Genomic DNA, 71,790 nt, shown 5'->3' with positions numbered 1-71,790 from the left:
CTCCCGATGTAGCTCTGATCCATTGAGTATACCTTCAAGCAGCTAAGTGCCCTGTTGTCGACTGTTGAAGGGCTAGCTACCTAGATATGCCCTGTACTTTTCCACAAATGTAACAACTGCAAACATTTCCGCTATGAGTGCCCCGTACTTCATCTCCGTGTCGCTCAAGACTTTAATTCCATAGGCTAATGGTCTCAAGACTGTTCTCTTGTTCAGTTCCATTCCTGTTCTTGATGGAGTATTCGGGAGATTGCCACCACCGATGCATCCATGTCCAGTACGTACATTCCTTTCTCTGTTGGCATGCCTAGCACGGGTGCTCCACACAGTTCTTTCGTTATCCTTTGAATTGACTCCTCTGCCGCGTTATTCCACGTGAACTTCTTGCCCTTGTGCCTCAGGAGCTGTTGCATTAGTTATACTCTATCCGCATAGCCCTTGATCAACTCTCTGTAGTAATTCGCGAAACCCAAAAAGCTCATCAATTGGTGCTCAATTTTTGGCGACTTCCATGTCAGTACCGCCTCTACTGCGTCTGGGTCTGATCGGACGCCACGTTTGTCGACCATCCTTCCAAGGTAATTTATCGAGTCCTTCAGAATCTCACACTTCGAGGACTTGCATTTCAATCCAGCTCTCTTCATGCATGCGAATACCTCATCCATTCGTTCGATGTGATCCTCCAGGGTAGGTGTTGCAATCATCACGTCATCCACGTAACACATCACCAAGTTGCCATATTTCTTCGTCACCTTTGTCAATGCGTGTGACATCAGTCGTTGGAATGTGGCTGTCACAATGCAAAGTCCGATGGGCATCCTTTTTCATTGAAACAATCCCAGATCGCAAGCAAATCCCGTTTTGTCCCGGTCCTGTTTCCTTAGTGGTATCTGCCAGAAAGCTGACCCTAGATCAAGAGTTGTAAAAAATTTTGAAAGACTCTCATCTATTTTGGGCATGGGATAGGCATCCTTCACCGTGACGGAGTTCAGATATCGAAAGTCACAACAAAACCTACGTTGGTCTTCTTCCTTCTTAGCCGTCACTACTCCACACGCCCACGGTGATTTGGAATGTTCTATCATATCATACTCTAGTAGGGTCTCTATCTCTTTTCTACATGCATCAGCTTTGTTTGCGGTCATACGCCTCGCCCCCTCCCTGTGCGGCACTGCTGCCTCCTCTACCTCTATTTCATGTTCAACGAAATTACAGCACCCGATGTCTGCTTTATGTTTCGAAAAAACGTCCTGATTCCTATCTAGCACATCCTTGATGGCCTCGAGCTGTTCGTCTGTTACCTTTCCCCTTAAGTACTCGATTTCTGGTAATACCTGTTTATCCATTTCCATCTCTTCTGGTGTGGGTCTTTCTGTAAAATTCGAACAGCTCGAAAGTTCATCGTCTGTCTCTGACTTAAAGGACTCTACAAGTTTTGATGAACAATTTACTTACTTCAATCTTCTCAAGATACAAATTGTGTCCCTATGATTTGGGCAATCATCAACTTTCATTTCTTTTTTAGTCATTTAATATCAAGTTTTCACAGGCACTGCGTATCCCATTTTCCTCCCCCTCTGGATTGTGATTGGTATCTCAAGAGTTTTCAACAAGACTCTGACGTAGAGGCCATTCTTGGTTATCGAGAAGGATCTTCCTAAAATAGCAGCACTTTGACTATTTGGATTCGGTACTACACAAACTTGTTTACGGTTACTTAGTTCATTTTAGTTCTTCATCCTCAAACTCACTATTGCAGCCTCGGTCGCTTTCAACATTACCCCTCTACTCAAGAACACTGGGACCTTCTTTTCATTCGCCATTATCAAATTTACCGGTTTAATTACGTACTTGCTTTCCGGGTTTCAAATCCTGAACATCACATTGTTAGATCAATTGTTACATCGAAATTCCTAGTGAAATCTCTGCCTAAAATGAATCGGTCAGACTCATCTAGATTCACCACCACCAGGAAGCTCATCCATAATTGCGCTTCCCCAAACTTAGGGCTATTATCGGTGTTCTGCTTAGAACCCGAAGCGCCCCTTAATTTTCCGCTGACAGCCGTATTCTGGAATCTATCAAGTCAAGTCCCATTTTTCTCCACGTTTCAATTGGTACTACACTCAAGACGGCCCCTGTGTCCAAGAATCCTCGCAGTTGGGTCCTCCTCCCGTTTATGTCCAGTACATGTGCAGATACGTCCGCTTCTGTTCCCAGATGCATCGCACACTGTCCTATCGATCTCACTTTGAGTTCTTCTGGGCCAACATAGATCTGACCGGCTAGATCTTAGTCGCTTGTTATCATCGTCTTTGTGTAGATGTTAATTCCATCTATGTTCAACATAACTTCATGTGGACCATAGGCTTCCGTTTATCTATTGTCTATCCTGATTGATGTACCAACCCCTCTCGTGAGTAATGCCCTGAGTGCTCTAGAAGGTGTTTTCAGGCTTATTGTACTTATGTAACCCGCATACACGTCAATGTCCATTAGTGTTTGGTAGCTTGGTTCACTCAAAATCCTAGTCACTTCGTGAACGCACACGGTGATTATTGACCTTATTCTGGCTCCAATCTTCGTGATACCAAAAGGTTTCCCAGTCACCATTTTCGAGGTGTTGCAATTACCCCTGCCCGTCGAATTTTCAAAGACCTCCGGTTCTGGTCTCGTCATCAAGATTGTCTCATTCATCTTTTGTCTTTTTATTTCCGGTTTCAGCCGTTGCTCAATCTCTTTGCTTGCCAAGTTTTGCTTCACTTTGTTGATAGCCTCTGCTGCTGCTGGCTCGTAGTTTATCTCTAGTGTACTTCTCGTCTCGGCTCCCCCAATATCTCTGACGTGCGTCACGGCCTTTACAGTTTTTGTAGTCAATTTACCACTCGCGGTCTCTTTGATTTGCAGATCACTCTCAGCTTGTCTACTCCTGTTGTTTTGCGCTGCAGCAAGTGGCAACTTGTGTTTTGGGTGACTTTGATTCTTGACAGCTTCCCAATACAGGGGACAATCCATCCTAAAATGACCCTCTTGATTGCAGAAAAATCACCTTGCGCCTATCTTGATTATCAAGCCGCCTTCGTCTGTCCATGTCAACTCTGGGCTTATAACATGTTTACCTTTGTTGTCGGTCGCCCATTGCATGTTTCTGCTTTCCGAAAACGAGTACTTCTTAGGTTTCAATAATATATACTCTCTTGACTTCTGTCTTAACTCCTCTGGGTTGGTGCATTATCTTTCGATGGTGTATAATATGTTGCCAACATCGTTCTCAAGTCATCACTTTTCCCTCCGTCGATAAACTTCGATGCTATGCTAACGTGTCTTCTATTGGTCGATCTTCTGGGTCGCTTCTTCTTCTCAAGCTCTCAAGGTCATCCAGAAATCGGTCAATCGATTCGTCATCTCTTTGTCTTCTTTTTTTCAAAGCTCATCATTGCCTGATGACCCTTCATGCCAGATCCAAATCGATTTAACAGAATCTCAAAGATTTTGTCAGCGGTATCACGCTCCTCTTCCTTTTTGGCTACCACGCACTTTAGAGTCATGGCGTCTGGTGGTACACCCGTGTGTGCACTTGTCTCTCCAGGTGTCCTCATCGAGTTTGAGGCTGCCCCTTTCATGGCAGTCCTGGTCTTTCCTGAACCTATACTGTTGTCAGTCCTTGGAAAGGGTGTAGACTCTCTCTTCTTGCGCCGCGGTTCTACAAAATCGACTCTAAATCCAGGTTGCTTGTCTGCCACCGACTTATCTTGGGCTAAAGAGTTTCTCAAGAGTGCATCCAGTTTAGAACGTATGGCACAAGAACTTTCTGCTTGGTCCTTAATCATCGTGTCCATTCTAGTCTCTAGATTCCACAACTTTTCATTCACCGTGTCATATCGTTTTTTTATTTCTTCCATATCCTTTTTGACATTTTTCTCTCGTTCTTTGTCGGTCGTTTCCACTTTTTTCGCCATCTGTTGTAGTTTCTCTTCGGTTGCGCTCGCCAGGGCATTGTAGCTATACAGGTTTTCATTCTTGTTGTGTCAAAGTTTCTTCTTCAACTCCTGGTATTCCTTATCGCTGCACTTTAGCTTTTCGTATATCTGGTCTAGATATGTCATCAAATCACCCAGCTCCCCCGAATGTGCTCTTGACCCTATCGTTCGCTTCTCCTGACAACCCACTGTTTTCTGTGTGACCTGCTTCTTCTCTTGGTTAGTTTCTGTCGTTATCGTGGACACCGTGCCAAAAGTTTTGCCTTTTTCGGTCGCTGCTACCACTTCTTCCTTCTCTTTCGGTTTTATTCCAACCATCGCCGCGATCCTTTCTGAGAACGACGTTCTTTTAGTTTGTGAATCGTCCTTTATCGTTTGCGGTGTGTTGTTAGGGATCTCATCTCCATTGCCTATCGGTGAGAATTCAATTGTTTTCGTTCCGTGTTCCTCCACATTCGGCATAGTTGTTGACTCTGTCGTGTTTTGCTCCATTCCATCTATGCTATGATTTGGCGTCTCGAGATCAGTTTCTTTGGCCGGTACCTCTGCTTCTTCTGGCAATTTCTCTTCTGTTCCTTGTTGCTTCTTGTGTTGACCATACTCACTGAAATATATATTTTTTATTAATCTCGGATTTTTCGGTGTTAGCTTCCACTTCGTTGAGGATTGGTGCTGCTTAAGTCCTATTTTTTTCCTCTCCATTAGCGACACTCTCGGTTTTTTCATGATTGATATACAATGTTCTTCTTTTTACAATTCTATTATGTACAAGTCCCTATTGTAAAATCTAATCTAAATATAAGAAAAAAAAACCTAAATTGTTCTTAAAAAACTGGTAAACACTATTGCGCTAGTAATTTAAAACCCTTAAATCAAGTGTTGGGACCCTTCGCTATGGTGTTAGGATACTTCATTCAAAAGTTGGGACCTTTGTTCACGGGTTGGGACCCTTCGATTAAGTGTTGGGACCTTTCGCTCAAGTGTTGGGATACTTTATTCAAGTGTTGGGGCCCTTCGTTCAAGTGTTGGACCCTTCGTTCAAGTGTTGGAACCCTTCGCTCAAGTGTTGGGATACATTATTCAAGTGTTGGGACCCTTCGAGGAATTCTTGGGACCTTCGAGAAAGTCTTGGGACCCTTCTAGAAAGTCTTGGGGCCCCTCGAGAAAATCTTGGGAACCTTCGAGAAAGTCTTGCGACCCTTCCACAAAGTCTGGGGACCCTTCAAGAAATTCTTGCGACCATTCGAGAAAGTCTTGGGACCCTTCGAGAAAGTCTTGGAGCCCTTCGCGAAAGTCTTGAGACACTTCGAGAAAGTCTTGGGACCCTTCGACATAGTCTTGGGACCCTCCGACAAAGTCTTGGGACCCTTCGAGAAAGTCTTGGGACCCTTCGAGAAAGTCTTGGGAACCTACGAAAAAGTCTTGGGACCCTTCCAGAAGTCTAACTACCCTTCGAGAAAGACTTGGGACCCTTCTAGAAAGTCTTGGGAACCTACGAAAAAGTCTTGGGTCCCTTCGAGAAAAATTCGCACCCTTCCAGAAAGTCTTGGAACCCTCGAGAAAGTCTTGGGACCCTTCGAGATAGTCTTGGGACCCTTCCAGAAGTCTTACTACCCTTCGAGAAAGTCTTGGGACCCTTCTATAAAGTCTTGGGACCCCTCGAGAAAGTCTTTGGAACCTTCCAGAAATACTTGGGACCCTTCGAGAAAGTCTTGGGACCCTTCGAATTAGTCTTGGGACCCTTCCAGAAAGTCTCTGGACCCTACGAGAAAAATTTGATACCCTTCGAGGAAGTCTTGGGAACCTTCGAGAAAGTCTTGGGACCCTTCGAGAAAGTCTTAGGACCCTTCCAGAAAGCCCTGGGACCCTCGAGAAAGTCTCGGGACCCTTCGAGAAAGTCTCGGGACCCTTCAAGAAAGTCTTGGAATCTTCGAGAAAAACTCGGACCCTTCCAGAAAGTTGGAACCTTCGTTCAAGTGTTGGGACCCTTCGATCAAGTGTTGGGACCCTTCGCTCAAGTGTTGGGATTCTTTATTCAAGTGTTGGGGCCCTTCGTTCAAGTGTTGGACCCTTCGTTCAAGTGTTGGAACCCTTCGCTCGAGTGTTGCACGTGTTGGGATACATTATTCAAGTGTTGGGACCCTTCGAGGAAGTCTTGGGTCCCTTCGAGAAAGTCTTGGGACCCTTCTAGAAAGTTTTGGGCCCCTCGAGAAAGTCTTGGGACCCTTCGAGAAAATCTTGGGACCCTTCGAGAAAGTCTTGCGACCCTTCCAGAAAGTCTGGGGACCCTTCGAGAAAGTCTAGCGACCCTTCGAGAAAGTCTGGGGACCCTTCGAGAAAGTCTTGCGACCCTTCGAGAAAGTCTTGGGACCCTTTGACATAGTCTTGGGACCCATTGACATAGTCTTGGGACCCTCCGAGAAATCCTTGGGACCCTCCGAGAATGTCTTGGGACCCTCCGAGAAAGTCTTGGGACCCTTCGAGAAAGTCTTTGGACCCTTCGAGAAAGTCTTGGGAACCTACGAAAAAGTCTTGGGACCCTTCGAGAAAGTCTTGGGACCCTTCGAGATAGTCTTGGGCCCTTCGAGAAAGTCTTGGGATCTTCGAAAAAGTCTTGGGTCCCTTCGAGAAAGTCTCTGGACCCTTCGAGAAAGTCTTGGGAACCTTCCAGAAAGTCTTGGGACCCCTCGAGAAAAATTTGATACCCCTCGAGGAAGTCTTGGGACCTTCGAGAAAGTCTTGGGACCCTTCGAGAAAGTCTCGGGACCCTTCGAGAAAGTCTCGGGACCCTTCAAGAAAGTCTTGGGACCTTCGAGAAAAACTCGGACCCTTCCAGAAAGTCTTGGACCCTTCGAGAAAGTCTTGGGACCCATCGAGGAAGCCTTGGGACCCTTAGATCCTTATCCCCGGACCGAAGTGTTGGGGCCATTAGATCACTGTGCCAGGACTGAAGTGTTGGGACCCTTAAATCACTAACTCAGGACTGCCTCAAGGACCCTTGTGTCGTCTCCACTGATGAAGCTCTAGTGCTTTGTCTCTGCGTTCACTCGCCCAGTACCACTTCCGTTGCTTCGCGTTAAAAACTTTCGTGCCCCTAGCTCAAGTGTCGGGATTTCCAATCCACTATCCCAATACAACCTCTAGTACTCGCGTGAAAATTTCCCAAAAACCAATTCTGCTAACCAAATTTTTTGGAGTCCCTTGAAATTTACCTTTTTTTCCTAATCCCAATGCAAGTCGAAATACGACTTGCTTTAAACCTTATTTTTATGATCGCTGTTTCGCTAAAATTCACTAAAAGTCAAACCCAAAAACCGTAAAAGTCAAATGAGAAAAATAACAAAGATAAGGAAAACTTGTATACCTAAAATGCAATTGCGACAATGCTTGTCTTTTGCAAAAAAAAATGTCTCGTACCTGACTGTCACGCGTTTTTCTTCTCCCCCTACTAGCGGTCTTATGGGGTTTTCACCTTTTGGGTTCCAAAAACTGTCTATTTCCGATCCCCCCACCCAGATTACTACGTTAATTCGAGTTTGCTATCGAGTTCCTTCGCGTTGCTACTCTTGTTTTGAGTCTTTAACTCAGTTGATCTAATGTAACTAAAACCTCCTTTTTACAATTTTCAACCACCAACCTCTATCTTAACCAGCCCCCCTGCTAACCTCTCCCCTATCTAGCCCCCTGCTTAAGCAGAAAACTACCCTAAGCGCGCGGGGACTCGCTCCTCAAAACAGTGGGGACTCGCTTAATCACTTTTACACTTATCTCTTAAAGTATAAAGTGGATTTTAACGATACCCGTTTGACCAAGCAGAACAGCCTTGTGGTCCTTTCTCACTGCTGTGTTGTTTTGATCACGCTACTGGTAGTCTTTTTCCAGTCGCGCGTCCACTGTCTTTCAGGTCCCAGTCCTGAGAACCACTTTCCCACTTGCCTGGTCGCCTGTTCCAGTCAAGTCCCCGAGTCGTCCGCTGAGGCTGCAAGGCTATCTGAAAACCCTTTCAAGCCCCAAACTCGGACACCTGTTTAACGTTGCTGATTTGATCGAGACAATCGGTCTTGTTGAAAACAGTATGCGTATACTATTTTAATTAATATAAAGGTTTGATCCACCTAGTTTGAAAGTCAAAGCCCTTGTCCTTTTGAAATTTTTTACCGTATTTTGTTGTTTTCTTTTTCGTTTTTTGTTTCGTTTTTTGTCTTTTACTAGTTTTTTTGTCCCCCCAGTGGCCCCTATTACTCGGTTAGTTAGGCCTCGTTTCGGAAAGCGCACCGGAAATATTTCTCGAGTTTTCTTAAAAAGTTATCACGGTTCAACTGGAAGGTTTACACGTTTCCGCTGAACCGTACCACCGGTACTCTAGAATGGGCATGTAGCCCGGAGCTGTGTCAAGCGGGTTCGATCCCGTAGACTTGATGTCGTAAAAGCACCCAGGAGCGCCATAAAAATACTATGTAACAGTCGCCTACTTAAGTCACATATGAAGCTTAGAAAAATAGGCCCTATAACCATTGGCTCAAGAGTCAGGGACACTATCTCTTGTGTTTTTCTACCTCAAGCTGTCGGAGCCAATTCGTTTCACTGGCGACATGAGACGACATGAGACTACAAACTGTGTTACAGCTTAAAGGCTATTACCAAAATACCCCCCCCCCCCCCCCACTCTAGAAATAAGAACGTCCCGATGCTCAGATCTTAAAATACCCAAAACACACGAACGACGTTAAAAACAGGGTCGGAATCTTACGTATACAGTTAGATGTTATTGGACAGTTGACCTTTGATCTATTTCAGATGGATCAACCTAAAAACTCTCCCTAACTCAACATAATAACATAAAATATAAAACACACTCAACAAAGTTGAATTGGGTACTTACATACCGACACAATGTGTAGAAATGAGTAACTAAGTTATAAAGCAACTCTAGAATTGATCTGATAATTAAGTATAACTGAAGAAGTTTGAAATAAGTAAGTTTTTAGCTCAAGACAGAAGTTTTCTATTTGAACCATTGGGCAGCTTCAGCTATCCACCTTTTCACTGTGCCATTCCGCCGGATTGGCACAGCGGAACCTTCCGGCGCAGTACGAAAATAGCATTAGAGTCCTTTTGTTTAAAAATTGTTTTAAAAAAGGCCAGAATATTCTGGAATTCTTAATTTTTAAAATTTCGATTGGAGAAGGAACATTTCTGAGAAATGCGGGAAATGAAGGACAAGGAAACACAACAAAAACTAAAAAAATAAAACACAACAACAACCGAATTAAAAAGAGACAGACGGTCGGAAAGATAAAAGAAAACACGAAGCCTCTTATTGTGACGATCACGCATGATAAGGCAGTTAACGGAAGTAATTAGCCAGAAAGGAGGCTTCAGTGGGGAAGAAGGAAGAAGCTGTACCCTCCCGTGCCACGAATTGGGAATAATAACGACGTTATTACAGAAGAAGCACGGAATCGGAGTCTCGGCCCTCCAGAGACAATATATGGCGAAGGACTGTAAATAACTGACTTTTTAGCTACTCTGATGCCATAAACTTTTGAATTAACACCGGTATCATTTATTATTTTAGAATATGAGTAGCTAGAAAGAGGAAAGGGTCAATCCATCTCCAATGGATTTAATATAGAACTGTCACCAAAAACATCGTGAAATAGGATATTCGAGCCGTGTTTTTAATAGCAATCATGTAGTCTGAAGATCCGAGACCCAGCTATGTGGTTGTGTTCGCGTGTAAACGAAAGCTGATTAACAGTCGTTTGACTGATGGCCTAAAAATGGTAACTTTTTACTTAGCCCTAGACAGACCAGAAAATCAACTGGCTAGGTCGAGACGGTGAAAAACGAGTAGAATCTAGAAAACTGACGCCAGCCAGTCGTTAATAGGTACTTTTTCTGCGCTCCGTCACTGTGTAGTATTTGGACGAATGTTACATAGACGTTTTTATGGCGCTCCTGGGTGGGCCTGTCAAAGGTATAAGACCATCATGATCAGCAAACGTTTCAGCGACGAACCCTCCGCTCCGGGCGTATGCCCGAGTTAGAGGCCTTAATGACCTTTGTTGTACTAAGGGGAAGGTGCCGACCCTCCGCCTAGTACTAATTAGCTTTTTAACTTAGTTAGGACCGAAAATTCCGGTGGCCGGAGGGTTAGGTGGGAAGTCATGAGCCCGCTGATCCCAAGATCCCGGGACCAGAAACAATTAAAAAGAAAGCGTAAAACCGAACAAAAAAGTTTAAAACCAAGAAAAAGCCAAAAATAAATTTATCTGAAAAGAAAAAAGTACAAAAAACAGTAAAAAAATCCAAAAAAGACCAAAAACAGTAAAAAACATAAAGTGACAGTTTATATGTTATTTCCGGACGAGATGTGATCTGACCTTCCTATTTGATGTTGTTTCAGATTGATATAGATCATTTTTGATAGAAAGATCGAGTGTTTTGGTGGCGGCTTAGGTACCCTCCCTTGAATGTTTTTTGAGTATGTAAGCACGTTAATGGCGATTTTGCCGGTGACCGGAGGGTAGAGTGGCAAGCTGACCGACGTGTTCCAGACTCAACAGGGGCATCAGGGACAACATCCAAAACGACTGTTCGGTATCGTTGACACAATTTTAGTATCGTTCGGGTACTATTTCATTAAAACTTAAGTAGTGAATTGGCGCGGTCCGACTGCACCTTCCATCGATTGCGAATTTCCGAGTTAAGGGTCTCAATTCGGGTATTTTATTGCAAAGAAGGGTATAGTAATATTTATTAAGGACTCCTAATAGATTACTATCCCCACTATATATTACTTATCTCCCATTTAGACCCGAGAAACACCTCAGTTTTGTCAAAAATCACTGATTTTCGACCAAATTGTCAAACCTCAAAATTTCAGATAACCGAGCTTTTCCGAACAGCAAAAAGCTTCTGTACAGTGATCTACTACTTAGTTTGATCCCCTTAACTAAAGAAACCGGGCGGAAAAAGACTTAATAGAAGTTGGCAAAAACTAAATTTTTTCGATCAAAATTTTTGTAATTTTCCGAATTTCGTCAATAGGTTTTGAGGATCGAGTTTTTGGGTTTTTAGAATTAGAGCGATAAAACTTTTTGTGTTAGGAGCGTGCTAGCATAGCGTGCTCGGTTGCAGGAGAAGTTTTTGAGTAACCCTCCGAATAGCTCCGTGGATAGAGCTAGAGACTTAAAGACTGGAAAAGGAAGGAATCGCAGGGTTCAAATTTGATAGTTTTTGGCCAAATTTTTAATTCCAAACCAATTTTGATCCAGTTTTTTGCAGTATTCCAATGCTGTACGGCGCTACTACGCTCGTTTCAATTTTTTTAGGCACTTTCACTGAGAATTGCGGAAAAAGTTTTTCAGAACCTATATAGGTGGTGAAAAAAAGCCAATTTGACGAACGCGTTTTTGGCGATTTCTCAAAGACTAGCCCACCGATCGGAATAGTTTTGGTACCATAAGTCGACTTTTTTGATCAATTTTCTAGATGGTGACCGTTTTTGGGTCGATAACTTTAGGGAAGAAACACTTTTTTAGAATTTGTTGGTTCGGGGGGTCAAATTTTTAAATCAACTAGAGTGCAATTGGAGGCTTTACAGCGTTGAAATCATCCGTTTTCTCGATTTTTGGGGAACCCTCCGAGGTAACCCTCGGGAGTCATCTAAGCCCCTTAGCAACCCTCTGTAAAAAAAAACTTTCCACGCAGCCCTCTTAAGAAGTTAAAATAACCCCACAGAGTGAATTTAGCTTGTTTTGGCACTTTCTGAGACTAGTTGGAGACCCGTCTAAGTTAGACTTGAAAAATTTAGAATTTTGAAGGAACCCTCCAAAGCAACCATCCAGAGCGCATTAAGCCTCTTATTGACCCTCCTTAGTCAGCTTAAGGGGACCCTCCGAAGTAACCCTCCGGAGTAAGCTAAATGTCTTAACAACCCTCCGAAGTAACCCTCCGGAGTAACTTAAGCCCCTTAACGACCCTTCTTAGTGAAGAATTAGAGGCACCCTCCGCGGCAGTTCGAACATCATAAACATCCATTTGAGGACGGAATAGAAGGTCAACTACAAACGGGGTGAAATTTTTGAGAACTTAGGAGCCCAGTTAAACTGGAAATTGGCAATCAACTTTGGATTCTAGATCGGGTTCATCAGAAGTACCCGAACCAAATTTTTTTTCAATTGTTATTTTGGTTGTGTGGTTGCCTTGAGCTACTCAATAGGAAAGCTTGGGCTATCCGGGAACACATGAAAGAAGACCTCGGTGAGTGTATTAGGGAAATACACACACACTTGAGAAGAAAAGTTGTTCCCTGCTCTCGTGCACTTGGAGCGGCCCCGGGTGTGGGAGAGCTTTTTCATAAACTTTAGAAGTTTTTGATGAAAGGTTGCCTTGAGCTACTTAGTAGGACAGCTCGGGCAATCGCAGGACACCTAAAAGAAGACCTCGGTGAGTGTATTAGGCAAATACACACTCACTTGAGAAGACAGTGTCCTTCGTTCTTTTGGAGTGTTCCGATTGAGAAAAGTCTTTTTCTTTAAGACTAAGTTTTATTTATTTATTCCTGAATCATCACTGCTTTTTTACAAAAGATTTTTTGATCTTAAACGAGGCAGTGATTTGATACGAGTGTGGCGGTAAAATTAATACTGAAGGAAAGGTTGCTGTCAACTATAGGATATTCTTATCGGATTATCAATTGTGTTTTGTGTATTGACTATATCTTGAGAAAATTTTTTGATACTGTTATACTAGGTAACTGAGTGGAGTTGGTAATATCTGAACACTAAGCAGGCCCTCTGTGTAGCTTGAGCTGAATCACTTATAGTATCTCTCGAAATCGAAGGTATATTTTTGATATTACAGGACATGAGTGAGTAGACTTGAGCAGTTATTTTTTTGAATTTAATTTTGAAACTTGATGAGCATTGCCGTGGAAATTTTTTTTATCACGTAGCATGCAGCAAAGAGAATCGCTAGGAGCAACAACTAAGATTCCCAGGCTCAGTACGGGGACACACGAAAGTTAAAAACACGGCGTAGCCGATCCACGATTAGCAGCATTTCCGACGCTTTTGCTGACGAAGCAACGACTAAAGGTCAAGCTGGTCTTTCAGTGAGCGGAATGAAACTGAGAAGCGAGAAGAACCTCGATGGCAATCAAGGGCGAAGTGTTGAGACCGGACAGGCGAGCGAGACGCTTACGGACCCCTTCGAGGAAGGGGAGCAAACGCTGATCCGACCCGACTACCACCATCACGCAGACCTAGAAGAGCCAGGCGAGGACTTTGAACGGGAGGGAGTTGAAAGAACGAAGGAGGCCTCGGAGCGTTCCGAGGTCGAACCGCGAGAAGAACTATTGTTCAGGGGAATGTCCAAATCAGAGACTAAGAGTAACAAGTGGAGAAAGGAACAATCATCTCTAGTCAAGCAGAGCAAGAATGCGTTGATGTCGAGTATAAGCCCGAGGGAGGAACAAACGAGTTCGAAAGCCAAGAAAAACTGGAAGTTTTTGTATGATGAACGCATGGCGTCACTCCAAACTGAGGGTTTATCTTCCAGTTTTGACCATCCGGAGATAGCTCATTCGGATGTGGACTTCACGCCGTGTCCAAGGAATGATAAGAGCAAGAAAGCATTGTCCAAATCGCCGACCAGGCCGATGTTTGATGGGATAACCGTAGGTGTATCCTCAACGTTCGACAGGTTGATGATGTCGATGTGCACTCAAAAGGGCGGCGCGTCATCAAGTACCAGGCTAAAACCTCAGTTGACCTCATCTTCTCTGGGTATCACCACGGTATCGGGGGCGGCTGGCAATATAAGTGACATGTCTGCTGGCGTAATGACAGGCCTTGAAGAGCTGCGACGGGACATCACTAAGAGAATAGATCGAGTTCAAGAGAAAGCTCACCAGGGTCAAGAGAAGTTGCGAGATGAGCTAACAAACGTAAAGTCACAGGCGAGAGACAATCAGGCCCAATTGATTCGTAACACCAATCAATGACTAGCGGAGAGCTTGGCTCGAGCAACCAAGGAGTCAGAGGAAATAGAAATTAGGATGACCAGAGAGATCGAGCGACTGTCGAACGATCATGACAATACCTATGCTCATACGATGTTTAGCCTGGAGAAAAGGTTGGATGCCAAATCTGACCTGATGATGCGGAAGCCTGACGAGATCTTAAACGGAGGCAATCGAGAAGAGCGTTCCGCACCCAAGGGAGCGCTCACGCCAGGCAAATGACGGAGATAGAGCCCGCGGCCAAGTTCGATATCGAATTAGGAATCCAATCATAGGGAGCGACGCAGGGCAGCCCCATCGAGGCCAGGTTGGACAAACCCGGTCCCGCCGAAAGCGGATGCTCCCCCGCAGACACGATTGCCCACTGTGCCACAAGTCAGATCAGTGCCAGATCTGACTACAGTCTCGCAGGACACAACGATGAATGCCTCAATGTTTGAGCCCCTGAATAGATCTCTTGAAACATTCATCACCAATCTCTCGAAGTCAACCGATAGAGGAGAGAAGTCAAGAAGGACACCAAAAAGCCGAAGTCATACAAAGACGAGTCAGATGGCTGCATCGACATCTGGATAGAGGTGATGAAATTACATTTTGATGAAGAAACAGGAATGCAGCGCATTGACGAGCAATCTAGAGGGTACCGCCCTAAGTTTTGTAATGGCCAAAAGGACTAATGAACGAGACAGCGCTCGCAAGATATTCGACGTCTTGCTGAGTCGTTTCGGCTCTGTTGTACAAGGGCATCAAGCTATGGTGAAGTTTGAAAAGAGGCGTCAAAGAGATGACGAATCCATAGACAAGTTTTTGGACGACCATGAAATACTCAGAAGGAGGAGCAATCCCGATGAGAGAATATCGGAGCCAAACTTGGCAATTTCCTCGAAGTTCATGGATGAAGTAAAAAAAGATGAGCTGAAAACCATGCTGGCCACACACTTCACCCTGTCGCTTGACCAGGTGCCCACACCCGATGATTTGCGTATGAAGTTGCGGTAGTACTTGCTCGTAAAACCGAAGGCACAAAATCGTTACAGCAGTTATAGCAACTACAGCGGAACAATCACTGGCGCGAACTCCAGTTGGTACAGACCTCGTGCCGACATGGATAAGAGGAGGTCATGTACGAATTGTGGTTCGATAGACCCTCATGTTTCCGCCTGTTCTACTTACAAACAGAACATTAAGGCGATAGGCTATTTTCTCGACGACGTTGATGCGACCGACAAGAACCAGGAAGAGTACGTGAGAGGACTCATAATGAAGTATGGACCAAGGTGCTTCTTCTGCAATTCGGAGGGTTTTTTCAAGTCGGATTGCACCCAATTTTGGGATGCGGTAGCGGACGCGAAACATCCCCGCCATGAAGAGGCGCTTTCGGGCGTCAAAGCCAGCCGAGCACGTCTCATGAACGAAGCTGAGTCGCGGTAGAAAGAGGCGACACCGAGCACATTTACGACTACGAAGGTGAAGACCTTGCCTGATGAGGCGATAGCCTCGAGCCTGGAGGCGGAGTCGGCCGGCCCGCTCAAGGTCGATTATGGCTTAGCTGCACGGACCACATTACAGAATTTCCAGCAGGCTAGCCACGAAAGAAGTTGAGCAATGGTTAAGGTCGGAACTAGAAAGTACAAATTTTCGGGAAAAAATTCACATTCTGGGGAAAACAACGAAAGAAGAGGACAAACAGGAACCCAGGAAACAGGGACTAAATCTAAATGTTATATCGGTTAAAACCTTTGGCATCACGAAAGAAGGAACGAAGATAGTGACCATTATTTCGGTGGTCAAGAATTTTGGTCAAGAAAGGACACCAAGAAAGTAAATTTGGTCAAGAAAGGACACCAGGTGGTCAACCGTCCGAGATCACGCTGGTACACCTGGACATTTATGCGGACTACCTGAGAGAGAAGGATCCCAAGTTAGACTCCAGGGCAGTGCGAGCGCTGCTCACGACAGGAGGTCCAAACCTAATGAAAGTAGATGGATATTACATCAAAGTCCATGGCCCATGTCCGATCCTGATGAATGTGGACGTCATTAACATCTACACAAAGGCTCACGTGACTGATGCAAGTGACCAAGTAGGCCGGATATACATTAGACGAGAAGAGCTTAAGGTGCGACGAATTGAACATAACGCCATGCTGGAACAGGATGCAGTTCACATAGGTTGCGAAGCCGATCTGGCAGCACATGTCCTAGATGTGCAGGGCAGACAACTTTCAGTAAAAGGTTTGTTAGACACGGGAGCAGTGGTCAGCGTCATGCCAGTCAGCACCTGGAATGATATGGGCTTTGAAAGGTTGGATCTGATACCGACCAATATCAGACTGGCAGCTGCCAATCAGGGAGCAATCTCGGTGACAGGACGGACCCCGATCATATCACTGCAGCTTGGAGGAAGGCATCTTCGGATGAGCTTCCTGGTGGTGGAAAATTTGGACGAATCCGATCAATTCATCCTGGAAGGGGACTTCGTACGCAACTATGATGCCACGATCGATCTCAACGTTGGGTTGATCAGGATCAAAGACCCAGAGAGGAAGTATGAAAAGAAACTTCTTAATAAGATCTTAATTAACCAGGCAAAGGTACCAATTTTCCTGGATCGAAAAGTTAGATTGAAGCCAAACCAAGCCGTAGTAGCGACGTTTAGAATGAGAAACTTGAATGAACTCAGTAATGACAGACAGGTGTGTCTGGTACCAAATCCAAACAGTAAGAGCTCCGCTATTTTAGGAGGAAGCTTCTCACTCACTCAGAGCGGACTGTGTGTGAGTGTGTTGTTGAACACAGAAGCAACCACAGTGACAATACAGAGTGGAAAGAAACTTGGCTACGCATTGCTTCTGAACACAGACTTTCAGAGTGTGGAGAACTTGAAAAAGTTTGATGCAGCCAAATGTCCCTTACACGCGAACCAAGAATGTATACTGAAGAGAATAAATGAATTGAAATTTTCTAAGAAATTGTTTTCAATGAAGTCGGAGACAGATGATGGGTTATCTAGTTGTTCAAATTTTCTCGAGAGACCAACAGAAATAGAGTTAACAGCAAATAAGCATGTCCTGCCCGAGATAGAACATCTGAAGGGTAAAATATTGGATAAGGAACTAGATTCACTCACGGCGGTGCTAAATCGGAATGCAGACGTTTTTTCGAAGCATAAGGCCGACATAAGTTGCTGCAATTTTGTAGAACACGAGATTGAGATAGAAGAGGGCTCGGTACCTCATAGGGAAGGGGCGAGGAGAATGACCACACACAAATCAAAAGCGTGCAGGAAAGAAACCGAGATGTTAATGGAGTACGACATGATCGAGCCGTCGAAGTCCCCGTGGGCTTGTGGCGTGGTCATAGCTAAAAAGAAAGGGGGCAACTCAGGTTTTGTTGTGATTTCCGTTACTTGAACACAGTGACGATTGAGGATTCGTACCCAATTCCCCGCATCGATGAGAGCCTCTTCAAGTTGGGGGACGCGAAGTTTTTCACGAAGTTGGATTTGGGCTCTGCGTTCTGGCAAGTGCCCTCAGAAAGCAAGATCGGGAGAAAATGGGTTTCTCGTGCGAGCTGGGATTGTTCCAGTGGAAGAGGATGCCGTTCGGATTGTGCAACGCGACGGCCACATTCCAGCGACTGATGGCCCAGGCACATACGAATGTAACCAAGAAATACGGGAACCTCATCATGTCTTATGTCGATGATGTTGTGATCGCAACACCAACCCTAGAGGATCATATAGAGAGGTTGAATGAGGTGTTTGCTTGCATGAAACAGGCGGGCCTGAAGTGTAAACCCTACAGGTGCGAAATCCTCAGAGACTCCATAAAATATCTGGGCCGCCTTGTGGATAAGCATGGAGCCAGATCGGCCGGATCCCGAAGCGGTCGAAGCGGTCTTGACCTGGAAGGCACCAAAGACAGACACGCAACTGATGAGCTTTTTGAGGTTTGCTAACTATTATCGAGAGTTCATCAAAGGATACGCCGATAAGATACACCCCATGCAGCAGTTGGTGAGAAACAAGGGTAAAAAAATTACTTGGACTAATGAGGCACAAGTTTTGTTTGAAAACTTTAAACGCGAACTTTGCCAGGCACCGGTCCTCGGCATGCCAACAGAGGAGGGGATGTTTGTGTTAGATACGGATGCATCAGTGGTTGCGATATCGGGCATACTTCACCAGGAGCAAGAGTGAAACGGGAGAACGGTTCTCCGTCCGATAGCCTATGGAAGTAAGGTCCTGAGCGATACTGAAACGAAGTACGGTGCTTTAAAGCGGAAATGTTCGAAGGGATCATCTTCGTGGAAAGATACAGAGCCTACTTGGGGAGTGCTCCCTTCAAGTTGCGTGTGTATAATCGTGCTCTTGCCTGGCTGAAAACCTATTCGATGGACCAAAGTTATATTGGTCGTTGGATCGTGCGCCTGGATGGATACCACATGATCATAGAGCACCGTACCCATGACAAGCACCAGTACGCTGATAGCCTCAGTAAAAAGACAGAATTCCATGAGCAACTAGAGGAGAAGCAGGCTAACCAAGCAGAAATCGAAAAGGGATTTTCATTCCTAGATAAGGAGACCTACGATAAACTACCACTCACTAGATGGCTGGACAAGTCAGGGCATCCCATACCAGAACATCCTGAGCTTGCGGTGGAGACGGCCGCTGAAATAAAGGTATTGACCAGGGGTGAGCCTGTCCCGCTGGATCTGCTAGCCCGATCCAATCTGGTACAGCAAGAGCTTACCAGGCTGGCTATAAATAGCATAACCCTGCTGAATAGTACAGTGAACGTAGCGCCGGACGTCATGGGGAAGCTCCGTGACTTGCTAGATAGAGAAGTGGATAGGCATGATCGTGAGTGGATGGAGACCATGCAGCGGTTGACCGTCACTGAGAGAACAGAGAAAAGGCCAGTGACTCAATAAGCAGGTGAACTCAATGCCGAAAGATATATTGTTGAGGATTTCGTTCACGGAACATCGGACATCGTGTCCAAGCCACCCATGTCCAAGCCACTGAAGAAGTCAGGGTCGAGTCAAAATCCAGCTTTACGAGAAAGGTACATTTCACGGATGCAAGGGAAGAATATGAGCCGAGCTCGGATTGTTCATCCGGGGACGAGACACTGTCCGGGGAGTCAGGCATTTTCGAGCACGTACAGGACGACTTGTCCGGGGAGACAATGTTAGGACAGCCGAGGGACAGAATGTTATCCAGGGAGCGGGATTCAAAGCGACCGAGGGACTGAGTTTTGTCCGGGGAGTCGAGAAACATCACAGACAATTGGAACATAATGATGTGGAATTCTGATGTTTCGCAGATTGCGATTCATTCCTAGTTGGTGGAATGGAAACAGCGCGGGTTGGACCGGGAAATGCATCAGGACCCGGACAGAGACAGGTATACCTCCGATGAGGAGGGCACTGTAGTGGATAATGCCGCAGATGACCTTGAACTGATCCAGATTAATTACACATGGTACGGTCGTCCGTACCAACCTGGAGCCATCTGTGTAGGAAGCAACAGCTTTGGAGAAGATATGGTGGTCAAGTTGATGGATGATGCCCATGCTCCGGAGATAAAAAGCGGACAATTAAACGTGGTAAAGACGTATCTGAAAGCCAGATACTGGCTGCCGGATCTCTTAAGGGCTCAATGAAATGATAGAATGACGAGCAATCTGAAGAGATGGATCGAGAACGGAGCACCTGACAAAGGAGATTTAGAGGAAGACAGCTATATGATCTTGAAGCAATTTTATTTGAAGAGAAAAGATTTGTTGTACCTGAACAAAGACGGAATCGTAGCCTGTAAACGCAAGGAAGAGCACAAATTCCTTTACAAGTATAATTCAATAGTGTTGCCACAGTTATACCAGACTGAACTGCTTTTTCATTCACATGATCAGATGGGCCATCAAGGCGTAGGCAAAAAATATAACAGGATACAGAAACGGTTCGAACAGCCTGGTCTGAAGAAGGCCTGTGAAAAGTGGATCTCGGTATATTTGTCATGTCAACAGGCAGTGGAACCCAGGAAACTGCGGTTCCCCCTACAGTCAATAGAGTCGTCAGGATTCAATGAAGTGGTGCAAATTGATCATCAGAAGATATGCATGACAGCCACGCACTACAATCAAGTGCTGGTAATCAAGTGCTGGTACAACGAAATATGCAGAGGCAGTCCCCTGCATGACAGCATCAGCGGAAGAAGTGTGCAATCACTTGATAAATGTGTGGATAGCGAGACACGGCTGCCCCATCACATTCCAATCAGACAATGGCAAAGCATTCGTGAGTGATCTCACGAAGGAGTTAATGAAGAGGTCACAAGTGGCACAGGCCCACTCTACCACTTATCACCCACAAACGAATGGCCTAGTTGAAAGGCAAAATTGCACGCTGGTATCCATGTTGAGAGTTTATTGCTCACGGTACATGGATGACTGGGATAGACACTTACCGCAGATAATGGGCGCTTACAACAGCACAGAACTTTCTGCCACGGGAATAAGCCCACACATGATGCTAACTGGTCACGAGAAAGCTCTTCCATTACTATTCTTCTACCCTGAGTACGAAGGAAAGAAAACAGCACCGCAAACGTACTTGCGTGATGTTATTAGAAGACAGCAGGACATCAATGACTTATGCAGGAGGAACACGCAACAGTCGCAAATTAGACAAAAAAGGAGGTTTGATCAAAGGAATGCGAATGCAAAAGTTTACTCGGTCGGAGATTATGTCTGGGTGTGCCAAGAAGTAGTTCCACCAAAGGGAACCAAAAAATTAGTGAAAAAATGGCGCGGTCCTTTTCAAATAACAGAAGTACACCAAGGAGGTCGTTTTTATCGATTGAGCACCGGACGAGCAGCTCATTACGGAAACATCAAACCGCACAATGCCTCATCAGAGGACTGGTGCATCCCAGCTGACATGCAAGAAGGAGACTATTTGATAGTGGATCCTGCCTGCGAGGTGAATGAAAGAGGCACGCCTGACAAAAACGACGGGAATGAGGTCATGGATGAGTGTGATCTGCCACTAGATCTGGAGTTGACCGAGAGAGTGAAAGGTGACGACGAAACTCTTCCATATGCAGAAGAAGACTGGAACTGCCCAGAGCAAACGGAAATTGCTAAAGGAGTACAGCCTGATTTTCCTTTCACCATGGAGACACGGCAGAACAAGAAAAAGTATAACCCGTATGGCGAGGATTTCGTCATAGACAGGTCAGTTTTAAGCGATATGATGGACTCGCTGGTGGGACTGGATGAAGTAGCGGTGCCACAAGAGATCGACTTAGTCAATGACATGGAACAAGATTGGATCGACGATCGCTCCGAACCAGAAGTAGAGTTCGAACCAGAGGTGGATCAGACTCATGAGCAAGAATTAACAAATTTGCGAGTGCTCGAATGGCTCAATGATCTGCCAGCAGATCCTAAAGAGACAATCTTGACGATTCAGGATGTCGATATAGACGGCATCAAATACGTCAGCCATGACAATACCGAGTCCAACTGGGTCGCTCCAGATGGTCCTCTACGCGTTCCGGAATCCAACCTTGATCTACTCGATTTTGGGCGGGGACGTCGATGGATATTTTTTTCCGGGGAGTGGGGGTAGGACTCACCCACACCAAAAATCTGATCATTAAAAAATTTAAATCGGCAAGGGAAACCGGAGAACTGGAAATGAAGGGCTAGAACGCTAAAAAACCACCTTTTATACAAATTTTTGATTCTTATTTTGACCTACCAAGCCACTATTTAAACAATGTCGTCATAACGGACAGCGATTTCATACTCACGGAACGTACATGCGCTATAGCAATATCCGCGGATGTAAGCTTCAAAACAGCTTTAGCGGCCGACTTTAAAAGAGAGTTTTTGTGGAAACAGAGGCCTGCTGTGGGAGGGATGATAGCGCTGCCCCCTGTTGCATCACATATACCAGGGAAATATTTGTGTTTCTTCTTAACTAAGGCCACTGATAAGCAACACGTGAATCCAGAGAGCTTGGTATTGGCTTTGACTCGACTTAGTAATTTTCTGGTTGAGAGAGGAGTGACCTCTCTCCTTTACCAGTCAATGATCTCAATAGGGAAACTACATCCGAGAGAGTTAAATGCTCTTGTACACGTGATATTTTCAGAAACTGACATAGAGGTTTACTTACATAAAAAGTACTATCTGAGCATATGCTAGGAGTTGCATTCAGCGATAAGTGGTTTTTATTAAGTTCACTTTTTAGGCATTAGGATTAAGTTTTAGGCTAACTGTTAGGGATTAGATTGCTATGTGAAAGTGTTGATGTGTGGTATTTGTATGTTATGTTATTTTTAGGGTATGTTTCATGTGATTTTTATGTCATGAAAGCCTGGAATACTCCAGGTACGAAAGGTGGCAGCGCTCATTTGTGTTACCTTGACAAGATCTCAGGTGGACGATCCACCTCGGTGCTAGTTTTTAAATCAAGAACGAAAGAGCATTTCAATGGATTGTTTTTAAAAGTTGTGAATGATGTTTTATCCCAGAAAAGGAACAGCCTGGAATGATAATTCTAAGTCGTGACTTGTTTTTTTTTGGATCTTGATTGATCCCACTTTGTTTATTAACCATGAATAATAAGAAGAGTGCGACAACACATACACGAAGAAACATGAGTGACACGAACGACTTGATGTATTTCATCTCAGCGAGCCTAAGAACGACTCTAGACGAGATATACCAACGCCTGGTGGATTGCAATTTCTCACTAGAAGACCCGGAGTTGGCGATACTCATCGTCGCACTCTTGAATGCAATGGGAAGAGAAAGCCGTGGGGACCGCCCCACGGAAGTGGTCTTAATGTTGGCCTGCGGCGAGTCCGGGACTGCCAAGAGAGGCCAAAACCGACTGATGAGATGGCGGCGAAAAGAAACGTCTGGCCATGACATGGCTCGTGAGCCAAGACTAGGTGAGCAGAGGGATCACCGGCTAGGTGAGATGCCCTTGCCTGTTCGACCAGAGCCTCTTATCGGAGCAAAACGATCACGTTATGGGCCTGGTCTGTCACACTCAGCAGATTCTCCAAAGGCTGCTCCTCCACAGAAGACTGTAAAGATGAGTGAGATGGAGATTCAGACATCGGAGACTATTGAGACGTTGGAAAAGAAAGAAAAGGACCAGAGGGAGCTGTATGCCAAGTTGGAGGAGTGCAAGGCAATAGGTCGAGAAAGAGACGAGTGGAAGAAGAAATTCGAGGACACGCGAAAAGCTCTCAAAGAGGAAGAGATAAGACACCTGAAAGAGTTATATATGGCGAGGGTGAACCAAGTGTCAAGAAGCGGATGGATCCAGGAACACACGTCCCCGGACGAAGGCACAAGAGCAGTGCGTCCCGAGGGAGCCCGAGGCTCCTCATCCGAAATCACAATCTGCCTATTTGGCTCCCCAGTTTCAGGAGCAATTTAATCAGGTAGCCAGAGCGACAATGGACGAGATCAACAGGACCAGTGGCTGGACGCTGGGTAGGGTCGTCCCTTCCCAACGCCCTAATCGCTCCTTGAGTAGCTCGGAACGAACGTCACGGGCCATAGTGCCGACGGGACCCGCATGTGGCGAGACTGCTTTGAGATCTCGCGTAGTGGATATCAGAAAGAATTTAGCAGTACGCAATTTATTCGTGCAAGTAGCTGCGGAGCATCCTCGAGCCTGTTCGATCGGCATGAGCTGGAACCCTGCCATGTGCAACCAGGCAATTCCTCCAGGGAGTCGTCATTTGGTTGTTGGAGATAGCCTGGTGAACGATCTGAACGAGATCTTTGTGAATAGTCAGACCACTGTTCTATCTTTTGGAGGGGCCTCCGTGGCTCAGGTCATCAAAATGATGGAGTTCCAGGGCGAGGATCACTTAGGAACTTTGGTGATAATGCTCGGTACCAATGACGTTTCAAGGGTCCCTGTTACCCCAGAAGGCAAGTGGGAGCCCCTACTAGTCTGCCTTTTGAACGAACTATAGGAGAAATACAGACCCCGGCTCGTGGTGCTGTGCACAATACCGCAGAACCAGGAGGTGGGCTCATCAGTGGCAGACTTCATGAATGGCAACGTGACCCGATGGAACGATAAGACCCGCAGTCTGGTGAGAATCAACCCTAGCGAGCGAGCTGCGACTCATGGATCTTAAGAATACGCTGTGTATGACTGATCATCTCGCACTCGCCAGAGATGGGATACATTTCAAAACTCTGAAGGGAGACGCTGGATAAACGATGTGTTCCAGACACAGATAGAGGAAATGGAGCAAGAATTGAGGACAACCGACTCACTGGCTCGGACCAGTTCGACTGGAGGAGGTAGAAGGAGGGTTAATGTGCCGGAACCACTCGCCAAGCGTATCGGGTCCCTGGTAATGGAAACGGGTGCAACCGCTCCCGTTGCTCCAAGCTCAGATGTGAGAGAAAGGTTGGGGACTGCTCCTCCCCCTAGAAGAAAACCGTTGGAGAGCCGACTTGGGAGGCCAATTGATCAAAGTCAGGCTAGCTCTCAGACTATATCGAAGACGAGTAACCCGCCCGCCACGGCAACTCCTGCTTCTACAGGAAGCCCATCGACGAGCGCCACGCCGGCGGAAGGAAGTGAGCCAAGCAGTGTTCTGCTTTGGAACCGTCCAGACCCCAGCGGTTGGGGACAGTATAAAAACGGATATGTCAACGAATTTGAACATGAACACGTTGACATGTCGGGTGGATGCAAGGAGGATGGTGGGTGGAGACGATCCCACAGTGTCGGGATTAAATCGAATACCGGGCGTGGACTGGCTGTTAGCGGAACAGGAACAGGTTAGCTCCGCGACCACGCTCAGGTTTGTGGAACTTGATCGATTGCCTCAAGACAATACTTTTGGACACTTGATTACCCGATCTCTTACGGACGTCCGTAAGAGAGCTAGGGAAGTGACACCACCTTTCCAGAGGGGCAAATTTCTGACAGAGAATAAGCCCAACAATAAGCATCATAAAATGTATAGGCAGTTCTCTAAACCACTCGGTGGAGGGGGACGATAGGAGAACATAGGCTGTTGAAGAAGATCCTGGGAACTGTACCAAGGGAACAAAGAGATGACTTGGGTGAAATCTGGGGAGAAGAACTCCTAAGTTTAGAAGGCGAAAACACGAGTGACTTCGAGACACAGAACACAATCGGGAAGACGATGAATAGTGCCCCAGCACAGGAGGAAAATGATACAACACATGAGAATATGATGGAATTGGAAACTCTACTGAAAGCTTCGGGAGAACGCAACCTCCGGAGCATCGATATTACACATGGGGAATGCCCATGCCATTGTTTGGCACAGACGGTGTGGTACCCGGAACACTCAAACCTCTGCTTAGTATGGGACGTGGAAGAAATTCGTTCGATCGGATTACCCGCTCATCGGCAGAAGGTGACCATCTTGGTAGTAAGCACAATGTAGTTGCGATGGATTGAGGAGAACGTGACGAAATATCGGGAATTGAGGACACCGACGGCGGAATCGATATACGCTATTGATTATAGCAGGAGACTTGAGTTGTTTGAGACTGCGTGCAAGGTATTCACCGTACCTATGGATGTCAGGCACGTATGGATCCGCATAAGGTTCTTCCCTTGGTTGTATATGGTGACGAAAGACCACATGAAAAAACATCAGAAAGAATACCGACAGTTCCTAGCAGATATAGGTCCGGAAGCCTTCAAGAGACATTTGCTGACCCACCGAAATGCGATCACGACGGGATGGAAAAGAGTCGGTAGAGTGTCTAGAGATAATACGAAGGCGAGGGAATCAATACTGGAAGAGGACCTGGCGAAGAATGTGAGCCTGAGCCTGCACAATTCCTTTTGCTTGAACAGGAAATCGAAAGTTAAGGGTTTGCCAAACCAGGCAAAGAAGTTGCAAGAGCAGAGGGAGTGGATGCGATCCTTCGAACAGTTAAAAGCGTGGGAAAAGATCGTAATCAGCTCCGATGACGAGGAAGCGCTGCTAAGGCAGATCACGGTGTCAAACACATCAGGGCCTAGCACCTCAAAGGCCAGGAATACGAAATGAGCAGGGGGCTCAGTGAGGGTTTTTTGAGTCTTGAGAGGAAAGGAAAGGGGCTCGAGTGTGAACTCGGATGAAATCTGAGGTCACGAAAAAGACATTTTAACGAAACGAAATATTGTTATTAATGTGCTATAATTATTTTATAAATCAAAATGCTGCATGACACTTTTTCTGATTGGATAAGACAAAAAAAACTTTAATCATTAGCTTGCAAAGCGGAAATTTAAGGTGCAGGTGTATGCAAATTTTGATTGCTAATCAGCGATAGTGTGACAATTTTGCATTGTTGTGAACTTTGGTTTGTAGATAAAGTTAAATCTGCTGCAAACTTCTGTAAACGACCACTGGCACTGTATCTTGAGCAACACTCAACATTCTGGGGATTCACTGGCAGACGGCAACACGCGATGAGGACATCGATCTTGAGTCCGAGGAGTATGTACCAGTCGGTCATATTTGGAAGTTTGACCTTGAGCAATACGAACAACGTAATTTTGGGGTGAAATGGAATTTTTCAAAAATTCGAATTGAGCCTGTCATGCTCAATTTTCTCGCGACAACTGAATATCTCAGAAATACAAAATCAGAACAATCGAACTGCAATTTCCTCATGATCCTTCGTTACCATGTTTAACCAGGACGTTAACGTCGCTCGAAACTAAGGAAAGAACCTTATGCGGCGCATTACGTGTTTGACTTCCATTGGTATGGCAAATACCTTGCATGCGGTTTCAAACAACTCAAATCTCCTGCTGTAAACTATCGCGTAAATCGACTCCACCGTTGGCGTCTTCGATTCCCGATACTTTGCTACATTTTCTTCAATCCATCGTAGGGCCAGCATCGTGCTCACCACCAAGATTGTCACCTTCTGCTGATGATCGGGCAGTCCTAACGACCTAATTTCCTCCACATCTCAGATCAGGCAGAGATTCGCGTGATCCGGGTACCACACTGTTTGTGCCAGGCAGTGGCATGGGCATTCCCCATGCGTGAGGTCGATGCTCCTAAGATTGCGTTCTCCCGAGGCTTCTAGGAGAGGCTCAAGTTCCATCATTTTCTCGTGTATCGCGTCGTTCTCTTCCAGGTTTGGAGCACCAACCATAGGTTTCCCGATCACGTTTTGTCTCTCGTGGTCACTTGTGTTTTCACCTTCCAAACCCAGAAGCTCTTCCCCCAGATTTCACTCAAGTCGTCCCTCTGTTATTTCGGCACTGTCCCTCAGATTTTCCTCAACAGCTTGTGTGAGTGATGCGACATCCGAGCCAGTCTTACGCATTTGGGCACTGAGAAGGCTTTGTCTATCAATACCCTTTGGCTGGATACCTCCACCATCGCCATGTGCAATGGATAGTGGCTGCCATATAGGTTGGCCATCACTGACCCCACTAAGGACTTCGCATTTAGAGGCAGACCATAGGCTTCGCTCATGGGAAATCCCATTTCCGCTTCAAGTTCAACCTTCCAGCTCTTGATGTGTTTCTGGGTTACTTGCAACACCCCGGGCCATGACTCCACACTCAACGCGGTCACCAAGTGGTGTTCTGACTCTAGCCTCTCCAGTGACTGGAGACTGCACATTCTTGAGAAGAATCCCAGAGCTGTTGCTAGGTTCACCGTGGTACTCGCGTAACACTCAGCCACGATCTGTATTTCACTCTTCTCCCTTTCGGTAATGTCTTCAAACCAGGTGACTAGGTCTTCTTTCTGGAAGGACTGTATCCTGACGCACGACCGTCCATCACAGGTGTGCTCGCTACTTACACACGTCGAATCAAGACAACTGCCCGGCTCCATTTTCTTCACCGACCCTAGTCTACTCGTCACTTCACTTGACTCCTTCACCTGAGGCAGGATCAGTCTGTGCACTATACTCAATGTCGCCAGATCTTCATCCTCCGCTGGTGCTAATCTTACTCGCTCAGTGACTTCCTCGATCAGGCTCGCATGGGGATGTGGACACCAGGAGGGCCTCATCAATTTCCACACCACTCCCAGATTCGTGACCAACATGCCATTTCCGTTACCCATCTTCAGTTCGACTCTTTTACTTGAGCGCGGCACACTTATTACTTCTGGTGCCTTCTCGAGAATCAAACCTAAGCTAGGTCTCTCTCTCTCTCTCTCTCTCTCTCTACAGTGTCTATCTCCACTATCTTCTCTGTCCAGAACTTTAGCAGCTCCGCCACCTCGTAGTTTCTATGAGCGCCTCCAGCTTCCGAGTCCAGGAAAGGGTTGTATGCCATCCCATCACTCCAGACACATACTGGTACTCTCCCTTTTTATTGGGTTTCAAGTACTCTCCTGACGAGGCCAAGTTACGGTGCACGTCGTGTTTCTCCTCGAATTTCTTGTTGTAGAATCTCCGTATCTCATCTAACTTCCTGTGGCTCTCTAGAGACTGCCTGGAACCATCCTCCTTTCCTATCCCAGTACTCTGGTATACGTTCAAGATGACTGCTGAGACTCTCCTTTCCACCGTCTTGCTTCCGATTGCTCTTTGGTGACATGCTAGGATGGTACTATCAGTCATCATCGACATTATCCACCTCAAGAAACAGGTAGCATCTTTCCTCCTTGCCAGGCTCAAGCCAGAGTTATCCCTAGCAACGTTTTGCATCAGCACTTGATACAACTCTAGATTCTTGCCTCCCAATTTCAACTTATCATACGACGTCAGTGTCTCTAACTCTATTCCCACCACGCTCCACGCGAACATCAGTTGTCCTGCGGTTCTAATGAAGGGATTCGCCATCAACGGCGATGCCGATGAGGATGTTCTCATCGCTTCTTCAAAATGATCCCTCAACAAGTTCTGCCAAGTTCTCTTCAGTTGGCTCCCCAATTCCAATTTGTTGATATCAGCCTTCTGCTGGGTAGCCCGGTTGCGTCGTTTGCGTGACACTCCACTGTCTAGCTTCTTTAGGCAGTCTTCCAATTCCTTCAATGTTTCCAGGGCCACCCACCACGGTCGGGAGGTGTTCCTCGTTTTATTCTTCTCAAGAGGATCCCTAGTCACTTACTTCCCAGTGGCCTGATGTTCATTTGAGACCCATTCTTTGCCGACGTCCACTTCCCATGTCTGCCCGCTCGTCGAACCTCGTTTGATTTTTGTCCTCTGAGGCTTGAAGTCTTCTTCCGTTGTCGAGCTGATGGGGATCTCCATCTCTCTTTCTACCTCGAGCAGTTTCCTTGGTTCGTAGCTACTCTTGTAGGCTGCTGTCTTCCATCGTGCCAGAACCATGGGGGCCGTCTCTCTCAAGTTTTTCTCTGAGACCGCCTCCGCCGAAGGACTACCCAATCCCTCCGCCTCTCTCTTCCTCTTGCGAGACCTCACGTCTTTACTTGGGGGCGTTGCCGTTATCATCACTGATTCGACTTCTTTGTCTCCATCCAACCCTTCCAACTCTTGCCTCCCCCTGCTCGAGCCTTTAGGATATTAGTACTTTTAATTATATTACTAGTTTCGACTTTATCCCCGCTTACACTTTCAATTATTTTATTGACAGCTTTTTGTTTCAGAGTAGAGCTGTCTTTACATTCATCTTCTTTGGTCTTCTGCGATGCCTTCCTCAACTCGACCATCTTGCTCAGCAATTCTCCTCTAGCTTTCTCCTCCAGACCCGTCCCCATCAGGACAGGCTCTCCGAACTTCACCACTGTGTCCCACAATTCTTCTTTGAAATCATCCAATGTGATCTCGCCATTCACTTCTTGATTGAAATCGCTCAAGAATTCTCGCCAACCGTCCTCATTCAGAGTGCCTAGGAACGCATCCCTGTTTCCCTCGAAGGTGTTCTTCTCCTTTCCTTCTGCGCTCAGGAATATCATTCCCATATTAGGAATCTCGCTCGTCAGTGGTAACTCTAGATTCTTGCGGGGAGATGAGGTCAGAGGTGACGTGGCAGTGTCTGCCCAAATTTCTCCGCTCAGATCCTTCAACAGTTCTTGAGTGGTGAATTCCTCCTCTGATGGCTTTGGCTCCGGCGTGTTTCCCACTTCCATGTCCTCTCCTGCCTCGCTGAGGGTCTCGTCCATGTTTTCCTCTCCTGATTCTACTCTTCTTCTCTCAAGAATCTTCCTGAATCGATCTTCTACAGGGCCGCTCCTTTTATCCCCAGGGGTGCCCACTGACAGGGGTGATGGTGTCGTTGGACCCGGTTTCTTGTATTCCGTCAGAGCCACATACAATGGGCCTGCTGCATCCAGCTCCTTCTCCTCCTGTCTCATCTCCACTTGCTCCAGTCCATAAGGTGCCCGGTATCTTCTCGTGGCAAACTTCATCTCGTCCTTTAGTGCAATGTGTCCTTCCTCCACGATCATCCTGCCATCATCCCACACCGGCAACATGTTCTCCAGACCCGCCCGCTCAAGTGTTCTCAAGACTTCTCGCACCTCGAATTTCGGGGGCATCGAGCCTCTCATCTTCTTTGCTTGAGTCGTCCATGAGTTTATTTTTATATCGCAAGTGTGAAAATAAACTGCTGCGGTGAAGCCGATGAATAGGGGATCCCAGCCATCGGTGAATTCCCTCTGTTGCTCTTCAGCCGCTGCTCTCGCGAACAGGGACGGGACCACCAGGGAACTGTTCCTTCCCAGGGTCATTCTCCTTACTGTTGGGAACTCTGGAATGCTTGTTGGTAGGACTTCCTTCTCCAGTATTGCCTCTAGCTCCCTCTTCACCAACTCGAAGCTCTTCTTCCATGTGGGAATTCTCAACACCTCTTGTCCACTCGCCGTCAGGGGATTTAGGTTCCAGAACTTGGGGTAAGTTTCGATGGGGCCTTCGCGTTTACCTCCCATCCTACACTGCAGTTGTCCTCGGAAACTGTATACCATCAACTCTGGATCCTTCACTTTTCCGAAGAGCACCGTGTTGCTCATTTGTGCCCTCAGCACCTCCTGCTGACACCAATTGAGTGTCGTCCCATCCAGTATACTTATGAGGCTCAAGTGGGTCACTGAGTAGCGATAAGCTGTCACCAGAGGTTCTGGAAACGCGTATGTCACGGCCGGTCCGTAAATGCATGTTAAGACCTCCTCCAGCCCCCGGATTATCCCCATGGGGTCCGATCTCATTGCCAAGGCACAGGTCTGTCAACAGAGGCATGCCCCCATTCACTTTCCTCCATTCATCTCGCGTCTTTGGGTTCTTCTCTTCACCAGTCAGGTGTCGGTTCTGCATCAGGAGGTACTGTACTAGCAGCGTCTTCAGCCCGGCAGCACACTTATATGAATAGGTGTCAATGCTCGAGTGGGTTTTTCCGATCGACAGGGGCTCCCCATATTTCGTTAGTCGATGAAACGACACCAGTTCACCATGGGTCAGGAGCACCAATGCCAGATAACCGTCAATCCGGAGTGTTTCCACACCCCGACTGAACATGTACGCTGGACCCATATTGAACAGGTACCTCGGGTAAACCAGGTACAGTGCCAACAACAGGCTGATGGGCATGTTCAGGATTTCTTGTACAAAGGCTCCAAAGATAGTCTCTTTTGCACTAAACACTCTAGCCATGAACTCTTTTCCCCAACAAGGACTCAAGAACTCAAGAATCTCGTGATCCCTCCTCGTCTTCAGCTCACCCTTTGCGTGATCCCTCCAGAATCCTCCAATTGTGACCTCGTTGGCCGCTGTGACGAACCTGGCCACCGTCATTTCCCTTTTCTCGGCCACTTCCAGCTGCTCCTCAAGAAAATCCCAGATTTGCTTCACAAGAGGTGGAGCATTCTCCCTCGTCTTCTCCGAAGCGTTTTCCAACCTTGGTGTCAGGAAGAGCCATCTGCCTCTTTCTTGTGTCAGTCGATACACCATCGACTCCAGTTGCTTCTCCGTTGCGCCTACGTTCTTCCTTTCATTGCTCGGTCCTCTAGACTCACTGGTGGAGCTTGTGATAGTTAACTCCATGCCTCGAATCCACAGGCTCGCCGTCAGGTGAGTTACTATCGGATGATCATCCCCTATAGCCGGACTGAGCTTGAGTTGCCTGGCGAAGTTTGATATCTCCAGCAAGAGGACCTCGTCCAATACAATGAGGATGTCTGCCAACTCGTAGAAGCCCCTCAACGCGTGGGACACATCCGCCCACGCCGCCGCCAGTTCTGACTTGCGAAGCCTCAAGTTCGTCGGTTCCAACTCTCGATTGGGAGCTGCCATCAGGATGCGCCACCCATTCCCTTCAGTTATCAAGATCAAGACCGCAAATACAAATTGCAGAGCGGGAGGCATGCTCGCGTACCCGGGGGACGTCGTGAACACCACTCTCGTCTTGGAACCAAATCGTGAGGTAACGTTCTCCTGTACCTCATTCATCGCTGCAAACAACGTCTGGATGGCCTCCCAGACTCTCTTTGGCGCTGGTTCCTCACCCTTGAGCAGCTCAAGAAATCCCGTCGCATGCAGGTGGTCATTCATTCCCGCAAACAGTAATAGCTCGGGCTCGCAAGGCATCTCCGATTTTATTGCTACCACCAAGGTTAACATTTGGTTCAGCTCCGCTCCCGGTAGTGAGTATATCAAAGTTTTCGGCCAGAACAACTTGGGTGACGTTCCCTCGAAGTCTGATCCCGCTATGATGACCACCCTCGCAGCGGCTGGATCTGCTCTGTCGTTAACTGCCAAGGTCTTGGCCAATTGGGTGTTCCCGCAGGGTTCCCGTATCTAGAATCGTCTGCCAACCTCGTACCTTCATAAGCGGCGTCCGGCAGTTCCATTTCCCTTGGGTCCAACAGTTTGTCCACCACCCTCAACTGTGCTGGGGTTGCCAACCTAATTTTGGCAATGCTTGTTCGATGCTTGGGAGGCTCCACCCTCTTGCTCTCCACCACCACCACCACCGAGGATATTACCGAACTCTGAGGTGTTGATGACGTCGCCTCCTCGGCCTCCATGGGTGCTGCGCCTGGTAATCTGGTCCGGCTGCTCCTCGAGCTTTCTCTAGAATCGGCCGTCGTTCCCAGGCGACTGGATAAAGCTCTTGGGTTGAAGAAAGGCGGATTTGGGGGTGGTCCGAACGTGACTTGGACCGTCTCTAGCAACTCTGCCTCCAACGCGCTTATGTGCCTTTGGAAGACATCATTCAACCACTCTACTCCCCTGGGCCTGTCAAAGTTAATCCCGTCTGAGGAGGCGTCGTCGGGGAAAACAGATCGCTCCATCTGCTCGGCTACGTCCAGTAATCCAACGTGGAGGACACTCCTCTGATGTATTTGCCTGATTATTTCGTTCAGGTTTCGCACCTTCGTGTTCATCTCCATCGCGTGTTGGTCCGCCTTCATGTTGTAAGGAATGGTACACACCGAAGAATGGCAGGATCCATTTGAATCCGCAATTCCTCAAGGATGCAGCTCATCTTGTCATGTAGCCTCGTCACATTCCTGGCCTCCCCCCCCCCCTGGACATGTCATTCGTCCCGATCATTAGAGTTACCGTGTACACTCTTGCCATCCCTAGCATCTCAAGTGTTGCCAACATCTGTGGCGTCGCAGCTCCAGCGAAATTCAAGATCCCCGTTTGCCAATGTGATTGAATCCGGGTCAGCACCCGCAGCAGGCTGTCCCCTACGATCAGGTGGACCGCCCCATCCGGCACACGTGGCTGCGTGAGGTATTCCACCCAAGCCGCGTCATGGAAACAATCCCTCCTGACTCTCTGTGCCGTGCTCCAATCCATGCGATTGTGCCTGTCGTATCTGCCTTCCGTGTTTTTCTTGTAGCTTGAGATCACCACACTCCTGATAGGTTGCTCCCTCCACGTCAGGGGTAACTCCACTCTTGCCGGGCTCTCACGATTCCTTAGTTGTATCCTCTCGTGCAATTCTTTCAGGCGTGACGAGCTGCCGCTCACCTGACTGCTGCTCGGGGTTGAACTCGGGGTATACCCAGGCAGTGCGACGTCCATCAATGGACGTATCGGTTGTGTCTAGGCCATGCAGGGAGGACGTTGACTCAGTTGGTATCCATACCTCCAACCCCTCATTCATATGCTCCTGAGCCGCGCGGTCAAGGTTAAATCGTTCCATCGATCTGGGAGCTTCGTCCACCTCCATACGCGACTCTGGCCTTGAGCCGGTAGCCATTTGCTCCTTGGGCCTGGCTCCCTTCTGCATATCGAGCTCAGGTTGCCGTTGCTGGATTCTCTCAAAATCCGACTTCAGCTGTTCAAAATTCGCGGCATTCTCTCGCACCCTTTGTTCTTGTAGATGCTCGGCATTCAGCATATCAAGTTCCCTCCGCGCTTGGTCCTTCTCGACGACCGCTTGATCTCTCTCCAGATTTGCCTGATCAGTCTCCAGCTTCGCTTGATCCCGGTCGAGGTTCGCTTTGTTCCTCTCCCGCTGAGTCCTCTCAAGTTCTCTCTTCAGAGTACTGAGATCCGGATACGCTTCTCCCGTTTGTTGCGCTCGCGTCATCGATGGCATCTTACTCGTGCTCTGGCCCGTAGATCTTGCTGATGGTCTGATTGGTAGTGGGAATTCTCCTGCGCCATACTCGGTGTTGTTGCCCAAGCCAGGGTTCCTTGCCAAGTCGAATCCCCTTACTCCTCCATCCACATTCCAGGACAGCCATCTGGTTTTCTCTTGGTTGGATATTCCATCAGTGGTGTAGCCGACCATTAGAACCGCTTCTGTTGCAGACTCCCGGCATTCGCCTTGTTCTTCCAATTGGAGGATGGCGTTCAACATCACCGCCATTCTCTCGTCCACTTGGGTGTAATCCAGATCCCTCAGGCGTCTGTACAGCTCATCTAGTGTGGGCCTTTTCAGAGCCGACGGCATGGACTTCCAGAATCGATCTGCCATTTCTATAATTTCTAGATGATCTTGAGTATTACCCAACTTGTGAATTACCTAGCAACTTGAGAACTACCTTAGCAACTTGAGAACTACCTTAGCAACTTGAGAACTACCTTACTAACTTGAGTATTGGCGTACCAACTTGAGTACTTGAGAATTAACTTAATGAAGCGTTGATCAAATTGTGTGTTCGTTCAAGAACTTCTTTTCTTTCAATTGAGTGTAGTTGGGTAGTCAATTTTGACTTCACCAAATCAATCTGAAAATAACACTTGATCTTTAGACTAACATGCTATGTTCCTAACCTAAAACCCCCTTGCCACTATAGTTAAAACCTTATCCTTTTCGTTCTACTAAAATAGTTCAATTGGAAGTTTTCTAAAAGCATGCAGATTCATTTTATGTTTTAGCACCATCAATCATTTAAAATTTAATTGTCATGCCAATCGCGTTTTAAGATCCTTTTACCTGTGTCGTGCCCCAATACCTAACTTGAGATCCCCTCGTACCCAACTCGAGACCCCCATGTACCCGACTCAGGCAATGCTCAAGTACTATTTCTTGTGCAGATGTACCATTATCTCCGTTTCCGCGAAGACCACATGTAGGATAGCGTGTAATTCCCTTGGGCTCAACTTGCCCCTGTTTGGGTCATAGACCGGCATTGAAACCTCCGTTATCCTTCTTTCAATCATGAAGTCTCGTAGTCTTGTTAGTGCCAACATCACGTGTTCAGGATCGATCGTGTTCCTGTCATTGACCCTCGTCACTAGGAAGCACAGGTATTTGCCCGGGACTTGTGCTATTGATGGTGCAAGCGCAGCCATTCCTCCCAGTCCCGGTCTCTGTCTAAACAGAAACTCCACGTTCTGGTACTCTCTCTTGAAGTCGGCCTCCAGTCTTGATTTGAAACTCATGTCCGCCGTGATACAGATTGCGCGAGTTCTGTCTGACAGAATGAAGTCGCTATCCGTTATCAGGATGTTTTCCGAGTATTCGTTTGGTATTTCAAATTTCGTTTTGAAATTCCGCCCTATGGTAGGCTCAGCCTCCTCCCCATCCAATTCCAGTCCGCTCGTTTCTCTCACTTCCCTGAGTTTCTTTATCATCAAATTTTCGGTGTGGGTAAGTCCTACCCCCACTCCCGGGACAAAAATATTTATCGACGTCCCCGTCGATGGTGCTGGGTTCATATGGTCTGGTGGAATCTCTAGCGGCCTGTCTGTTGCTGTCCAGCCGAAGAGGGAATTTTCCGTTTTCATGTACTTTCCCGCTGATACGTCCACTTGTGGTATGCATTGTCCTTTGTCGCCTCCGTTCTTGACATCGCGCATCCATTCTAGTATCCTCAAGTTCGTATTCTCCCTCCTCTCTATCTCGCTCTGTTCCAAATCCGTCTCCCGCTCTGGTGTCAAGTGGTCTTCCTGTGGGTAGTGTTCATTATCATTGATGATTTGCCATTCGTCATCACCTGCTAGTTCGCCCACACTTAGTAGCTCTTTGCTTAGGTCATCGGGCTGTATCTTATCAATCAGGAAATCGTCTCCGTACCTGTTGTACCTCATGCCTGTCCATTTGCGATTGCCACTCCTTGTCCCCGCTGATATTGATAAGTCTGGTTCTGTCCACTTCGGCACCTCACCTTGCTCCGGATCGTTCCAGTCTTCTTCCACAAAAGATTCCGTTTCAGAGTCCGCTTCTATTTCTTCATTGTCATCCAAGCTCAAGTTCTTATTGCCACCATTTTTCTCTCTGGTGCCTCTTTCGTTCACTTCACATGCTGGCTCCACCAGTAGGTACTCAAGTCCCTCCATGTCCTTTGGTATACACCAGTCCTCTGGGGATGGAACATGAGGCTTCAGATTTTCATAATGTGCTGCTCGCCCAGTACTCAAGCGGAAGAACCGTCCTTGTTGATGTACTTCTGTTATCATGAATGGTCCTCTCCATTTCTTGAGTAGTTTCTTTGTCCCTTTGGGCGGTATGACATTCTGGAAAACCCACACGTACTGGCCCACCTCATATGGCTTCGCCTGTAATATCTTTTCATCATATTTCTTGCGCTGTCTCATTTGTGCTTGCGCAGTGTTCCTCCTGCATAGCTCGTTCAGTTCCTGCTGTCTCCTGATCGCTTCTTTCACGTAAGCTTGAGGCGACGTCCTCTTCCCTTCGTATTCTGGGTAAAAGAATGTCCAGGGCATTGCTCTCTTCCTGCCGGTCAACATCATGAAAGGACTGATACCCGTTGTTGAGTGTTGCGTACTGTTGTACGCCCCTACGACTTGCGGCAGATATTTATCCCAGTCTGTCATGTATCTTGAGCAGTATACCCTCAGCATGTTCACCAACGTTCTATTCTGTCTCTCTACCAGCGCGTTGGTCTGAGGATGGTAAGTCGTTGAGTGTGCTTGAGCAATGTGTGACCTCTTCATTAATTCTTTGGTCAAATCCCCCACAAAGGCCTTGCCGTTGTCTGACTGAAAAGTCATTGGACAACCACACCTTGATATCCAATGAGTTATCAGGTGGTCACAAGTCTCCTCTGCCGAGGCTGTTTGACACGGCACCGCTTCTGCCAACTTTGTGAAGAAGTCTATTATAACCAGTATCTGGTTATACCCCGAATCCGTCATGCATATCTTTTGATGGTCTATCTGCACCACTTCATTAAATTCTGAGCTTTCAACCGACTTGAGTGGGAATTTCATCTTCCTCGGGTCTTTTACTTGTAGGCATGCCCAGGCATGCATTCACCCATCTCTCGCAAGCTTTCCTCAATCCTGGCCAATCAAACCTGTGAAGTATTCTTTGTTGCACCTTGTCTATCCCTTGGTGTCCCATCTGATCGTGCGATCTGAATAACACCTCTGTCTGATACAATTGTGGTAATATGATGAGGTTGTGCTTATGTAATATCTTCTCCTCATCTTTTCTCTTGCACGCTACCACCCCGTCAGCTGTGTGATAGAGTAAATCTTTCTTCTCTTTGTAGAACTGGCTCAAGATCTTGCAGCTGTCTTCCTCGAGTTCCCCTTTCTCCTTGGACACCGTCCGGATCCATTTGGAGAGGTTACTTGTCATCTTGCCATTCTTTTGGGCTCTTATCAGGTCCGGCAGCCTATATCTCGCCTTGACATGTTCCTTTAGTGCCATGATCTGTCCATTCATTTCCCCAGGGTTGTGGATGTCATCATTCAGCTTCACGCATATTATCCTCTTCACGATCTTCTTAGCATCTTCCGGTACCAGATTCGTTCTGACATTTGAGTTGCATGAGAGTTCCCTGAATGGTTTGCTCGAAACTGCAATTCTTTCAAGTTCTTCACCTCCTCGTACTTCTTGTACGTCCAAATTGTACGTTCCTGAGGATGGATCTGTTTGTAATTCCCTGTCGCGGTGTCTAATCTTCTCTTCCGCCAATATCATGCATAGACTATCCTGATTTTCGCTGCTCTCATTCGAGTCCTCATCCCATAGTTCACACTCCCCGGACAAATTTCCTTCTTCAGTGTCCTCTTCCTCCTTGGACGTGGACCACTCCCCGGAATCTTGACCTAGTCCCAGGTATTCAGCTTCTTCTTTGAACGCCACTTTCTTTTTCCTAACCCAAGTCTGTTCAAGTATGTCGTCAGGGAGTTTTTCAGCCAGTGACTGCACGACTTCTTTCCCATCAGGGTCAGTCACCTTCGATGGGAAATCACTAATTATCTCGCTCCTTCGCAGTATTGTGACCTCCGGTTCCTCCTTACCCTTTTCTTGGATCACGGATTTGTCATCTGCTAGTTTCTCGAGTAACCTCATTAAGTCATCATCTATTTGTGCATCTCCCGTTTCTACCTGGTTAAGATCATAGCCTTTTGCCTTGAGCGTCTCCCTCACAATCTTTGACATGAGTATTATCCCTATCGGCATCCCTCGGTTCTTCTTCAAGATTGTTTTCTCCGGAGGTTCTTTTGGTAATTCGGGGTGATCTTCTATTGGTTTGCCTGATTTGTCTAGCCATCTCGTGAGTGGAAGACTGTCGTACGTTTCCTTATCCATGAAAGAGAAGCCATCCTTGATTTCGGGTCTATCTGCCTCCCTCTGTTCTTGTCTTTCGTAGAACTCCGTCTTCTTACTGAAGCTGTCAGCTTTTTGATGTTTGTCTCGTGTTCTATGCTCAATTATCATGTTGTACCCAACCAGGCGAACTATCCACCTCCCAACTTTGGTCCATTGAGTACGTCTTCAGCCAGCTTAGTGCCCTGTTGTCGACTCGCAGCTTGAATGGCTCGCTGTCTAGGTATGCTCTATATTTCTCGACAAAGGTAACCACCGCGAACATCTCTGCTTTCGGTGCCCCGTACTTCATTTCCGTGTCACTTAAGACTTTGCTCCCGTACGCTACTGTTTTCCCGTTCCATTCTTGTTCCTGATGGAGAATTCCAGAAATCGCCACTACCGACGCATCCGTGTCCAGCACGTACATCCCTTTCTCTGTTGGCATCCCTAGTACTGGTGCTTCGCACAATTCTTTCTTTATTCTCTGAAATGACTCTTCTGCTGCGTTGTTCCACGTGAACTTCTTGCCTTTGTGTCTCATTAACTGCTGCATAGGGTATACCTTGTCCGCATATCCCTTGATGAATTCCCTGTAGTAGTTCGCAAAACCCAGGAAGCTCATCAACTGATGTTCCATTTTTGGCGATTTCCAAGTTAGAACAGCTTCCACTGCATCTGGATCCGGTCTGATACCATGCCTGTCCACCATTCTGCCCAAGTATTTTAATGAATTCTTGAGTATCTCGCACTTTGACGGTTTACACTTTAGCCCCGACCTCTTCATACACGCAAACACCTCGTCAAGTCTCTCAATGTGGTCTTCTAGTGTGGGAGTCGCTATTACCACGTCATCCACATAGCACATTACCAGATTGCCGTACTTCTTCGTTACACCTATCAGCGCGTGTGCTATCAACCGTCGAAATGTGGCGGTGGCATTGCAAAGACCAAACGGCATCCGTTTCCATTGAAACAGACCCAACTCGCAGGCGAACCCTGTCTTGTCCCTGTCCTGCTTCCTGAGCGGTACTTGCCGGAAGGCCGAACCTAAATCAAGAGTCGTAAAGAACTTTGCATCACCTCACTCCGAGAGGCTCTCATCAATCCTAGGTATGGGATAGGCATCCTTCGCCGTGACGGAGTTCAGGTATCGAAAGTCACAACAAAACCTCAATTGGTCGCCTTTCTTTTTGGCCATCACTACTCCACACGCCCACGTTGATTTGGATGGTTCTATCATATCATACTCTAGTAGCGTTTCGATCTCTTTTCTACACGCATCCGATTTGTGTGTGGTCAAGCGCCTCGCCCCCTCCCTGTGCGGTACCGCATTCTCCTCAAGTTCTATTTCATGCTCAACAAAATTACAACACCCGATGTCTGCCTTATGTCTCGAAAAAACTTCCTTGTTCCGTTCTAATACGTCCTTGATGGCTTCGAGATGTTCGTCCGTTATCTTGCCTCTTAAATGTTCAATTTCCGGTAGGACCGGTTTATCACTCTGCATTTTATCTAGTGTGGGCCGTTCCGGAAAATTCGAACAGCTCGATAGCCCATCGTCTGTCTCTGACTTAAGTGATTTCACAAGACCTGATGAACCTTTTATTTTCTTCAATCGTCTCAAGATACAAATTTTGTCCCTATGATTGGGACAATTAACAACTTCATTTTGTTTTTGGTTTTCAGTCACTTCATATCGAGTTTTTACGGGTAAAGCATATCCCAGCTTCCTCCCGCTCTGTATCGTGATTGGTATGTCAAGAGTATTCAACAAGATACTGACACAGAGACCGCTCTTCTTTATTGAGAAGGATCTTCCTAAAACAGCAGCACTTTGACTATTTGGATTTTGGACTATGCATACCTGCTTGTTGTCACTTAGTTCATTGTAATTTCTTCGTTCGCAAGCTTACGATCGCCGCTTCGTTCGCCTTTAGCCTCACCCTCCTACTCAAGAATACCGGTGCTTTGTTCTCATTCGCCATTATTAAATTTACCGGTTTAATTGCGTACCTCTTATCCGGGTTCCGTATCCTGAACATTGCGTTGTTTAGATCAATCGTTACATCGAAGTTCCTGATGAAGTCTCTGCCTAAAATGAATTGGTCAGACTCAGCTAGGTTTTCTACCACAAGAAAGCTCATCCACAGGTTGCGTTCCCTCAGATTTAGGGCTATTATTGGCGTTCTGCCCAGCACCCGCAGCGCCCCTTTGTTTGCAGCTGACAACCGTATTCTCGAGTCTATCAAATCATTTTTGTTGAAGCCCATTCGTTCCCAAGTTTCGATTGGTATAACGCTCAAGACCGCTCCCGTATCAAGTAACCCACGTAACCGAAACTTCTTGCCACTTATGTCGAGCACAAGTGCTGATACATCTGCCTCTGTCCCGACGTGCATTGCATCTTCCTCAAGCATGGCGCAGTGTCCAATCGATCTCACTTTCAACGCTTCTTTTCCTACGTAGATCTGCCACTAGATTTTCATCACATGTTATCATTGTTTTTGTGTAGATGTTGATCCCATCTATATTTAGCATCACCTCATGCGGACCATAAGCTTCTGTGTACCTGTTATCAACTCGGACTGACCTGCTACCCCGTCTTGTGAGTAGTGCCCTCAATGCTCTAGAAGTCGTTTGTGGGCTTATACCATTCAAGTAATCTGCGTACACATCAATGTGCATTATTGTCTGGTCGCTGGGTTCGCTCAAGTTTCTCGTTACCTCATGGCCGCCCACGGTGATTATTGACATTATTCTGGCTCCAATCTTCGTTATGCCGAATGGCTTCCCCGTCACCAGTTTTACAGTGTTGCAGTTTCGACTTTTTGTCGACCCCACTACAGCCTCTGGTATTGACTGCGAGCAACCTATTGCCTCGTTCATTTTTTGTCTTTCGATCTCTTGCTTTAGTCGTTGTTCTATTTCTTTCGCCGCCAGGTCCTGTTTCACTTTATTGATAGCTTCCGCCGCCGCTTTCTCATAATTTATCTCTAGGGCGTTCCTGGCCGTGGCTTCTATTGCACTATTAACTTGCGTTACAGCTTTCACTGTTTTCGTTGGCAGTTCCGCACTTGGTGTTTCTAAGTTTTTCGTTTCAAAATCACCTTGTCTATTTCTCTGGTTCTGCACCGCTGCTAACGCCAACTTGTGTTTGGGGTGACTCTGGTTCTTGACTGCCTCCCAGAACAACGGACAGTCCATCCTGAAGTGCCCCTCTTGGTTGCAGAAGAAGCATCTTGCACCTATTTTGATGATCAAGCCGCTATAGAATTCGTGTTCCTCCATCTGGCTCATATCTTCCTCATCAGGTGCATATCCCCAACTCTTCATGCCCTGCTTGTATGTTGTGCAATCCGCCACGTGATGATCAGCTGACCCGCAGTTTGCACATGATCTACGTTTGTCCATGTCATCTCTGGGCTTGTACCATGACGACCTTTGTGGTTGATTCCCCCCTTGCGTATTCCTGTTATCTGAATACGAGTATTTTTTGGGTTTCATTAGCATGTACTCTCTTGACTTCTGTCTCATCTCTTCTGGAGTCGGTGCACTGTCTTTTGACAATGTATAGTATGTTGCTAACATTGTTCTCAAGTCATCACTCTTTACCCCATCAATGAACTTTGAGGCGATGCTAAAGTTCCTTCTATTGGTGGACTCTTCCGGGTCACTCCTTCGTCTGAAGCTCTCAAGATCATCTAGGAACCTGTCTATCGATTCATCGTCCCTTTGCCTTCTCTTTTCAAATCGCATCATCGCTTGATGACCCTTCATGCCTGACCCGAATCGATTTAACAATATCTCGAAGATTTTATCCGCAGTGTCGCGTTCTTCTTCTTTCTTCGCCACCACGCATTTCAATGCCGTGCCTTCCAAGTTGCTGAAAATCGCTGTGCATGCTTGCCTCTCATCGTTCAAGTTGTCTTGTTCCAAGTGCAACCTCATGACTTCTACCCAAGTGTCAATGCATCCATCTGAATCATCCTTGAATTCTTTCGGTTTTTTGAAAGTTTTCGTGGATTTGTTGCTTCCTCTGTCACTCGAGTCGGTGTTCCTTGTGGCAAAGGCTTCTAGTGTTCTGTTCATCATTTCCCAGGTGCTTGCCCATGTCATGACATCCGGTCCCACGTTGTTGTGAGTCGTTGAGTCCCCTGGACCACCCGTTGTGTTTGCTGTTCCACTTTTCATAATCGCTTTGCCCCCCCCCGGTGCTGCACTCGCGGCATCCCGGGGTAATGGTAACGGTGTTGACTGCCGTTTGCTCCGTTGTGGTTCCACGAAGTCGACTCTGTTGCCTTGCGTTCGCTCCGCTGCTGGCCTGTCCTGTGACGTTGAGTTCCTCAAGATTGCGTCTAATTTTGCCTGTATCGCACATGAACTTTCAGCCTGGTCCCTACTCATCGTATCCATTCTCGTTTCCAAACTCCCCAACTGGCTATTCACTGCGTCATATCGTTGCTTCATTTCTTGCATGTCTTTCTTGATGTTTTTGTTTCGTTCTCCATCAGTGGTATCTACCTTGTCCGACATCTGCTGAAGTTTTTCCTCTGTTGCTTTCGCTAGATTGAAATAGCTGTCCAGGTACTCATGTTTGTTGTATCTTAATTCTTTCTTTATCACATCTCTATCCTCCTCGCTGTGCTTTAGTCTCTTGTCAATCTGATCTAGCTTTGCCATCGAATCGCCTAGCTCAAGAGTAGTTGTTTCATGGTCAGTTGTTGCCCTGTTGTTGGCTGCTGTTCCCGGTCTCATCTGGTCTTCGTTTTGGTCGGTGTGTGTCATTTTCGTGGAAACTGTTCCGAATGTTTTGCCTTTCTCGGTCTTTGGTTCCTCCGTCACTATGTCTCTTGGTTTCATCCCGACCATCATTGCCAACCTTTCAGTGAATGACGTTCTTTTTGCTTGAGACTCGTCCTTTACCGTTTCTGGCGTGTTGCCCGTTGTGTCTTCCACAGTGTCTATCGACGAGAACTCCATGGACTTTGGATTTGGTTCTTCTGCATTTGGCATCGGTGTTGACTCCGTCGTCTTCTTCTCCACCTCATCCACACTCTGGTCCGGTGTCTCTAGGTCAACCTCGATGGCGGGTTCTGCTTGTTTCCCTTCCATGCCCTCTTTTGTTTTGTTCTCCGTATTACTCCTCGTGTTGACCATGCTAACTGAAAAGTTCTTCCTGGTTACTTTTGGGCCCATGGATGCCGTTTTACGTAGCGACGAGTTATTTTTTGTCCTTGATTCTGTAGATCTTTTTTCAGCCACCGGTACCCTGCTCCGTCTCATGATTTCCATTTACAATTGATTCTATTTACAATATTGGTATTTACAAAATCCTACTCTAAAAGAAAATATTAAATAAACAAAAAAAAGTTTTGCTAATAAAAAGAAAAACTACTTTACTGTTCCTTCTAAGATTTTGTTAAAAGTCTACTAATTCGTGATCGTAACACTATCGTGTTCTAACTAGTCCTAGTGCTTTTGATTCAATTAATCCTACCTGTATCAAGACCCTTTAGTACCGTCACTCCACTTCTTCTTGCTGTCCCAAGCTTTCTCTCTTTTGTCCCAAAAGAATTGAGAACACCCCCGTGCGTCCTCTTCTTGTTGTAGTGATCCCGTGCTGGTTGTCCCCTTGACGTGCACTGCACCTGACACCAGCACCACCTTCCCACTTGGCTGGTCACCTCTTCCAGTCAAGTTTCCTAGTGGTCCGGTTCTGTTCTTGTGAACCACTCTCCCACTCGGCTGGTCACCTCTTCCAGTCAAGTCTCCTAGAGGTCCGGCTAGGTTGCAAGCTATCTGAAAACCCTTAAAAACGCCCCCCACTTGGGCACCTTTTTGAAGTTACTGGTTTAGATTGCTAGATTGATCGAAACGATCGGTCTTATAAAACAGTATGGGTATACTATTTAATTATTATAAAGGTTTGATCCAACTAATCTGGTATCAAAGTCACTGTCATTTTTGTTTTATGGTTTTTGTTCCTATTTCTATACTTTTTTCTTGTTTTTTGTCCCCCTAGTAACCACCCCTTACTTGGTTAGCTAAGCCTCGTTTCGAGAGCGTACCAGGAAGTTTTCTCAAGTTTTCTTAAAAAGCTATCACGGTTCAACTGGAAGGTTTACACGTTTCCGCTGAACCGTACCACCGGTACTCTAGAATGGGCATGCAGCCCGGAGCTGTGTCAAGTGGGTTCGACTCCGTAGTCATGATGTCGTAAAAACACCCATGAGCGCAATAAAAACACTATGTAACAGTCGCCTACTTCGGTCACATATGAGGCTTAAGAAAAATAGGCCCTATAACCATTGGCTCAAGAGTCAGGGACACTATCTCTTGTGTTTTTCTACCTCAAAAACGGTCGGAGCCAATTCGGTTCGCTTGCGACATGAGACTAGAACCCGTTACAGCTTAAACGCCACTACTAAAATATTCCCCCACTCTAGAAAACAAGAACGTCCCCATATTTAGGTCTCGAGATACCCAAAATACACAAACGCCGTTAAAAACAGGGTCGGAACAATCCGTTAAGTTACTTTTTATTAGACGGTGGAACTTTGATCCATTTCAGATGGATCAACCTAAAACTCGCCTTATCTCAACATAACAGTCATAAAACACACTCGAGAAAATTAAATTAGGTACTAACATAGCATTACGCTTGAGAAACAGAGTAATTAAACTAATTAATGACTCTGGCATAAATGTAATCAAATATAACTTAAGAAGTTTTCTAACGATGAGTTCCAATCAAGGGAAATAAGTTTTAACTCAAGAATATAGTTTTGGATCTGGACCATTGGGAGACTTCACTTGTCCGCCTTTCCGTTGAAGGTTCACACTGGTCCAGTTGATTTTAGCTCTGCTCTCGTATTTGTTTTGTCTCCTGTATCAGATAGGACAGCTCTACTCTAGTTTTCTACGATGGAAATTGCGAATAGCAATTTCCCACTGTATATGTTTGACAACTTCCCGCAATTGTTAATTCGGTCGTTCTGATTTCTTATTTTATGTTTTCAGTTGTCGCGAGAAAACTGAGCATGACAGGCTCCATTCGAATTTTTGAAAAACAAAACTTCATTCCAAAACCACGTATTTTCGTGCTCCTCAAGGTCAAACTTCCAGATATGACCGACTGGCACATACCGAAGGCCACCACTTCTCATTTATACCCCTTCTCACTACCTCTCTTGCTTTTACTAGGGTACCCGATGCCTTGGCCCTATCCGCATTTGCCTGGCTTATCTCAGATCTCAAGAGTCTCAGTTAAAAGCTGTGCACCGCTTGATCCGAAAAAAACACCGTTATCGGGCAAGCGAAACCGTAAAAAGTCTGGTATAATGTCGTTATCGAGACATTTTCTCAGAAATTTAATTCTCAGGAAACTGCTATTAAATTTATTAAAATGTTTTAAATAATCTAATACAAGTTTCCAAGTGAGTTTTCTTTTCAGGACCAATCTAAGGAGTGGTGGTGGCAGCAAAATTGCAGTTGTCGTATTTATATTGACGTATTTATATAATGCTGGTATGGGCCCTATCCAGCTCGTGCACTACCGTACCTAAACAGAAGGGCCTCTTTTATAATTTACCTTTTTTTTCATAATAATGTTACCACGCCTAACTTATGAAACGAATTCTCGCTAAATAACATTCTTACTTGAAGTTGAAATATGCTTCTTTAATCGTTTCAGGGAAAATGCTCCACTGAATTATGGCTAAGAGAGTTTTACTGGTCACGGCTAACGTTGGTTCATTATTTGAGCAACCAAGTAGCCTTCTGCATCACTGGAAGCAGCAATTTGGTGACTTATTATTATACGAAAAACCCGATTTCTTCGCATTGCATCTTCAGGAGCTGGGTGGAAAATCTAATGACCTAGGTAGAAATTCGCATCTTTTGGAAACCATTATCAAGTTCTTTTTCGAGCACAAAGCGTTGTCTATGTACACTATTGGCCGAGCTTTCATGGACCAAGATCATAAAGATGACGAACTTTATACGGCATTGGGTAGTATCTACCTTGTTCACCAATCGATTGCAGAGCAAACTGAAATGTTTTCTTTTGTCGAAAACCAATACGTTCCCGTGGCACCCCCTAAGCAAGTATCAATTAACCTGGAGCAGTGTAATTTTGTAGACCGTCAGAAATTTCCCATCCAGTATTTTCCGCAGGGTAAGTTGTCACGGAAGGGTTTCATGCGAACGATGTGGTCTCTTGGTAACATGAAAATGGAACTGTCTAATATTCATCTCTTTCATGATGATTCAAACTTACGGGCTCTTCAATCCTCTCCATCGGACTACGCTGTCTTCAGACGCAACGCGCTTTCCTACTTTCTCGGTAAATTAGACATTTCAGTTCCTTCGTTTATATTTGGAGACTTCAACTTCAGAACTGATACGAAAGCCTTAATATCTTATCTCATATCGGAAAAGCGTTATGCTCTATCGAAATCGATCAACAAAGTTTCTATCGATAATGAAAGTACCGAAGGAGAAAATTGTAACGAGAACGTAATGGAAGTTGAGGCCAAGAAATTCAATTTAAAGTTTGGCTGGTTGAAAGAAAAAGATTTCCTTCGTCAGTTTGATACAGAAGTAAAAGCATTTCCATTTTTAAAAGAGCTGCCGGCTGATTACCTGCCAACTTACCCCATTTGCGAAGACAGCGCAATGGCTTACAATAACTCGAGATGTCCTAGCTGGTGCGACAGAGTTTTGTTTTGTCCAGAGGCGTCTCGTATGATTGACCATTCGGAGCCAGTAGCGTATAAAATACTTGGCTCTGATTTTCCGATGGGAGACCACAAACCTGTGTATGTTGCTTATTCTCTGCGCCCTGAATTAAAAAATAATCTATCTCCTTCCAATTTCCGAGAACCTATCGCTAAAAATCCAAACAATTTATTTGAGCTCAATGTCAATTCATATTGATTAATTCAAACCGTTGGCCCTAATGTAATATCTCAGAAAGTTTGTTAAATGTTGCATATTTCTTTGTTTCTTTTAGCTTCGGTGTCTTTTATATTCAATGATAAAATATGTAAACTATATTAATGTACAGGTTCTTCGACGAATTAAGTTGTTTTTGTATCCTTGAGTTAACTTTCGAACCTGGATTACTTGGTGTGAAAAAATAGTGCGGTAAATCTGGAGTCAAAAGGAAGCTAGTAAAATTAATTAAGAAGAACAAGTTTATCTAATTGTTCATTTGTAATAGCTATTTTTGTTTAAAAAATAACTGTATAGATGTAGAGCATCATATTTCCCTCGGTTAGCTAGTTTGCAGTTAAAATTTTAAATGCAGTATGATCAGTTTAATTTAATTCAATGTCAATTAACTAATTTCCAATTTTTTTAAAAATATTCTGTTGTAATAGAGGTTGATGTTTTAAATATCAGCATATTTAAAGCTTTGTTTTCATGAACCTCGAACTCTAGGGTATAATCAGGATTAAAGGTTTATGCTTACAATGCACAAAGGAATCCGCTTACAATGCACAAAATGCAGTTTGGCCTCGTAATGGTTTGGCTTTTAATTATCAATACCCAAATCTTTTTAGTTGACGAGATACGACAATTTTTTCAAAAGTGTTCCAAAAACTTGGATATGAAAATTTTTTTTTTTAGCTAAATAAAACAAGTTTTTTTTTCGCTTTTAAGCTATATCGTATATTGCAATGCTTGAAATTTTTTTCGTTTTAATCATTTTGGAATAAGCAACTCAATTCTGGGTTGATGTCAGGGTTTTCGCAGAGGCTGCGAGGATAGCCTCAATTTATAAACATCCAAATCGTTTCAGTTAACGAGATACGACAATTTCTGTAATTTTTTCCAAAAACCTCACAAATATTAAAGTATCCAATTTTTTAGTTGGGTGCTGTCAAGTTTACAAATTTGGCCTGGAAATATTATTGCTCAAATCCTTTTTATTTTCAGAGCTATGATTTTTTTCAAAAATTATCCAGAAAGCTTGATTTATAAAAGTTTTCCTAATCTATCTATTTATAAGAGATTTAATGCCTGCTTCAATATCTTGCTATGCTCAAGCTTTTCTTCGTATTTTTTCCATGTTTAACCGAAGAATTTTTCAGCGTTCTAGCTGTTTCTTTTATTGCAATGCTTGATTTTTTTTAAGTTTTCAAGTTTGAATTCGGTGCATATTTCACCGCTTATGAAGTTAGCAATCTGATAGTAGAATTCTGTCAGGGTTCCCCCGGAGATTTTAAGTCTGGCCTCCAATAATGATTATCCAAATCGTTAGTGAACCAGATACGACTATTTTTGCCTTTTTTAAAAAAAGTGTTGAAAAGAGTTACTTATGAGAAACTTCTTAAATTATAAAATTTACTTTTTTATAGTTGGGTGCTGTCACGGTACTCGCAGTGTTGGATATGTTTTCATTTTATTCTCAGGTAAAGTTCTCCAGTGTTTTCATTTTTTCATGCTTTTTCCAATATAAGAATTGCAGTTATTTTTCCTTTTATTCAGTTTTCTTCCGAAGCAGGGCGTTTTCTTTTATTGTTCCGAAAATTTATTGAGGAATTTATTGTTCAACCTTTGTATTCGGGTGTTTTAGTTTTTTCTTTTTGTTGTCCTCGCAAAACCAGGTATCAAAAATAATCATCAGGCTGGGCTGAGTGATATATCGCATTAAAGCCCTTTCAGTCATGATTCGAACCACATTAAAACGTTCATCAAAATTGTCGAGAAAAACCGTTTTGAAGTTTTTGATTTTTCGTCTCTTTTCGACCGAGTAAAGCTTGATTTATTTGTCTTCAATCATAACAAACTCGCGATGCGTTTGTTATGATTGAAAATTACCAAATTAGGCTAAAACTTGCTAATTTTACAAAAAGAAATTATAGTTCTGGATGCCTTTTATTACGCTTTTCTAGCAAAATAAAATTTTTCGGAAATACTTGCGAAAGTTAAAAAAATTCAAACATTTTTGTTTATTGATTTTTGAAGACTGTTGTAGTCGTTCATGCCTAATTCGCTAAATTTAAACGCATTTGTATAGCTCTATCATCACACGACATACAAGAAAAGACACTAAATTTAAAAATTCTGAGGTTGTCGTCGGAGCATTTTGTTCTACTTACACACAACCGGCGATCCTTGTTTTGAATCGATTGTTGGTTAAAAAAACTTTATCAGTCTGTCTTTTTTTTGTTGAAATGGTACATGATTCCAAAATCAGAAAATAAATTTCAGAAAGACACCCACGTACTTTTTCAGTTTTGAAACAAAAATAATTTTGATTTTCAAAAAACAAAACTTAAAAAATCAGTGTTTATAAAAATAATCTCATTCTATTGGGACGTTGTTTTGTTGAATCACTTAATTTCTTAATCCCTTCTTTTGCTTCGAAAAACGCCAACCTATAGTTCCTCAGTTTGAAAAAAAATTATTTTTGAACTCATTTTTTAAAACCTAGGTTTGATTGATCATCTTCACTTGATTCTGTGATTTTTGAGCGTATTTTTTTTCTGTATTACCTTTAAAGTTGTGAAAGTTAATGACTTTTATTCTATCAGTTTTGGAGAGAAATTAACATAATCTATCTATTATATATTTAAATGCGGGTTTCACTATCTCGCCATGTTTAAGCATTTTCAACGTATCATTTTTGCATGTTTAACGAAAGAATTTTTTCTTGTTTAAGCTATATCGTACATTTCAATGGTTAAGAATTTTTTTCGTTTTTCCAGTTTGATGTCAAGGATTATTTCATCAGTTTTGAAATAAGCAAACTTGATTTTGTAAAATTTCACGAAATTTGATTTTCTCAACTCTGTAGTTGGGTACTGTCAGGGTACTCTCAGGGATTGCGAATCTTGTCTCCAAATCTCACTTCTCAAATCCTTGTAGTTCTCACTTCTCAAATCCTTGTAGGAGATATGACGTTTTTTATTTTTTTTTCTTCTCTATCTTTGAAGATCTCTATCGTGTTGTTGGAAACTCTGAGGTCACCCTCAGGGGTTGCAAATCTTGCCTCTGAATATGACTGCTCAAATCCTTATAGTTTTCGAGATATGATGTTTTGTATGATTTTTTTTCAAAATTTTCAAAAAAAAATTAGATTTAAAAATATTTAAAAAATTAGAAAATCTCTATCGTGTAGATAGAAGTTCTGAGGGTACCCCTTGTAGTTGCAAATCTTGCCTCTGATTATAACTACTCAAATGCGTATAGTTTTCGAGATATGACGTTTTTTGTTTGATTTTCAAAAACTTTGATTTAAAAATATTTAAAAAATTAGAAGATATCTATCGTGTAGTTGGAAACTCTGAGGGTAGCCTCAGGGGTTGCGAATCTTGACCCAGAATATGACTGCTAAAATCTTAATAATTTTTGAGAGATATGACGTTTTTTGTGATTTTTCAAACAATTTTCAAGAAAACTTAATTTTCTTTTTTTTTTTTTTCAAATTTTGAAATGCCCATTTTTGTAGTTGGGGCTGTCAAAGTACTCGCAGGATCTCGAGGTTTGCAAATCTTGCCTCCAAATATGACTGCTGAAATTTTTTGTGTTTTTGAGATATGACATTTTTAATGATTTTTTTTTTTCAAAAAGTTTGAAGTTTCTCAAATTTTGAAATTCCCAATGCTGTAGTTGGTTAGAGTACTCTCAGGAGTTGCAAATTTTGAATTCCATTGTGACTGCGCATTTGCTTTAAGTTTCCGAGATAGGGCGTTTCTTAATGTTATTTTAAAATGTTTCAGTGAACTTCACAGAGTTTTATGGTTTTTCAAAGTTAGGAAAAAAAGAGTAAATTTTTTTACAAAATTTGAAATTGCCATTCCTGTATTTAGGTGCTGTCAGAGTTCACTCAAAAGATGCTGATATTTTTTCCAATATCTGCGGTTTTTAATAATTTGTTAAAAATTCGAAGCACCGGAGGTGCGTTACATGCTAGTATTTTTTAAGCAGAAATTAATTTAAAAAATATTGTTCAAATCAAATCCTGATTGATTGTCATTTCTTATCATCTCTATCGTTGAATCGGCCTTTCGGCCTTATCTCTAGTTCATCATTTTTACATAGTGAAATCTCGCCCGGTTTTTTCTCCGTTTTGGAAAAAATTGATGGTTTTTCAGAAAAGAAAACTTGAACGATTTTCGAAGCGTCCTAATCTCATATTGCTCTGTAGTGATGGGTACACTTAGTGTCTCAGTCATTTTTTGAAAGAAAGTTTTTTTCAGCCTTTCATGCTCCGAAAGGTGATTATTTTGGATATTTGAAGATTAAATAAATTATTCGAAAAATAAATTAGGGTCTTTTATTGAACGTTTTGTGCATTGTTTTTTTTTAGTTTCGTTTGACAAGTTTTATAAGCTGTCATCGGTGTTTTGCGGTCTGCTTAGGGTTTCACCTGAAATTTTTGTTAGAGCTCCTTTTGATCGTACAGCAGTTTCGGATGAAATTTGTATTAAAGAAAAAAAAACTCATATTCACTAATGAAATTTGTATTAGAGGTTTTTCCTGCTTATAATTCAACGATAAGTCTATCTATCTTCTATCTATCTATCTATCTATCTATCTATCAATTTTTTAATTGGCGTTTCATGTCACACATGTTTAAGAAGTTCCTATCTTGACATGTTTAAGAGGTTTTAGCTATATCGTATATTGAAACGCTTAAGAAGCAAATTTCATTTGGCACATATTTAAGAAGTCGCTATGCTGGTCAAAACCTTGCTAGGGTTGAAAAGGTTACTCAAGTCAGCGTTTCAAAATCTGTTATAGCCCGAACATATTTTTCATTTATTCGCAACGTAAAACTATCAAATTTTTGTTTCACTATTTACTTAGTTATTTTTGAATTTCTCAACCCTATAGTGGGGCGCTATAAGGGACAATTAGGGGTTGCAAATCTGGTGTCTAAGAATGACTGCTCAAATCCTTTCGTTTTTCGAGATATGGCATTTTTTTATGATTTTTTTCTTTTTTTTTTCAAAAAAACGTTGATATAAAAGCAAACTAACCGAACTTGAGTTTTTCAATCCTATAGTAGGGTGCTGTCAGGTTACATTCAGGGGTTGCAAATCTGGCGTCCAGATTTGACTGCTCAAATCTTTTGGTTTTCGAGATATGGCGTTTTTTATGATTTTTTCATTTTTTTTCTAAAAAACGTAGATATAAAAGCAAATTAACTGAGCTTGAATTTCTTAACCCTATAGTGGGGTGCGGTTAAGTTTCATTCAGGGATTGCAGATCTGGCGTCCAAGTATGACTGCTCAAATCCTTTTGGTTTCCGAGAAATTGCGTTTTTTATGATTTTTTTCATTTTTTTTTCAAAAAATTTTTTAGACAAAAACAAACTAACTGAACTTGAATTCCTCAACTCTATAGTGGGATGTGGTTAACTTAAATTCAGGGGTTGCAAATCTGGTGTCTAAGTATGACTGCTCAAATCCTTTCGGTTTTCGAGATATGGCATTTTTTATGATTTTTTTCTTTTTTTTTTTCAAAAAAACGTTGATATAAAAGCAAACTAACCGAACTTGAGTTTTTCAATCCTATAGTAGGGTGCTGTCAGGTTACATTCAGGGTTTGCAAATCCGGCGTCCAGATTTGACTGCTCAAATCTTTTGGTTTTCGAGATATGGCGTTTTTTATGATTTTTTCATTTTTTTTCTAAAAAACGTAGATATAAAAGCAAATTAACTGAGCTTGAATTTCTTAACCCTATAGTGGGGTGCGGTTAAGTTTCATTCAGGGATTGCAGTTCTGGCGTCCAAGTATGACTGCTCAAATCCTTTTGGTTTCCGAGAAATTGCGTTTTTTATGATTTTTTTCATTTTTTTTTCAAAAAAATTTTTAGACAAAAACAAACTAACTGAACTTGAATTCCTCAACTCTATAGTGGGATGTGGTTAACTTAAATTCAGGGGTTGCAAATCTGGCGTCCAAGTATGATTGCTCAAATCCTTTTAGTTTTCGAGAAATTGCGTTTTTTTTTTTCTTTTTCTTTTTCAAAAAAACAGATATATAAATCCTAACCGAACTTGATTTTCTCAATGCTACAGTGGGTTGCTGTCAGCGTACATTCAGGGTTTGCAAATCTGTCGTACAAGTTTGACTGCTCAAATCCTTCTATTTTTCGAGATATGGCGTTTTTTTATGATTTTTTTCAAAAAAATTTAGATAAAAAAACTAACCGAACTTGAGTTTCTCAACCCTATAGTGGGTTGCTGTCAGAGTACATTCAAGATGTGCAAATCTCGCGTCTAAATTTGACTGCTCAAATCCTTTTGATTTTCGAGATATGGCGTTTTTTAAGATTTTTTTCATTTTTTTTTTTTCAAATAAATTGTAGATATAAAAGCAAACTAACCGAACTTGATTTTCTTTACCCTATAGTGGGGTGCGGTTAAGTTGCATTCAGCGGTTGCAATTCTGGCGTCCAAGTATGACTGCTGAAATCCTTTGGAGAGTTTTGGAGAAATAACGTTTTTTTATGATTTTTTTCATTTTTTTTTTAAATTTAAGTATAAAAACCTAACCGAACTTAAAATTCTTAACCCTATGGTGGGGTTCTATCAGGGTACTTTCAAGGGTTGCAAATCTGGCCTCCGCGTATGAGTGCTCAAATAATTTTGTTTTCGAGTATGGTGTTTGTTATGTTTTCTTGACTTCATTGTTTTTCAAAAAATTAACCGGACTTGAAGTTCTTAACCCTATGTTGAGGTTGAGTCAGGGTACACTCAGGGGTTGCAGTTCTTCTCTCCAATAGTGACTGCTCAAATCCTTTTGGTTTCCGAGATGTGACGTTTCAGTTTCGGTGTTGCAAATCTGCCCTGTAAAATTGACTGCTCAAATGCTTTTCCGAGATGTGGTTTTTTATGAAGTAGAAACGCCTGATACATGAGCCCAGTTCATCTTCACGGTTGCATTAAAAATTTTATTACATGTTTTAGAGAGCTAATTTAACGTGCAACGATCTATTTGAAGCACCGTAGGTGCGAGCCATGCGCTAGTTTAATTTAATCATTATAACAAAATCTTCGCATCTTGTGGCCAAAACAGATCTCTAATGAAGTTATGTAACAAAAAAGGAAATTTTGTAACAACCATTTTTTTCACTGAAAATCGCTCGAACAATCCATCACAAGAATTTGATGATTTTTTTTCGTTTTCTTTCCAGGAAAAGTCTTAAAATTTGTTCATGCTCAAATTTACTTTGGTTTGACTTTTCGTTTATTTTTAAGTTCATTTTTTTACTTTGTTCAAAGGAAGGCTAACTCTGCTATGGAATTGCAAAAGTGTGAAGGTCACGAAAAATGTGATCGACTTCTAATTTCGAAAGTGGAATTTAATTTTCAGATTTCCCAGCGAAATAGAGTTTTTTTTACCGATTGATCCAGTGTTCTCATATTGAGTTATTTTATCAAAAAATTGTTCCAGAAATTCAATGAGCTTTGAGGCTATCTATTTTTTTTCGAAAGTAGAGATTCTTTCGAAAAAAAATATTTAATTTTCTTATTTTTTTGGCGCTCATTGACTTTTTTTAACTATCTGTTGGCTAAGTTGGTTTTCTCGAAGTAAATAACCCGAAGTGAAGGCAAGCAGCCATGGCATCTTTAAAATCACTATGTGACAAGCTTGGCTTATGTGCTCGCTTTAGTATCACATATGGGCTTTGCTCGCAGATTCATTGAATTCTGGGACTAATAACTGCGGCAATGCCGAAGTTTTGCAGAGTAATAATGAGAATTCTGTGGAATGGGGATAGGATACCGAGTGGATAGAGCACACTTTCTATTGGAGAAAGCACTGAAGGATCATTGTAAGTGCAGGATTAGCCTTACAATGATCCATCGCTGTAACCCCATGCGCTGTAGCAACAGTTGTTTTCACCACTACAAAGGTAGTAGATAACGTCGCATGAGCTTGATATGAACTTGGTTAGGTTGGAGCCTCCCTGTTTCAGTTTTGACTGTTTAGTTTTGTTGTCTTGCTCTAAAGAATGAACGATATCTCAATTTCACCACCCTAGTTTGATTCAATTGTAATCAAGAATCAATTTTACAATTATTTTTTCAATTATGATTTCATTTAAACTTAATGAGTTAAAAATATCTAGCTTTTCCGAAGGGTCATTTGATAAGGGTATTTGATTTAGTTCAGGGTCATCCTCAATCTTCACAATATTCATTGGATTTTTTTATTCGGTTGCATTCAGACTTTTTAACTGTTGGCTATGCTATGATAAATCACTCAAAACCCTACGCTGGGTGGGGTTGTAAAACAAATGAGTAAAACACAGTTTACAACAGAGAATTGAAAACATATTTGAAACAAAATGAGAAGCAAAACGAAATTCTTCTTTTTTTTGTGATGCGCTAGCACTTTTGTTGTCGCGACTTCCATTTAGCCTTGTCCTTGCGAAAGCAACTGGATGTGAAAAAAAATTGGAAAAATCTTATTTCTGTATAAAAATTTTAATCGTTGAGTTGTTTGTTTCACGACAGTCATTACACTAGTGGTCAGCGTAGTGTACTAGTACGAACCTTCTTTTTCTTCTAAGCTAACTCGCAAATAAAAGTGTTCATTGAAAGTGGAAAGTGTTCACTTATTCTGGCACTTTTGCTATAATCACGATCTAGCATTGGAAATTTCAAAGCATATGTTCTCTGCTTTTTTTGTGGCTAGTGTATGGAACGTATTAGGCATGTGTGGCTGAGTGGTTAATGCGTGAGACTTATAATCTTAAGGGCGTAGATCGAAACCGAGACCTGGCCGAATTTTTACCAATTCGAGGCTTATTGTTTATTTTCTTATTTCATATTATTGAGCTGCTTTTTGTCATGTTCTCGCTAGTTTTGTGAAGCGAAGCTTCGCAGCTGTGTTTTTCATGTTTTGCTTTGTAGTAATTTTGAAAAAAGTTGGATAATTGGATAAAAATATTTTAAGCCCCCACCCTGACCTTACGGCTTACTACAGTTTGCTTTGCAGAAAAGGCCGAGAATAAAGCTTCTGTCCACATTTGGTTGTCCCAGTTTTGGCTTTCATCGAGCAAAAACTCTAGATCAGATTTTTGTGAGTGCCAAAGCTTTTGATTTGATTCTACTATTCATATGTTGTGAAAGGTGAAGTTGAATTTTTTTTTCTTTTCCCCAGAGAACTTGTCTAAAATAGAAATTAATTGACAAAACACCCAAATCACCCGTATTTGGAAGCTAAATCATGACAGAAGGATTTTAATATGATACCATGCTCGCTCCCCTCAAAGTTGATTTGATTATGTTGCGTTTGTCTGATGATTTCGTTTTCAGGCGTAATCATTAGAGAAAAGAAATAACTTTTTAACATCAATTAGGGCGATTTGAGGGCAAAATCAGTGAAGGGAAGCAACTTTTTAGTTTCAACTAGCGTCACACCATAGTTCTTTTCCACTCTGTCAATCGTACGAGCAAGCAACCTTTATAAATAATCGTAATTAGATTTTTGGTTTTCTATTTTCTCCGTCGTTTGAGAGTGGTCGGAAAAATCGTCATAAATAAAATCAGGGGTGGATATCTAGGGTTTTAAAAATTTCAAAAAATTTGTCTACCTTTTTTTAGAGCTCTCCCAAAGCACTACAAAGACTGTTTTGGCTAAAATGGATATCGCCTCCCCTGAATAAAATGTTCAAGTTTTCAAGTAAAGGACGAGTATAATAGTGTATAAATAGATTTGAAGTTTTAGATCGAAATGGAAGTTTTCGGAGAGCACTACAAGAACTTGACTGCTAAAATGAAGCATGAAAACTGGACTGAACACATTCCATATTACAAAGACGTATCAGCGACACTTCGTAAGCACGATTTGTCTAAAAATATCGTGAACAACTTAGACGAAGAAACTCTGTTGCTGGTTCTTGCGAGCACAGCTGTTGCGATGCTGGTCTGTGTATTTTTCTTTTTGTTATGCTGGCTGTGTGGAAAAACTGGAAAAAAATTGAACCATGTGATGCTTCTTGGTCCCGAAGATTCAGGGAAAACAAGATTGTTTTTGTGTCTGACCAATAACTCGAATCATCAGCTGACATGTACGTCGTTAACTGAAAATTGTGCCAACGTTAAATTAGGCAAAAAAGATGTAACATTGGTTGACGTTCCTGGAAATGGTAGAATCATGTGGCCGATTTTTGACAAGTTCAAGGGGTCTTGTGGACGTATCTTATTCCTAGTGGATAGCTGTGCTGTTTTCAAGAATCAGAGAGCCCAAACTGGCGAGTATTTGTTCAGCATTCTAACTGACCCGTTCATTGCTAAGCTGAAACCCATCATCAATATTGTATGCACAAAACAAGATGCACCGATGGCGAAAAGCACAACCCTAGTTAAACAAGTCTTGGAAGCCGAGTTGACGACTCTGAAGAAGACATCACGAGCTACGTTAGGGGATATTGCCGATTCACGCGATTCCTCGGGACGCAGTAAGCGAGCGGCAGTTTTGGCGGAGGGAAAACATGGCAACGTAGATTTATCTCTCATGCCGTACAAAGTGCAGTTTGTAGAAAGTTCAATTAGCAAATCTGATCCAAATTCGCTAGATTTTGACATGAGTTTGTTTAAGTGAATAGTTTTGGTGATTTGATGGTTGGATGTGGTAACAACGCTTAATTATTATGCGCAGATGTAGTGTTAAAACTTTATATGAGAATGTTGTTGAAATTTATGTCCCTAAGCTATAAAAGTGTTCGCCGTTTTTAGCATTTTGGAAAGGAAATTTACTTTTCCTTGCTTCAGTTGTTGCCATTGTTTTAATAAACTAACTCATGTACCTTAATCTTCTTTTTCAGATAACTTTGATGTCTGGTAATATAGGAATGAGTCTGGACTTCTCAGAGGTCCATTCGCAGGAAAACCAGCAAGGTATGTGGCTGCTAATAAACTACAAAGAGTCTTAATATTTCCCTAAGGTCTATGAAATACTTTGATCTCAAAGTCACATAGATACGGCAGCGAAACTTTATGAACAATTATCGGCTTCGGTCAGCTGTTCGATATTTAGCTGATCGAGGTGAACAAATCAAATCTAATCATGTACGGTTACTTTGAATTTGAACAAATCAAAATACTGAGTTTTGACGTTATTACTACTCGGTTTGTCCTTATTTGATCCGTAGACGTAAATTATGAAGTTATCACTCTTTAAGTGACCGTTGGTTCTAATTCTTATCTCAGTTGCATGCCAAGATTGATAAGCAAGTTGTCTGTTCTCACAAATCTCAATAAAAGAGCGCTGCTTGCTAGGGCAAAAGAAAAACTTGATACGAAAATAATCGCTTTGATTGTGGAGTCAAATACTAGAACACGTGCTGAGTATTTTGTTTAAATCTCAAATCACACAACATTGAAATGCTGCTGTTCATGGTGGGGTGGAAACTGTTAATCCAAAAAAGGAATAACATCCCCTCTGGCAGGCAAGAAAATTATATTTATAAACTATCACTTTTTAAATTTTAAATTATAACAAGACTGCTCGTATCAGGGCGAAGCCCTGAATGTTCCGACTGCCTTTTAAGGTTTATGGAGCAGCATTAATAACATTAAAAAAATAAATGAAATAAAATAAAATAAAATTTTTTTTTCTAAAATTTGAATTTTTTTTTTGAAAATCATCCCCCCACACCATATAAAGTATAAAAAGATAGATTTTGTTCCTTGTAACAAATCAATTATGGCAAATAAGCTTCGTTCAACCAATTTGGAACGATTTATAAGACGGATTAAATCTCCGCTTACGCGTTAATAGCGCGAATTATATCGCGCGTTAATTGTCCCAAATTGGTCAAAATGGCAATCTTTAAACCCTCATAACTTTACGAAAAATGATCACAGGTGAAATATCTTTTCAAATTTAAGCTCAGGACAACAATACTTTTTGAATGATATGAAAAAATTCCGTCAAAAATGGCTAGTTAAAAAGTCGAAATTTGTCTGAAGAAAAAAAAACCCACCCCGAGCACAAATATTCCGTTACTTTCGTATCGAAAGTCGGAACAATAAGTTAAGCCCATAAAAAACCTTTCATAGTTCAGAAAATATGAAGAATTTAAGCGTTTTTGTCATTAAGACTACCAGAAAATTTGAGTCCATGATTTTGGTGTTGAATCCATGCTTCACTCAAACTTTTGGTTTATTATCGGGAAAAATATGATTGGGAATTGGTGGAATACGCTGCTAATTTCAATTATCCGAAAAAAGCGATTGATTAAAATGATGAGTTTTAAATCCGATTTTCTCAAATTGAGTTTAAAACGAAGGACCAATTTAACATCCTCCCCCCTAAACACGTTTAGGGGGAGGATATTAACTTAGTTCTAAGTTGGGAATTTTCAGCCAATCGGAAACGAGCATTTTACATGCAGCGCTTAGCAAATTTAATTTAATTTAAGCGCTGGGGTGGAGGATCTTAACTTGGTCTATTAGGGGGGTAGGATGTTAACTTGATCCAAAACAAAAAGTGATAGTGACAGAAGTGATTTTGACTTGTTTTGCATAATTCGCTCTTATAATATCTTAAATGAATCTCTTTTGTACTCGATTTGTTAGATTATAGAAGATGCGAATAAAAGGAAAATTGAAACGGCAGCGAAACTACTTTCTAGTCGTACAAAGTTTTGTACGAATACGAGCGTCATACTGGCGAAAGCAAATTGGGTGAAGGCGAATAGACTGGTCTAATCCAGACAGTGAACTTCACAGGCAATTATTGGAGACAGTATAGCATCAGCAAGACCCCAATTTTAACAAAATTATTAGCCGAATTTCTAATCACTATATCAGCAGTTGGGGTTGAGAAGCAAATTAGACGGAGGTACTTAAAAGGAAATTGGACGGTTTTGCAAAACTGTAATTGTGAGAAAATAGACAAAAGTGAGAGATATTAAAATTGTTTTCAGACAAATTGCGTGAGAAAAATAAAAATGTTTGCAGACAACAGTTAAATTTCGGTGGTTAAAAACTTTACATGTCAATCATGCATAATTTATTCAATTCAAAACTCTCCTGTAATATTCAGATTTGACATTTTATGGTCATTTAAACTAATTGGTTTGATAGGTGTTGTCATTTTCTGTTCTTTTTGTATTTGTGTAACTTAACTCTTGAGAAAAGATTTTGTTGGCCCTTTCCTTTTCATAGCAATGACGTCTAAAATCCCAGATCTGTAGAAAAAAAAATCTCGTCTAGTTTCCTTTTTGTAGCATCCGTCTAACTTGCTTATCGTCTAATTTCTTAGGTCCCCAGCAGTTAGTTGTTAATAGTCGATCTGATGCGTGTAAGATGTTTTTAGCTAAAAATGTTTCTGGATTTTCAGCTTCTTTGAGGTCGGCTTTCATTCTGTCAGCTTATTTGCCCTATTTTTAAAATCAATATTTGGTTAAACTTCTCGAACAGGGTGACCACTGGGTCGTTAATCAGCAACAGGTCGTCAAAAGACCGCTACTTCTCGACAGGTCGCTAAAAGGTCGCTACTTCTGTGGAAGTTGTGTACTACTTGTTTGCTTAATTACTAGTTTATACATTATCAAATTTTTTCAGATGCCATGGGCAAAACAAAACTGACCCAGGAAATTTTGAGCCAGTTTCCATTTCTGAGGCGCTAAATTGAGCTTACGTAAGGTCGGTAAAACGATGCTAATAGTAATTTTCTATGAAGTCGTTAATTTTTTTTTCATAAGAGTGGTCACCCTTCGGATAACCTATTCTTCTAAATTTGTTTAAGTTCTGTTATAAAAAAGTTAGCTTCTGAATTAATTTGTTTTCAGTTGATTTTTACTCGGCTCAACTGGGCGTGTACCCAAATTTGGTCCGAGTAGTTAGCACTCTAAAATATTTGTCGCATTGCTTGGCGTTTTGCGTCATTATTTTACCGAATTGAGCTTTACTTGAATTGCGGCAAACTTATGATCATTATAGGTGATGTTTTTTCTGCATTTCTTCCTTTTTCCTTAATGGCTTTCGGCTAACTGCCATTCTGTGTCCGTTTTGTATCGCTAGTAGTACGAAGCGCAACTTCGCCTCTTTGTAGGATTTCAATTTGCAGCCACGCGTTTTAACGGCACCTTTCGTTTTATGAAGATAGTATCCATCGAGAAGATGAAGATAGTGCGCAGAAATTCCACATAGAAGGAACTCCGGAAGATATGCCTGGGGAGCTTCACATAGAGGGAACTCAGGAGGTGATGTCTGAAGAGTTTCACATAGAAGGAACCCAGGAAGCGATGCCTGAAGAATTTCACATAGAAGGAACCCAGGAAGCGATGCCTGAAAAGTTTCACATAGAAGGAACCCAGGAAGCGATGCCTGAAAAGTTTCACATAGAAGGAACCCAAGAAGCGATGCCTGAAGAGTTTCACATAGAAGGAACCGAACGAGCGGTACTTGAAGAAGATGTGAATACCTTCTCCGTGGAGGCGCAACCGGATACTGAGATGGTCAACTTCGCACAGGTTAGAATTTTTTTTAAAAACTTAAATTAAAAGGAAGTACATGAAACTGGCTAGTCAATGAATTATTTTTTAGTTTTGGTGATTTTTTGCCCAAAAATTTGGGACGTTTTGCATAAGCTGATATGCTCAGTTTCACCTATATTTTTGAATTTTATTCAATTTTCATGTAAAGGCATTGAATAAATACTGCAATATGTTTGTTCGTTTTTTGATCTGTCCTTTCTTTTGAATATTTTTGGTTATCTTATCAAAGGATAATCATTTATGGGCGTTTGCTTTCTGCTTGCCTTAGGCTGGTGAAAGGATGAAAGATTTAAAAATTTTTGATAGAACTATTCACTGTATTTTAGAACAATGACTGAAGGTTTTGCGTCTCATTAAGTAGATGCAGTTTAACAATTTCTAGTCTTTTCAGAATACAAAGAGGACCTCGCTGTGCCATTTTGTGACATTCCAAATGGAGAAATTTTCTGTCTTTTGGCGACTGAGCCTCTTGAGGCCATTTCATTTTTTTTGCAATAACTGAACAAATGTTATTTTCAGCCGTCCTCCAAATGGAGAGGTGAAAAGGTTTCTCGAGTGCTCAGGCGGAATAAATTAAACCTTTCCACTCATATTACTAAATTCATTCCAAGCTAATGCGCGCGAACGAAAAAATGATTTCTCCTGATTTTCATGCAGACTGTTTTTAGTTCAACCCGGAGACATGGCTTCAATCAAAGCCCATTCAAAGAGGAATAAACCCAAAAATATCTTCAATTTCCCTTCTCTGCGTAACTTCCTTGATTTTTTGCTGCCTTGCAGCCCTTACGGTTTACCAAAAGTTGGGTCTAAAACGGAATTGGTAACTGTAGAAGGAAAGAAATTGATTAAAGTGTGTTTGCGTCCAAGTATGAAATTTGTGTCGTATGAAATAATAGACATAATACAAATCGTGCTGGTGTTACAGCAACCTATTTTTACTTAATTGGAAGTCCTTTTTAGCTGGAAAATAGAACTATAGAAAAATGGGTAATATGAGCTAATTAAGAATTGTCCCGTGGTTTCCTGTTCCCATTTTAAGTCTTCGCGGGTTTCATGTCAAGCTTGTGAAATGACTTTTATGGAGTGCGGGGCATGAAATTGGAATATTAATGGGGCATTATAATGGTAAATATCTAAAAACAAACCGGGGAACGCAACAGGGATTCATGCACACTTAAAAGCCCTTGCGTGGATTACGAGGCATTGGCGGAAAATTACCTTCCTCAAATTTTCTACAATCGGCGTGAAATCTGAAAATATTTATAAACTCACTGAGGTTAGAGTTGATTGAAATTTGTGTTTAGTTTTTTCCAGTTTTCATGTTTTTAACTTTCACACCATGAAATTGACGAGAGATTGATTTCCTGTGGTTTCTTTTTTGAAAGGAAGTTAATGGACTGAGTTAATTTTGTAATTTTGTCGTTCTGTCTAAACGGGACAGTTTTTATTGGTTAATATATATTTCCCATTTTCTCGTCTTGGAAACGGCTTTTCTATTTTATAACCAGAAACTGTTTTATAGATGGGAACGTTCAATCCTTAGAGGCTGCACAGTTTTTGACTGATCTTCTGCGATTCGCAGAAACCAAAATTATTATAACTAATCGGTGACAACAAACCAATTTTTTTGCTTTAATATTTTTTCTCTTTTGCAGGACACAGAGGTTGACTTTGAAAGCTCAGCTGTATTTGAAAATACTGAAGCTAATGACGAACAAGATTTCGTGGATACCGCTAGTAGTAATAACTCTGCTACTAGTAATGACCACACTGCAGAAACTGAAACTACTGAATCTAGCAGTAATACCAGGAAGCCCCCCTTTGCGCCCGTTGTTTCAGCCTCTCAAAAACCCGCCGCATCTGCTAATTCAAAACGCCCTTTTACGCCCTTGAAAAGGATGGACCAATTGAAACCAACGGGGGAGCCTGCTCCCGCTGCTGTAGGTACTACGGCGGCGGCCAAAAGAGCAAATGTGCCTCCCCCTTTCGCGAAAAGAGGCGCTACTACAAGTGCCAGTGGTCCGCTGTCACAGACAGGCGCTGTTGCACAGCAACATCAACCACCGCCTTTTGCAAAACCGCAATCACAAAAAAGGCTAGGAGAACAACTAAAATCTGGCTGTGAAGTTTTTTTTGCATATTTCCCAAAATTTTTGCCGACCGAATCAAAAACAGCGAACATCTTTCTTTAATTCGAAATATGAAAATAGAAGTTAGAAACTCGTTAAAATTTAAATAAAAGGCAATGGTAACTGTAGTCATTGCACCTTTTTTGTTGCTTGGCAAATCGTTACTTGTGTTTATATTGTCTTTTTGGGATAAATATTTCAAGCAGTGTCTTCGTAAATGAATATGAGCTGTATTTCTCAGAAGCTAAATTTTGCAGACATTGTTTTTATTTTAGATTGATCGAATTGATTTTCTGCACAATAAAGTCTTTGGTTTGTCAAAATTTTGTGCGTCGGAAAAATGCGAGATAAACAGAATGCACGGAAAAAAAGCAAGCGCGCGCTTGTCCCTGATCATTAGTACTACAAGCGTCGAAGGCGTCTTTAGAAAAATTTAAGGCGTCTTTAGTCGATCAGCCAAGAATGATGGTCGCAAAATATTAATAACCGTTGGACCCTTTGCGTCCCACGAAGCCCCCTTCAATCCGCTTCTGTAATGAACGCCTATCAATCTAAATGAAATCAAAATTACAATAATCCGTTAACAATGCTTCACAGCCAGTCAAAACCTTACGGTAATATTAAAAGATATATATATTTTTTCAAACTTCTACATTCAAATATAAACAACATGGTTAAATTATCCGATTCTAAAAAAATGTGATTTTTTTTTGCTTTTCGAGCTTGGATGTTGTGTTGATTTTGTATCCCAGGCGTATTGCCCACGTTTTAGTTATTTTTCTAATCAAAAATATTGCAAATTCACGATAATTTTCAAAGAAAGTGGAAACTTTTAAGTTGGTTGTTTATTTCATGGGACGATTTTGAAGTTAAGATACTCTTCACCGGGGGCGGATCTTACGATCCCATGGAATGGTCGAATGCAGCGGAAGTGTTTGCGAATCTCTTCATTTACTTTTTTTCAAGATCGATAAAAATGATTTTTGGCCGCTCTTCAAACACTTAAAAAAATTGATTCAGGGACTTAGAACTCATAGGTGAAATTTTGTGAAAACTAGCCAAGCGATTCGCATTTTTTCTGTGCCTCAAGAGAAATTTAGGTTACACCCTCTCCTCAATCCGCCCCTGTTCGTGAGGAAAAATATCTATTGTGCAAATATTGATAATAATTATTTCAGGGATCCGGTGAAACCAGACTCCAACAAACCTCAGCCGACTAGAACGCTCAAATGTCAGATGTGTAATGTGTTCTCAAACAACGAATATCAGATGAATCTGCACTTAAACGGCAGACCACATCGAGAACGTCTCGAAAAAGAAAAGACAAAATCCTTGTCGCAAGCGAAGAAACCGCAACGTAAAAGGGGTGGGTACGCAATGGATCCCGATGCGAGAAACAAAAGGTTGTTTGATCAGAGTGAACACGGCAAAGTTTTCCAAGATGACGCTGCTAACCCGAATAAAATGCCGGTTGGGAATCAAGGTTTGGGTGCTAGACTTTTTGGCGGAAGACCGGGGTCGATGCCACCACCGGATAGAAATTTAACTCCGGGCAGAGGAAGAGGCGCTCAATTTCCACGACAAGAGGTTCCTGGATTTGGAAGAGGACGACAAGTTCCCCATGAGATGCATGGAAACGCGAAAATACCTCCTTTCAGAGCACCGAATCCGGGCCAAGATCATTTTGGAACTAGACCTACGTTTGGTCAACAAAGAGGAGTAGAACCCGGTTTCGACGGAATGAACTCGATGCCGGATCAGTACAACTTCTCAAATGATATTAACACCTACAATCAGGGAAATCAACAACAGAGGCAGACTGGACCACCTGGATTTGGTAACCCGAGAGAGTTGGAGCGTGAACCATATCCCGTAGATTACGGTTACGAGAGACCACCTACTGGATATGCAGCGGAAATGGGAAGGGCAACAGCTCACAAGACTGATAGAGATCAAGTACTTGGGGTTAGCTTTGTTTGCGTTTAAAACAGTTTCGGCAGTTTTGCTCAAATCTCTCCTAAATAGTGAGATGGGATTACACAGATTACATTAATTATCTCATTAACAGCATTAATATTGGCTAGTTGACCTTTGAAAAAATTGGCCTATGTATGATCTTTCCTACGGAGTCTTATTTTCCTCTGCGACCTAATGGCAAACGTCAATCTAAAATCTCTACCTTGATTTATAGTTAGTGTACTATTTAGAAACCACCGGCGCCAATTAAACTGCACCCAGAGGCTCCGTACAGTGACTTAAATGGTTTCTACCCAGCTGAGGAAACATGGCTGCCAGAAGGTGGATTCTTAGTCCGAAGACGGCATCCTGCTACTGCACCCAATTTTGGCGCTCCTCTGCCTCTCGCACCTCGACCACTTCCATTTGCTGAACCGCCTATGAGGCCGTCACAGGTTGAAGTTTATGAAAATGTGAGACCACACCCCCAAACGGCTGCACCTTTCAGACGAACCGAGCCTTTGATGCAGAGACCACCGGTTGGACGGCCGGAAGAATATGTGTTTTCAGAACCGCCGCGACCTGCTGTTGTAATGCATGAACAAAGACCAGCTGCTGGAAGGAGGCCATTTAGACCAGCAGTTCCTGTGGCAAGAAAGGAGTTTCCTCCACCTCCGCCAATGGGGGTCCGGCAGCAAGTTGTGGTGATTAGACGAACAGTGCCTGTAATGGCTGCGAGAGATCCTCTTGAGCGAGATCCATACGCAAGGCCTCCTCCTGAAGTTAACACTGCATTTGGATACCCCAGATTTTAACATGCAAGACTCTTGGCGTTTTAAAATCCAAACTGAAATTGATATGTTGTTATTTTTTGCTTAATTATCGTTCGATGTTTGTATCACAGTCGTCTCCGAATTAAAAGATCATACTTTGTCATTATTTAGTGAAGGAATAGATTCAGGCAACGACATGGTTACGGTGTCTATTTTAAAATCTTTTGAGTGCATTGTTTACTTGACGAGCCTACTTGCCAAGTGCATCGTATACATGTTGCAAAAGATTCAGGCAACGACATGTTTACGCTTGCGATACTGGAATATAGACTTTTTTCTAGTTAACAACTAGTTTAACAGAATCAATTGAATCATTTGGTAACTTGCTTTATTAATGAAGGTAATTTTCATGAAAATGTGGGTCCAGTAGTGTGGTGGTAGTTGCTCATTGTGTTTTTAAGGGACTTGAAAAATTTTTAACAAAATCATTTTTTTTCGGGTTAACTGGTGTGTGATCAAAAATTGTCGCCTTTTTTTACGCTTTGTCAGTTTTGTTCCGTTGCTAATTTAAAATTGAAATGTTTTACTCGCCATATTTGCCTAGATTGAAATTTTATCGAGCCGTACGAAAGTTCAGTATACCTAGTTTTTTTTCAACATTTTTCGCTTTTGTACTTCTATTGTTTTTTTTATGTTTGTTGTTTTGTAAGTGATGCGAAGCTCCGCTTCGCCTCTGTTAAAAATCTTTTGAGTGCATTGGATAGTTGCCGAGCCGAGGAAATGAATGTAAGAATAAAATGAGCATCGGTTCAACAGTATGAATTTTAGACTGGTGCGCGTAGTGTATTAGTTTGACTACTTTTTTTCCAACTTAGACTACTTTTTCTAACGCGCTAGTGAAAGTGCTCATTTGGTGGCACTTTTGCTATAAGCACGTTCTGTAGCACTTGAAATTTCATATCATCCGTTCTGCTTTATTTGAGGCTAGTGTTTGTGATTAATTGGGCGTCCGTGGCTGAGTTATTAGTGCGTTAGTTTCATATTTTCTAGGTCGCAGATCGAATCTGAGACCTAACTGATTTTTACAAATCGAGGTTTATTCTTTTTGTTTTAAGAACTGATTTTTTCGCGTTCTTGCTAGTGTTTACGCAGCGTAATTTCGCCTTTGTGCTAAAAGATAGCATTCTTAAATTTTAATCAATAAAGATAGTTTCGACAATTATTTTATAGGTCTTTGGTAATTTAATTTTTTTTCCAAGAAGTTTTTTGATAGACTTTTATCGAATTTTGACATCAATTGATATCTATGGCCATAAGGTTTCTGAAGTTAGCGATTGCTGGTAATGAACCTAGCGAGTACTCTTACATGGGTCTTGCTGATATTTTTTAATGAGAATGCTTAAATTTTTAGGACGCTTAGTTTTGATTTTTTGCGGTTTGACTTTTAATTTCGATTCAAATTCAGTTCACTTCCTTTGTTAAAAGGAAGGCAAAATCTTATCGAACAATTGAAGTGTAGAGGTCACGAAAAAAGTGATCGACTTCTAATTTCCATTCTAGTTTTCAGTATTGGCAGCTGAACGAAAATTTTACTTAATAAACCAGATTTCTCAAATTGAGTAAAGAATTCAAATTTCAATGCCTTCCCGGCCAACTTGACCTGGAGGTCACGAAAATATCTGGGACGGCGAAGGAAGGGTCGAATTTGACCAGGACGAGTTTATTTTTCAAATCGAGGTGCACTCTTATTTTTTTTTGTTTTCAGAGCTGATTTTGTGTTCTTGCTAGTGTTTGCAAAGCGTAATTTCGCCTTTTGTTATAAGATAGCATTCTTAAGTGTTAATGAATGAAGATAATTTCGACAATTATTTGTATAGGTCTTGGGTAATTCAATTTATTCCAAGAAGTTTTTTGATAGACTTCCAGCGAATTTTGACATCAATTGCTATCTATGATCATAAAGTTTCTAAAGTTAGTGCTTACTAGTATTGCACGTAGCGAGTACTCTTACATAGGTCTTGCTGATATATTTTTTTAGGAAAAAGCTTAAAATTTAAAGACAATAATTTTTGATTTTTCGCGCTTTGACTTTTAATTTCAGTTCAAATTCAGTTCACTTCCTTTCTTAAAATAAAGTGAAACTCTTATCGCTCAATTAAAGTGTAGAAGTCACGAAAAAAGTGATCGACTTCTAATTTCCATTCTAGTTTTCACTATTGGCAGCAGAACGAAAATTTTACTTAATAAACCAGATTTCTCAAATTGAGTAAAGTTTATTGCGCCTGCAAACTTCAATCCAGATTTCTCAAATTGAAAAAATATTTTTTGCGCTTGCAAACTTTATTGCGCTTGCAAAAAGTTCAACCTGTCATGCGTTTCCGGCCAACTTGACCTGTAGGTCACGAAAATACCTGGGACGGCAAAGGGTGGGTCGAATCTAACGTTTTGCGGATCTTCTGACTTTTTCTCGAAAGTTTTTTTAAATCTGATATTGTAGGTTCAAAAGAACTGGTTGTGGGAAGCTCCATTGTCTTAGCGGGCACTTACAAAATTTTTTAAACTAAAATTTTTGATTTTTTGACCGTTTTTCAACTTTTTGAATATTCTCGAAAATTTAGACCAAAAAATTGCGTTTTTCGGCGCGCGCTCCCCCTTCAAAGTTTGTATATATTGGCGCCAAAGGCGCCTTTCGAAAAGTTTTAGGGTCCGTCACCAAAATGGATTTCTTAGAAAGTATCAAAGGGGGACCCTTTGAGACGGCAGGGGTCGAATTCCTGAGAGGGGGTCGTGCGCCCCCCCCCCCCCCTAAATCCGGTGGTAATGTCATACACTTTTCACTTTGAAATTCGAACGTTAGTCTTTCTAAAAAAAACCAAATCAGTTGCTTTTCTTGCGTTCCTTGACTCTTTTACAACTGTCTGTTAGCTATGTTAAGTATCTATCAGCTTTCAAAAAACTACTGGAAAATTTAAGACACCCTAACAAAAGCAAAGACTGTTTCTTTCCATGCATGCTATCAGTAGCTTCCAGCAAAATGTTGAAGTTATTTTACTTTCACGAACTTCAAAAGTTTAGAGGATATCTTTTTGTAACGGATATTTGTTTGATTTAGCTTTTAACTGATGCTCAATTTAGGTCTCCTGTGATTGCTGTGATTTTAACGTTATTGAAGTGACCGACCAGAAATAAGTCAGCTTCCAAACATTCATGATGGTCAATTTTGCCTCTTTAACGCAGCTAGTGAATTTAAACTTGCAACAAGACTGCTCGTATCAGGGCGAGCCCCGAATGTTCCGGCTACCTTTTAAGGTCTATTGAGCATTAATAAGATGAAACAATTTAAATGTAAAAAAAAAATTAAACATATATATTTTTTTTAAATTGAGATTTTTGTAAAAGTTATCTCCCCACACACCATATAAATTATAAAATGATAGATTTCGCTCCCATGAACAAATCAGTTTGGCAATTAAGCTTCCTTTAACCAATTTGGAACAATTTTTAAGACGGATTAAATCTCCGCTTACACGTTAATAGCGCGAAATATATCGCGCGTTGATTGTCCCAAATTGGCCGAAATGGCAATCTTTAATCCTCCGTACTTTGCGAAAAAATATCAAAGGTGAAAATTTTTTCAAAGTTAAGCTCAGGAGAACAATACCTGTTTCGAATGATGTCAAAAAATTCCAGCAAAAACGGCTAGTTAAAAAGCCGAAATTTGTCTGAAAAAAAAATCCCTATCGAGCACAAATATTCCGTTATTTTCGTTACGAAAGTCGAAACAAAAAATACAGTGCTGATTTAAATTATCCGGACAAAACGAACAAAACTTGAATTTTCAAACGCGTTTTTCTCAAATTGAGTTAAGATTAGACAAAAAGTGAACAGAACAAAAGTTGCTTAGAATTTCACCAGAATTATTATGGTGCAATTTTTTCTCCGAAAATCTCAACAAAAATTTTACCCCAAAAATGGGTCATTTTGGCTTTTTTCAATTAATCAAGAATTACGCTGAAACTATTTTGTTAATTGATGAGAAAATTATATCACATGAAGCCTCCTACATAGCCCAACAAAGTTAAAGAAGGGTTAAATCTTCAAAAACCAGTAAAAGAGAAAAAATTTTCACTCGATAGTCAATAAATGTGATTTTTACTATATAAAACCCAGAATCTCTGTTTAAAAACAAATTTTAAACAATTTGAGCAAATTTTTGGAGATTTAACCCTTCTTATGCTTTGTTGGGCTATGTAGGAGGCTTCTTGTGATATAATTTTCTCATCAATTAACAAAATAGTTTCAGCGTAATTCTTGATTAATTGAAAAAAGCCAAAATGACCCATTTTTGGGGTAAAATTTTTGTTGAGATTTTCGTAGAAAAAATTGCACCATATTAATTCTGGTGAAATTCTAAGCAACTTTTGTTCTCTTCTTTTTTTGTCTAATTTTAACCCAATTTGAGAAAAACGCGTTTGAAAATTCAAGTTTTGTTCGATTTGTCCGGATAATTTAA

General features: G+C 42.6%; 3 protein-coding genes across 3 annotated transcripts; all 3 read left to right on the top strand.

Moving 5' to 3' along the window:
- The first annotated feature begins 46,637 nt into the window (after positions 1 to 46,637).
- Positions 46,638 to 48,270, top strand: LOC134844035 (inositol polyphosphate-5-phosphatase A-like). Its single transcript, XM_063860489.1, has one exon. It carries the CDS (start codon positions 46,654 to 46,656, stop codon positions 47,875 to 47,877), a length of 1,224 nt encoding a protein of 407 aa, XP_063716559.1. The 5' UTR covers positions 46,638 to 46,653; the 3' UTR covers positions 47,878 to 48,270.
- Positions 48,271 to 57,645: 9,375 nt separating this feature from the next.
- Positions 57,646 to 58,515, top strand: LOC134844825 (signal recognition particle receptor subunit beta-like). The gene has a single exon (XM_063861640.1). It carries the CDS (start codon positions 57,646 to 57,648, stop codon positions 58,513 to 58,515), a length of 870 nt encoding a protein of 289 aa, XP_063717710.1.
- Positions 58,516 to 58,726: 211 nt separating this feature from the next.
- LOC134843940 (serine/arginine repetitive matrix protein 1-like) lies at positions 58,727 to 67,425 on the top strand. Its single transcript, XM_063860295.1, has 5 exons — positions 58,727 to 58,811; positions 62,025 to 62,395; positions 64,075 to 64,514; positions 65,727 to 66,513; positions 66,756 to 67,425. Exons 1-5 carry the CDS (start codon positions 58,748 to 58,750, stop codon positions 67,317 to 67,319), a joined length of 2,226 nt encoding a protein of 741 aa, XP_063716365.1. The 5' UTR covers positions 58,727 to 58,747; the 3' UTR covers positions 67,320 to 67,425.
- The last annotated feature ends 4,365 nt before the right edge of the window (positions 67,426 to 71,790 follow it).

This window comes from Symsagittifera roscoffensis, chromosome 4 (assembly GCF_963678635.1).
Source record: "Symsagittifera roscoffensis chromosome 4, txSymRosc1.1, whole genome shotgun sequence".
NCBI lineage: Eukaryota > Metazoa > Xenacoelomorpha > Acoela > Convolutidae > Symsagittifera > Symsagittifera roscoffensis.
This window is presented reverse-complemented; position numbering and strand designations above follow the sequence as displayed.

Excerpts from the sequence above, each read along its gene's own strand:
- LOC134844035 (XM_063860489.1), top strand. The coding sequence starts at position 46,654 with ATGGCTAAGAGAGTTTTACTGGTCACGGCTAACGTTGGTTCATTATTT.
- LOC134844825 (XM_063861640.1), top strand. The coding sequence starts at position 57,646 with ATGGAAGTTTTCGGAGAGCACTACAAGAACTTGACTGCTAAAATGAAG.
- LOC134843940 (XM_063860295.1), top strand. The coding sequence starts at position 58,748 with ATGTCTGGTAATATAGGAATGAGTCTGGACTTCTCAGAGGTCCATTCG. Across the intron at positions 62,396-64,074 it reads AGATGGTCAACTTCGCACAG|GACACAGAGGTTGACTTTGA; the intron begins GTTAGAATTTTT and ends TCTCTTTTGCAG. Across the intron at positions 64,515-65,726 it reads AAACCGCAATCACAAAAAAG|GGATCCGGTGAAACCAGACT; the intron begins GCTAGGAGAACA and ends TAATTATTTCAG.